Source organism: Lepisma saccharinum, unplaced genomic scaffold (assembly GCF_977018435.1).
Source record: "Lepisma saccharinum unplaced genomic scaffold, izLepSacc3.1 HAP1_SCAFFOLD_574, whole genome shotgun sequence".
Classification (NCBI taxonomy): Eukaryota; Metazoa; Arthropoda; class Insecta; order Zygentoma; family Lepismatidae; genus Lepisma; species Lepisma saccharinum.
The window spans coordinates 6,689-78,777 of NW_028143247.1; the positions used below are offsets into that span (position 1 = coordinate 6,689).

General features: G+C 41.0%; 2 protein-coding genes across 2 annotated transcripts; both read left to right on the top strand.

Annotated features, from left to right (window-relative positions):
• The first annotated feature begins 8,102 nt into the window (after positions 1-8,102).
• On the top strand, positions 8,103-27,630 carry LOC145983034 (uncharacterized). Its single transcript, XM_083116316.1, has 2 exons — positions 8,103-11,399; positions 26,737-27,630. Exons 1-2 carry the CDS (start codon positions 8,103-8,105, stop codon positions 27,628-27,630), a joined length of 4,191 nt encoding a protein of 1,396 aa, XP_082972442.1.
• A 4,613-nt stretch (positions 27,631-32,243) lies between these two features.
• On the top strand, positions 32,244-33,527 carry LOC145983035 (uncharacterized protein F54H12.2-like). The gene has a single exon (XM_083116317.1). It carries the CDS (start codon positions 32,244-32,246, stop codon positions 33,525-33,527), a length of 1,284 nt encoding a protein of 427 aa, XP_082972443.1.
• The last annotated feature ends 38,562 nt before the right edge of the window (positions 33,528-72,089 follow it).

The window sequence follows — 72,089 nt, forward strand, 5'->3', positions numbered from 1 at the left end:
ATTATACACACACACGCACACACATACTGCGTTGCCATCCACCCATCTCTCTCTCTTTTACAGCAGTGCCGGCTCTCCTTGCCCAGTGTGTGCAGGTTGGCAAAAATTGCTTTATGCGCTGTAAGGCAAGCCTCAAGCAAAGTTGCCAGCTCCTTGCTTTAGGTTAGGTTAGACCAAAAAAAATCTTGGTGATTTTTTTTCGAGTGAGGAGTTGGCAACACTAATCTCCACTTGAGGGCGGTCAACCGGGTTGATTGCACAAGCAAAATTGCCACCTCCTTGCTTTAGGTTAGGTTAGAGCAAAAAAAATCTTGGTGATTTTTTTTCGAGTGAGGAGTTGGCAACGCTGATTTTTACTTGAGGGCGGTCAACCGGGTTGATTGCACAAGCAAAGTTGCCAGCTCCTTGCTTTAGGTTAGGTTAGAGCAAAAAAGGCTGTGGGTAAGCTGTCGGTTGTTTAACTCTTCCCTTTCTCTTTTTTTTTCTTGTAAAAGGCTATGGCAAAAGTACCAGTGGGTTGGCAACCTTGCTTTATGCACTGTAAGGCAAGCCTCAAGCAAGGTTGCCAGCTCCTTGCTTTAGGTTAGGTTAGACCAAAAAAAAACCTTGGTGATTTTTTCGAGTGAGGAGTTGGCAACACTGCGAGAAAATACCTCAAGCAAGGTTGCCAGCTCCTTGCTTTAGGTTAGGTTAGACCCAAAAACAAAAACCTTGGTGATTTTTTCGAGTGAGGAGCTGGCAACACTGCGCGCGAAAAGTAGGTCAAAAGACGTCGCCAGAACGTTGGGTTCCACCTACTACGCCTTACAGAAAAATATCGTAAGGGGAGACAGCCTTATAGTAAAATGTCGTAAGGCAAAAAGTAGGTCAAAGGGCGTGTCCAGAACGGTTGTTTAACTCGTCCCTCTCTCTCACTCTCTCTCTCCTCTCTCTTTTTTGTAAAAGGTAAAAAAAATAGCTTAAAAAGTGATTCCAGAGCTTTTTCTGTCCTCTTTTCTCTCATTGTAGGTTAGTTTAGTGCGTAAAACGTCGTAAAAAAAAAGTAGGTCAAAGGACGTGTCCAGAACGTTGGGTTCCACCTACTACAAACCCTTTTTAGAATTTGAAACCCTGTCTCAAAAATTTTCTATTATGTGGAACTGTGACAGAATTTTTAATACTGGGTGTGTTTTTCAGGAAAATTCCCCCTCTACTTCTACAGTGAAATCCCGTTTCAATGATCGCACTACTAACAAGTTTTCTTCAAATGCATCAAGAAGAGGACCAGGACGACAACTAGGCAAGAAGACTGCTGTACCCAGTGAGAGATCCAGAGATGGAGACTGGAAGAATCCACCCACTCGGGAGACGTTTTCTGATGCGTCATTCCAAGATGAGAACTATTTTGCACATCAACTTGGTGAGTGTAAGAACCAATTTCGTGATGTCATTTGTGATAAGATTGGGGTTATAAAAGATTTTGTGTACCATATTCACATGAAAGATCAGCCCCTTATTTATTGAATGCAGAGAAGGAGAAAGAACTAGATGCTATAATATCGGACTTGTTAGTCCAAAATGTAATTGAACCTTCTAACAGCCCGTATGCTAGTCCTTGTTTCCTGGTTGACTTTCAAAACAACACCAAACGTTTTGTGGTAAATTTTTCCGAGGTTAAGCGTCATATTATGTTTGACGCTTATCCTCCACGTGTTTTGGAAGAAAGTTTGTCTAAAATAAGTCAGGGCACAGTTTATTTTTCTGTTCTTGATTTTAAACGTGCATTCAATCAAATCCCAATTAATGAAGAAAGTAAGAAAGTAACAGCCTTCGTCTCACAGTCGGGACAATGGCACTTCGTACATTACCTTTTGGTTTAAGCGTAGGTCCAAGTGCACTGGTGAGAGTTATGCAAATTATGTTTGGTTATCTTAAAGAAGAATTTTTATTTTGGTATTGTGATGATTTGATCATCTTTAGCCCAAATAAAACCAGTCATTTGAAACATCTCAAAATTGTACTAGAGATATTACGTAAATATGGTGTTACAATTTCACCTTCTAAAAGTCAATTCATGCAGGATGAAATATTTTTCCTAGGTTTTACAATTTCTCAGTTAAACTTGTAACTAGACCCCAAAAGAGTAGAAGTAGAATTTATACCTAATTTCCAACAAGTTGTAGCCCCTCTTAATGATTTAAAAAAAGGAATATGTAGTTTAAATGGGGATCTTTAGAACAAAACACTCTGGATCATATTAAACTTCTCTTTGAACAACATGTTGTACTTAACTTGCCTGATATGAATAAAGATTTCGTTGTCCAAACCGACGGTAGTTTTATAGGCTATGGAGCTATCCTGCTTCAAGAGGACGAATTTGGTAATTTACGTCCTGTATTTTTGTCACTCGAAACGGTTGAAAGATCGAGATAAAATTTGTACAATATATGATATTGAATTATGGAGCCTAATGTTAGCTTTGGATAAGTTTCATTATTATTTGAGAGCTAGGCCATTTAAAATTCAAGTAGATAGCATGAGTGTTGCTTGGATGATCAAGCGGGCAACAAAGTTCACTAAATATGCTCGTTATTTGGAAAAGATGTTATCATTTTGTTTTGAAATGGAACATATTCCTGCTAAAAATAACGTATGTTCTGATTTATTGTCCAGCATGTATGATAATAAGAATTTTGACACCGAGACGCATGATTTGGAAGAGCTCACAAACCTCTATTTAACAATGTGGTCTCATCCCTTGTATAGTAATATTTTGTCTGACGAACAATACAAAGACGAAATCTTGGAACCTATAATAGATAATATTCGACAAAATAAAGATGTAAAAGATTATAAAATGGTCAAGGATGTCTTTTTACAAAACAACAAAGGTATCGGGGATGCCTTATAGGATTTGTGTACCTAGTAACACTCATAAATCCTTGATTGAGTATTTTCACAACAATATTTATAGTGGAGCACATTGTGGTTGGTTTAAAACCTTGAAAAGAGTATAGAAACATTTTACTTGGGACAATATGAAGTCCATGGTTAAAGAGTTCTGTCTAACCTGCGACTTGTGTCAGAAAGCTAAAGAACGAAATGAGAATCCGGTTAACATTTTATGTTCATGTGTAATCACTATACCCAGCCAAAGATATCATGTAGATGTTGTGGGACCATTACCACGGTCTAAGAATTGTAAATATATTTTATTAATAGTTGATGCTGCAACCAAATTTGTTCATTTGGAAGGGTTAAGAGTTTTGAACTCCAGAGTAGGGATGGCCAAACGGATCTGGATCCGGATCCGAAAATTCCGGATCCGGGTCCAAAAGTTCCGGATCTGGATCCGTATCCGAAACTTCCGGATCCGAGAGTTTCGTATCTCAAACCCATTATAATATTACCACACCTTAAAAGGTATTATGATCTTCGATGACAAAGAAATTTTTCATTACTTAGTCCTACAACAATTTTTTTTCAAGTGTTGTTCCTAAAATACTTTGCTACGCATCGGCTAACACACTCGTGAACAAAAATAATCTTACTTGTTTAACATAAAATGTCAGAGGTGATTTTGTAAATGCCATTGAAACGAATATGTATTCATTCGAATGTATTGGAAATGGAAGCACACATAAATGTGAGACATTCCATTCCAGGATGAAACCTTTAACACATATAACAAGATATAAATGTTAAACAAAAATTATACAATTTTTCTAGTTACAGTTTTACAAATTAAAATAAAACATTATAATATATGCAGTGTTATATAATTACAAAGTGTAAGACTAACAAGGGAGGTTATCTAAGTGTCCCCCTCCGATTTCCATGAAACTCGGTAGGTGTATAGTGGGTCCCAATGGAAGAAATACCTGTTTTTTTGTTTCGGCTAAAAAACGGTTTTAGGGGGCAACCCCCCCTCAAATGTCAAGATGAGGACAAATGTTCGTTGAGTAATCCACGTACCTGCAGACCGTAGTGAGGTGGTGAGGACCAATGACCCGTGTTCCCCAGATCCCGCACCACACCATGACTTTGGTATGTCCAACCATCTTGGATGGATCAGTCCAATGTGGGTTACTGTCTGACCAATAACGCAGGTTCTGCTTGTTAACCTCCCCGTTAACGTAAAAGTTAGCTTCGTCCGTAAAGAGCACATTCTGGGCGAACTGTGAGTTATCTGCAAGCTCTGCTGTTGCCCATTCCGCAAACTGAAGCCGCCGGTCAGGATCGTCTTCAGAAAGGTGGTGTAATAACTGCAGCTTGAATGGATGAAAATGATGTATCTTCAAGATCCGGCGTATGGAGCATCTGCCAACACCAGTCAAATGAGACATGCTACGCACACTCCTTGTGGGACTGAGGGCGAAGCTACCTAACACGGCGATGTTTGTCGCCTCATCTGTTGATGAACGTGGCCTCCCAGACCGTGGTGTATCTTTCACACTCCCTGTGGCAGTGAACCGGGACAGCAGTGATGCAACTGTGGCGTTGGAAATTAGATGTCGGTCTGGATGGCGAGCGGTGAAATCGGCTGCAATGGTGCGAGAACTTATTTCCCCTGATATTAGGATGATCTCAACCCGTTCAGCGTCGCTTAGTTTCATGTTGTCCTGTCAACCTGCAACGAAGAGAAAACCTTTGTAACTCCTACACGAATAAAGATACATCAAAATGGATAACACCGTTTAATTCCTGACAAAATTCTAGCCTAAAATTATGTGTCACACGACCCCCTTCCCATTTAAAAAAATGAAGTTGAATCCAAGATGGCGGACTTGAAGATGCCGGCCGTCAAGATCAACGTCATCATAAAGTTTTCCCCCACCCCCACCACGCATATCCAACACTCACTGACACCTATCCCCACAGTGACTTCTTTTATTTAGGTGTATTGCGACTTTTGACCCACCCTGTATAACTAGGAGCAAGATGGGTAAAATAATATCTGTCTTTCTTTCACCACCTTTCAGTTATGAGTACTAATTCATAATTTTCCCCATTAATATTATCTATAAATATATCCAATTTTGATTTTGTGTTTAATCCACTTAAATTTTGATAATAACTATTCAATTTTATATCATTTAAAAATATTACATTATCTTTTTGTTGAGTACGTTATTCAGATACATTGTTATCCCTGTTTACTACGTTATTAGCAATATTATCTATATTGCATTCAATTACATTATCATTTTTTTAACTTTCCGTAATAATAAAAATAATAATGTTTAATTTAAAATAATCAAATTAAATCAAATTAATACTAATTACAAACATAGATTAATAGTATGTTATTATTATACGATTAGGTAAATAACAATAGAGATGTAACAGCGGAATCGGAATAATTTACATAATAACAAGTTTCCTGGCAATGAAATCAATGTCAAATAGACGAAAAATTGAATATTTATGGAATAACAAAATTGATCTTACATGTAGTTGGAAAAAAGTAAGTTTCTGATTAATATTTTATGTATTTTATTTTGAGTAGTAGTGTACATAGTAGTTAAGGGGGGGCCATAGCACGATAACCAATCAGTATCGATTACCTTAATCGATTTCCAATAATCGATAAGTGATCAATACATTTTTTTGGGTGAAAATCGATTTTTTTTAAATTAGGTGTGGGTGGGGGTGTTTCCAAATAAGGAGTTGTATGTAAGGGTATGTGGGTGTTGTTAACCTAAGATAGTGATTGATTGATTGACAGGTGTCATATTTATTTATATTTTTTCCAAATAAGGAGGGTTTGTGGGTGTCCTAATAATATAGTGATTGATTGATGTAAATGATATGTTTGTAGATTGTTGTATTGTTAAACCTTATTGTAGTTGTTAATATTATTGATAATAATATAGATTGATTGATCGATTGTTTCTATAGGTGATTGGTGACGTCATCGATTGTACTGGGTGCATGCATGCTGTCTCTGGTTGTGTTGTCGTTGCTGCTCTGTGCTTGGTGTGTGCGTGTTTGTGGTTTATATAGTAGCGGTGTGTTTGTGGGGGGTGAATGCGTGCGCATGCTCTGTGGGGGAGTGCAGGTGGTGTCGGCAGCTGTGTGGATAGAATATTTTTAGCCTCTGCGTGGGAGCGTCGACATCTGTGAGTATTGAATTTTTTGCTCTGCGTGATATGTGGACGTGATGAAATTGATCTCTCTGTGGGGGGTTCGTTGACATCTGGCGGATGCTCGGTTGGAATGTGTCTCTGTGGGGGGGTAGCTTTGGCGGCATGTGACCAGTTCAAATATACCTCTATGTGGCGAGGGTTGGCATCTGTCCAAATATATCTCTGTGGGGGAGCGCAGCTGTGTTGTTTCCTGCGAGGTTCGAATGATTCTCTGTGGGAGAGTCCGGCAATGGTGTCTGGTAGTTTCAGTAACCGTTGCGATGTTGTCGGGTGAAGAAGCAGAATTGATAACGTCAGCGTTGAATGGTTGCGGTTGTTTTCCGGGGTATATCGATTTGTATTGTATGGCTGTGATATTGCAAGAGTACACACCAAGGAAGCCCGTGTTTTGTGCAGGTTGTTGGGAAATGCCGCCTAACCAGGAGGGTCATGTATGTTTGACGGAGCATTTTCGTTATTGTGATTCGGAGGAAAGTCGCGACGATAATTGTGAGAACTGTATACGAAGGAAGGTGAAAAACGCGTGCGACTATTTCCGCGATCCGTCGAACGCTGAGCATGTATTTGCATATTACGAGCCAAAGCATGTTGAGGTATGTGGAGGTTGCGACAAAACAGTAATGGAATTGTACGGTGGTCTTCAGAGAATGATCGAGGGCAGTGTTTTGATGGAGGATCTTGTACGTTGGTTGGAACGTAATGAGAAGCTCAACGGTCCGGAGTTGTTTTGGGCTTTACGGGGAGAGTAAGGTGAGGAGAAGCAGATGTGGAAAGCAGCTGCATATTGTGTTTTTTTTTGTTTGTTTTTTGGTATGTTTAAGTGGTTTGGTTTGGTTTTTTGATCATTTGTCGCGAGGGGATGAATGCGAGAAGTCGTGCGGAGTCGATGGGTAGAGGTTTTGACGGTCGAGTGGGTGTTTTCTGTCGTTTTCTTCGAGAGGGTGTTGTTCGTACGGACGAGACAGGTATATTGAATAGCGAGAGGTCGCGATTGGCTACATTTAAGAGGTGGGATGTTAGGTTTATGAATCCGAAATCTCTAGCAAAGACGGGTTTTTACTTTAATAGGTTACCGGACGTAGTAAAGTGTGTGTTTTGTGGTGTTGAGATAGGAAATTGGGAGTTTGGGGATAGTGCAGAGAAAGAGCACAGGCGTTGGAGTCCGTACTGTCCGTTCCTGAGGGGTATGTTTGTGGGGAATATTGAAGCGGAGTAGGCACGGGAAATGGAGTTTGACGATAACGTCTGTGTGATGTCGCCGTGTACGTGTTTACCCGATAGTTTGGATATGTACTGTGTTTTCCGCAGTATGACCAGTTATACTCCCGAGTACGCTGTGTTTTGTATTGGTTGTTTCGAGGGTTACCCAGACAGCGAGGCTCATCCGTGTGTTAGGGAGCATAATAGTGTCTGCGGCGGACGTGGTGTAGATGGTGACTGTAATGTTTGCGTGCGGAAAAAGATACGAAGGTGGGTTAGCTACGCCCGACAGCCGGAAAATATGTATCATATGTTTGCACACTTTACTCGCGACCACCGTAGATTAGTCGAGGGTTCCGGCGGAGACAACGACGACGACGGCGATACGACGGGAGTGGAGTTTATGTTTTACGAGACTTTGCTTCGATTGGTTGAGTTGCCATCGCTGATGAGGGAGCTGGTGACGTGCATCGCGCAGAACGAGTGGCTGCATGGACAAGGTAAGTGGAGCAGTTGATGTACAATGTTTGGCATCTGGCCATCTGCGAGGATCGAATTTTTTGCTCTGTTGTTGGCATCTGGCCAGCTGCGCGGATCCATTTTTATGCTCTGTGGGGGAGCGCAGGTGGCCGGATGCGCGGATCGAATTACTTTCTCTGCAGCTGTAGATGCGCATGCGCGCGGGATCCCTGGAGTTTGGGTAGGATATAAGTGACCGTCGATCGGTGTGAGCATCTTTTGCGGTAGGGAGGACCACAGGTCAACCAGTACACAATGGTGTTGTTGAAATCGGGTGAGATATACGTGAGCGCCTGCGATATTCTGTTGGACCAATATGAAAGGGGAGAAGGTGGAGGATCGGAGAGGAAGAGGATGATTCTACAGGAGATTATCCGAATGATGGGTCGTGGCGAACCATGCCGGCGTCTTGATTTGCTGGAACGTTTGATGTCCGAAGTGCGTAGTTTGGACGGAAACCAGGAGGGAGCGGGAACGTCGTCCAGTAGGAGGGATGACGACACCGGCGGCGACCGCGATTTTCTGGTAGAAGAGGACGACGACGAAGAAGAAGAAGAAAAAGAAGAAGAACGGGAAATTGCACCCCATACGAAGTATGTGGACATCAAAGAAATGGATGTTCGTCGAGTGAAAAAGTATAACGCTACGTGTACTACGACGACCTTTACCTTCAGGTCGCCGGACGAGAGCGGAGATGCCATGAGTTGGGTGCACGAGGGGTTGGACGCTGTGCTGAACCACATCGTGGATCGACACAAACCATCGGACAAAGTGGGCGTGGTGCTGGAGAACAAGTCTGACGAGTCGGTTCGACCGATTGGTTTGTCGATACGGAGAATCGATCAACTGGGTGCTGATATGTTATGGAATGTGGTCGCCAGGGTGTTGCAATCGAACGCCACGTTCTTGTCGACGTATATCCTACAGCTGCGTGTGTCCGTGATTGGCATGCCTGTCGGTTACGGACGTCGGAAACTGAACTCTCGCGAGCTTGTACCGCACGAGAGATACGCAAAAGTGAAGAGAAGTGTGGTGACTGTGAAGAGCGAGACCAGAGGTGAGAAGATATGTCTGGCCAAAGCCCTGGTGATCGGTCGGATGTATGCCGACAAAGAGTCAGATCCTGAGTATTTCCGGAAATGCAACAAACAATTTAAGATGGGGCGGAGAGTGTTGACGTCGTCGGCGATGGAGTTGTGTAGAAAGGCCGGGGTATCGCTGGAGTCGACGGGGGGAGGTCTCGCCGAATTGGCTGCGTTCCAGCGTTATTTCGGAAGTGAGTACAAAATCTTTGTGTTCAGCGACCTGGAGAAGCCGGATGTGTTGTTCGCCCAGGAGGTACCCCAGGCGAAAAAGTCGATATACCTGTTGCTGAATCAGAGAGACAACCACTATGACGTCATTGTGAATCCAGTGGCTGCGTTCTCGATTCCTTATTTCTGCGAACGATGTTACGCTTTTTCCCGAAACTTGCGGCACGTGTGCAAAAATATGTGTCATCTATGTCACACGTCGCCCGTGTGCGAGAAGGAAGATGTGGTGCATTGCGAACGATGCAACAGGATGTTCAACAGCGATGTGTGCTACAAGAACCACCTAAGCACTCGCTACGGCGGGGGGACTGTGTGCACGCAGATACGTAGCTGCACGGGATGTTACCAATTGTTGGACGCCACCCATCCGGAGAGTGCAAAGCATCGTTGCGGCTTCAGGTATTGCAAGACGTGCAAATCACAACGCGAGATGAACCATCTGTGCTACATGCAGAGGGACAGTGGAGGTGGTGAGGAGATCAGCTGCAAGAGATACCTGTTTATGTTTTATGATTTCGAAGCCACGCAGTGCACACCCTATGTCGGTCGACCTTCGACATATGTACACGAACCATGCTTGTGTGTGGTGCAGCAAGTGTGCAGTGTATGCATCGAGGACACAGATGTGATGAAAGATTGCTTACAGTGCGGTATTCGCCAGCACTGCTTCGAGGGAGAGGATCCTGTGCGACAGTTTATGGACTACGTCTTCGTGGAGCGACCCTACTTCAAGAGGATTGTGTTGGTGGCCCACAATTTCCGAGCCTACGACGGTATGTTTGTGTTGACCGATTTGCTGAAGAGGGATGTAGAAGCTCCCGAGGTGATCATGGACGGTACGAAAATCCTGTTTATGAGCGTGGGGAAGAAGTTGCGATTCCTGGATTCCTTGAACTACTTGCAGATGCCCCTGTCGAGTTTCTCAAAGACATTCGATTTGGAGGAGACAAAGGGATTCTATCCGCATCTGTTCAACACCAAAGGAAATCGCGACTACAAGGGTCCCTTCCCCAACGACCGGTTCTTCGATCCGGACCACATGTCGCCGCAACACCGCCAAAAATTCTACGAGTGGTACAACAGAGCATCGAAGGAGTGTGTGTTGTACGATAACGCCCACGAGTGTCGCAAGTATTGCATTCAGGACGTCACAGTACTTCGAAGAGGAGTGATCAAATTGCGTCGGTATTTCTTGGACATCGCCAATGTGGACATTCTACAGGACTGTTTCACCATAGCGTCGGCATGCTCCCTGGCGTACCGAAGACATTTCCTCTCGGACAACACCATAGGCGTGATTCCACGTGACGGCTACCGCAATGTGAGTAATCAGAGCAAGATCGCGCTGAAGTGGTTGCTGCATCTGGAGAAGTCGGAGAAAGTAGAGTTGAAATATGCCGGTAAAGAAAGGGAGCATGTGGCAGTGAATGGCATCGCTGTGGATGGGTACGACAAAACCACAAGGACCATCTACCAGTTCCACGGGTGCTATTTTCACGGATGTCCATCCTGCTATAAGGAGCGATCGAGACCCGTGTCGAAGAATATCCAATCCGATCCGGCGGATACGATGGGTGCTCGATACGAGCGAACGCAGAGGGTGACATCGAACTTTCGCCTATTGGGTTATACTGTGGTGGAAATGTGGGAGTGCACGTTCCGCGGGATACTGCGGGACCGACCCGACCTCAGCCGCGAACTGGAAGAACACCCGTTTTTTCGGAGTTCTCCGCTGGTGGCGAGGGATGCGTTGTATGGAGGTAGGGTGGAGGTGTTTAAAATGCGAGGAGTGGTTGGCGCCGGCGAGGAGGAGAAAATACGCTACTACGACATCACATCACTGTACCCGACCGTCAATAAGTTCGCCAAGGCACCCGTGGGACACCCAGAGGTTCTGTTCGGTGCATCAGCACCGACACCGAAGGAGGTATTGGAAATGGACGGCATAGCCAAACTCCGAGTGCTTCCGCCGCGAGACCTATACATTCCCGTGCTGCCTATGAAGACGGGAGGGAAACTGTTGTTTCCGTTGTGTTGGAATTGCGCAACGGGGCTCCGACAAGAAGGAGAGTGCGACCACACGGATGCGGAGAGAGCAATCACGGGAACGTGGGTGCTGGATGAAGTTCGCCTCGCCGTCGAGAAGGGCTACAAGATTCAGGATGTGTACGAAGTGTGGAGGTACCAGGTGAGCGTCTACGACCCGACGACAGGTGAGGGGGGTTTGTTCGCTCAGTACGTGAGTAGTATCGATCTGCGATAGTGGATGTTTGTGCCCTCGGGCGTTTAATATTCGCAATTAATTTGTATGTACTTATAACTAATTTGCACGGGTTTTAATTAATTTGCACGTATTTAGAATTCATTAGCATGTACTTAGAATACTTTACATTTATGTATTTGCATGTTTATAACTTTTTATGAATATATAATTATTTATTTTATGAAAAATATGTATATAGAAGGTAATTAGAGGTACTAAAGGCTATGCATATGTTTTTATATTCATTACTGCAAAGTATGTAATGTATCAATCGATAATAATTAATGTTTATAATATTGAAAATAAGTTTTGTATGGTTTATGAACCGCTATGAACGGTGGTAATGGCTGTAGGTACAGGTCCAATTACGATTGGGGACGGTCCTGGTACTCGAACCCACGATATGCATCGGTATTAATTAGTACTATGTAATAATTTCATCATGTTATGAAACACGATGGTTTCACACGCCAGACAGAATACTGTCTTAGAATCTCGACTCCGCTCTGATGCCAGACAGAGAGAATGAATTAATATTCCACGCAGGTAGAGAAGAAAGGAATTTTGGGGAAGAGCGGTCAAGGTCAAATGACGTCAGAACGTCAGAACAAAGAAGGAATCTGATTGACCAATCAGAGAACGCGTCGGTAGGTTTTCAGAACCGGTTTTTTTTTCCCAAGGTTAACCAGTACGCAAGAACAGGGGAAAGCTATGCAATAGTGTAGGGCAGGGGAGGGATTCAACCAGACAACAAAGAATGTCTGAGAATGCGCAGCAAGGGTCAAATTTTTTGAAACGGTGCGTCGCTTGCATGCTAGAACATGTTTCTGTCAAAGTATGCCAAGGTTACCGAGAACACTAGAACAAAGGATGATGGGAAGGAGTTCAAGGTGAACTAGAACGCAAGAACAAAGAAAGCGTCGGTTTTATTTCCACCAATCAGAAAACGCGTCGGTTTTATTTCAACCAATCAGAGAACGCGTCGGTTTTGTTTATGAAGTATAAAAAAACGCGTAAAAGCGAGAAAATGTTAGTTTGAGAAGAATTTCTGAACCATTGTGTCAGAAAAGATATCAACTTGTGATTATTGTCTGAGATTTGAAGACAAAGAACTCAAAAGAAGCTATAATTAAGGTAAGTGAATTGTTACATATATGTAGCGTGTTTTAAATAATGCGTAAACCAAATAATGAACCGAAGAAAACGTAAATGCAAACCAAAAAACAAATTTGTGTAATGTGAACAAGTACTACAACTATTTTTTCTATTTTTTACAGGTGATTCTATTTTCTGTGCACGTGTGACTGGAAGGTTCTGTTACTGAAAATGGCGTCTACAAGCTCCACAAACGAGGCTAACCACACTGGGGTGAGTACTTCGGATGAAATTATATGTAATTTTCATTCTGGAATGTATACTTCCCCACTAGAACTTGTTAACGCATACTATGATATGTGTGACAGAGTTGTGTTCCACGACGATATCCCTTCATGTGATCCGACTTTTTTCTGTGAGACAGTGCAAACAGCAATGTGTCAGTTAGGGGTGGGGTCAAATCAGTTTTCAATTGTGGATGAAAGAGAAATATATTTTAGACGATTTGGAATGCTAGGGCGGGAGGTATCCATTGAAATACCTAATCAGGTTGTGGGGGACCCTGAATATTTGGTTGGGTCTATGTTTCAATTTTTGATGAAAAAGATTTTCTTTGATGTGGCACCGGACAGTCAGGTTGGTTTGATTATTTTCGGCAATGAAACCAATAAGGATATTTATATCCCTTGGCGCCGCCTTTCGGCATTAAATCCTAAAATTATTCAACACTATGTGACCAAAGTGCTGAACAGCAATGAATCCTTTTTTGTAGATAACGCTTTGAAATGCATGGCGCATATTGTCGAACCCAAGCGCGGGAGAGGGAAGAACAAGTACCCTCTGTACAGAAAGTACGCCCCTTTACTATCAATAAACAACGCGAACCAGAGACAGCGGGCTATCACTGTTCTGACTAACGATGACAATTTATGTTTGCCGCGCGCTATTGTATTTGCCCAAGCCAAAATTGACAAGAATACTAAGAAAGTCGACTCGTTTCGAAAGTATGACAATAAATTGAAAGAAGCGGCTATGCGGTTATGCTATGAAGCAGGCGTTGATCCAACCAATGGATGCACAGTAGAGGACATTGTTAAATTTCAGAATCATTTGGGACCAGAGTACCAAATTGTAGTGTTTTCAATGAAAGAGGGAGAAAGGGAGTATGAAGTTATTCGATCCACTCCGTTCGCCCCTAAACAGATTAATTTACTGTATCACGATCAACATTTTGATATAGTCAACTCTGTCCCCAAACTTCTTGTGAAAAATTATTACTGCCCCAAATGCCAAGTCGGATTTAATAATAAATATCAACATACTGAATGCACTAGGTATTGTTCATTATGTGAATACACTCATGATGGTAATGAATCCAATAACACTATCCCCAGAAAATGCACTGCATGTAATAGGAAGTTTCTGTCCCCGGAATGTTATGAAAATCATTTGCGCACCGAAGGGCGAAAATCAAGTGTTTGCCAAACTATACACCAATGTAACGTTTGTTACAAAGTAGTGAACAAAAGAAATCGCAAAACACCACACAAATGCGATGAATTCTTTTGTAAAAGCTGTAATGCTTTTGTAGAACCAGCACACAAATGCTATATTCAGCCTGTTAAGCCTGAACCAAGTGCAAAGTTTCTTTACATTTTTTATGACTTTGAGTGTATGCTGGTAGAAAGAGAAAATGAGCAGAAACACGAAGTTAATCTCGCTGTTGCTAAGCAAGCCTGTCATGTCTGTAAAGACACTGATGTAGATTTCTGCGAGATGTGTGGTCCCCGTGTCCATATTTTCCCCAATATTCAAGAATTTATGCAATATATTCAAACTCCAAGGGAAGGGTTTGATAAAATTGTGTGTATTGCACATAATGCAGGGCGATACGATTCACATTTTGTTTTAAATTATTTGATTACTAAAGAGAATATTACCCCCTCCGTAATTATGCAGGGCAGAAAAATAATAGAGATGTCTATTACCAAGAAAGTAGTGTTCAGGGACTCGTTGAATTTCATGCTCATGAAATTGAAGGACTTGCCTGCAAGTCTGGGACTAGCGGAAGATTTGCAGAAAGGCGATTTTCCGTATTTGTTTTCAACCCCTGCAAATCAGAATTATGTAGGTCCATTCCCTGATATTCAATATTATGATATAGATTCCAAGTCCCCCAAAGAAAGAGAAGAGATGCTAAAATGGCATGAGGAAACGGTCCAAGCAGGGAAAATTTTTGATTTTCAAAAAGAGTTGCGCGAATACTGTATTAAAGATGTAGAAATTCTTGCTGCTGCATGTATTAAATTCTCTAATCTGATCGAAGATCTGACTGGAATACAGTGCTTTGTTCGCTGCGCGACTCTTGCGTCGTTAGCGTCTTTGATATTTAGAAGTAAATATCTTAAAGAAAACACGCTTATTAAAGTTCCGCCATTTGGATTTCGGGAACAAGACCAACAGTCTCTAATTGCATTAAAGTGGTTAAAGTGGGTAGAAAATACTGAAAAGATCACTCTAAGACACGCAGGGAATCTCGGGGAGGCTAAAATAGGACGTTATAAGTTGGACGGGCTCCATGAAGAAAGCAAAACTGTTTATAGTTTCCAAGGGTGCTACTACCATGCTTGCCCGATTTGTCTTCCTGAAAACAGGGATAAGCCTCTTAACGAGACTGGCGAGACCCTAGACCATAGGTACGAACGTACTGTTACCCGTAAAGAAATATTAGAGCAAATGGGGTACAAGGTTGTAGAAAAATGGGAATGTCAATTCAATGAAGAAATTAAAAAAGATCCAGAATTACGCAAATTTATTGCTGAGAATTGTTATTCCCTGAATAATCCACTTATCCCAAAAGAAGCTTTTAATGGGGGACGCACTGAACTTTTCAGGGCAGTTTATGAAAAACAAGATAATGAAAATACGAGCATGAAACTGCTAGATGTAGTTTCCCTTTACCCTGCAATGATGAAGCAAAGAAAAATGCCTACAGGGAAACCAGTGATTTACACGTCAGAGTTTCCTACCTTGGATAATGTGTTTGGGGTTGTAAAATGTGATATTCTCCCCCCTAAAGATTTATATTTACCAGTACTGGGCATGTCATGCAATAACAAATTAATGTTTGCTTTATGCAGAACTTGTGCACAAAGCGAGAATCAAGAACAATGTTCACACGCAGATAAAGAAAGATACTTACATGGCACCTGGGTATCGGAAGAACTGAAACTAGCTGTAAAAAAAGGGTACAAAATACTCAAAATATATGAAATTTGGGATTTTCCTTCGGCTCACCAGAATGATAATGTGTTCAAAGACTATGTAGACACATTTCTTAGACTGAAACAACAGTCTTCAGGATACCCTTCCGGCTGCAGTTCAGAAAATGACAAAGACAAGTATATTCAAGATTATTTCGATCGTGAGGGAATTCAACTTGTAAAAGATGAAATTGCACCTAACCCAGGGCTTCGTTTTATTTCCAAAATTCTGCTGAATTCAATTTTTGGTAAATTCGCCCAAAATCCTTTAAAAACTAAGTCTATTTTTGTAAATACAGAACATAAATTCCATGATATAGTGTTTAATCCACAGTATGAAATCAGTAATGTTGTCCCTATTTCCGAATCTTGTTTATTAGTGAATTATATTGATCTGGAAAGCAAAAATGAACCGTTAGTACTTTCAAATGTACTTGTCTCTGCGTTTATTACTGCTTATGGAAGAATGCACTTATATTCTTTTATGGACAAAGTCAAGGAAAGTATTCACTACGTGGATACGGACTCTGTGTTCTATGTAGAAAGAGAACATGAAAAACTTATTCCTACAGGCTCATTTCTTGGTGAAATGACGGATGAGATTAAAGACCCCTACCAAATTACATGCTTTTTGGGTGGTGGTCCCAAAAACTATGCATATAAGATGGTAAACAAACATGATCCTCAGGATGAGAAACATGTTATTAAAGTAAGGGGCATTACCATGAATTACAGAACTCGACTCCAGATTAATTTTGATTATTTTAAGCAACTGGTCAAAGGGGAAATTGAAAAGCGAGTTGTTGAGAACCCACGTAAAATTAAACGAAAAGCCAATTTTGAAATTGTTTCTGAATCTGAGCAGAAAACACACCAAGCAGTCCACACAAAACGAAGAAAAATTGAAAATTTTGAGACGGTTCCATATGGTATCTAAATAAAAAACGAGTGTTTTGTTTTATTTTTTATTGTTTTTTTACAGTCCTAAGACCCTTCTTAGTGCCTCAATTTGTGTATTTATCCAGGGGCACTCCCCCTCAATTCTTTGTCTTCCACAGACACTACATCTCCCCTCTCTTCTTCGCCTCTGACGCGACGAGGGAGGGGACACCGGGCGCAGGCGGTGAGCGGTCCGGAGGTGGAATATGAGGGACTTTTTTGCCCCTAAATCCCACTTCCCAGCAGATATCACATTCGCGTTTAATTTCATCCTGAAAAGAAAAGATAAAATTAATTTGTGGTATATATTTGGGCCATTGTGTGTCTGCGCTTCAAGCAGAGAACGTGTGTTGTTCAACATGGAACTGCGTTTTACACACCCGTTTGCAATGATGGTTTGTGGGCCCTCACAAAGTGGAAAAACCACTTTTGTGGATAAGCTTCTATTTTATAAACATAAAATGTTTACACAAGTTCCAAAAACAGTAATATGGGCGTATGGTGCGGTTCCTCCCAGATTAAAATTAAGCCAAAATACAAATATTCAGTTTATTGAAGGAATCCCTGATGTAGCAAATATGGATATTGAAACTCCTGGATTAATTGTCATTGATGATCTAATGAATGAAAGCAGCAAAGATTCCGCTGTCGCAGATATATTTACGAAATATTCTCATCACAAAAATATAAGTGTTATTTTTATAGTACAAAACTTATTTCACAAAGGTGCTAAAATGAGAGACATAAGCCTCAACTCACACTATCTTGTGATATTCAAAAATCCACGTGACAAACACCAAATATACCATTTAGCACGACAATTCAAACCTGACAATAGTAAAAGTGTTTTGGAAGCTTTTCAAGATGCAACTGAAACACCACACACTTATTTAATGTTTGATTTAACACAAAATACACCTGAAATTTTACGTATGAGGGCGCATAATTTCCCCGATGAACAAATGGCTATTTATGCCACTGGAAAGCATGTCAACAAACCATTTCTTGTGCGAACGTCAGAATGACATCACAACTAAAAGAACATGCTCCGGCACTTAAATTATTGTGTAAATTAAAACCTATTCAACGGAAACGCCTTTTGCAACGAGCAACACCAGGACTAGTTCGTGTACTAGGACAATGTGCAGCCAACACAGTACGCGGTAATATTCCGCTTTCAGGGGTACAAAAAACTAAGCTTCAAAAGTATAAGGCCAGTTTGCGTAAACTAGCGGCGAAGGGCACTTCGCTCAAAAATAAAAAGAAAATATTAATTCAAAAAGGCGCCGGCTTTTTACCATTTTTAATCGGTCCGATTATATCAGCGTTAGGTAGTGCATTGTTTTCACAATGAGCGTGAGAAAAATGATTCTTGTTCCCGAGGACTTTGCCACTAATATGCATGCCTCCGTTGAGAAAGCTCAGAGACACGAATCAAGATTAGATTCTAATATTCGTACAATATTAGCACGTGAAGATATAGGGGAAAGTGAAAAATGGAAACTTTACCAACAGGCACTTCGACTATTTGTTAATTTTACTAAGCCTATTCCCACACACCTACCATTGATCGAAGAAGAAGAAAATAAGCTGCCACAAATAAGTGAACCAGTGCAACAAGACGACCCCCCTCCTAGTGTTACTCTCAGGGAAGAAATTCTTGCTTCAGTACCGAAAACTGTTCAGAAGAAAACAGAACTTTTACTTAAAAGACTATTCTCTTCTCAATATATAAATTGGGACGCATATGGAACAGTGTACATAAATGGAAAAAGAATTCAGGGTTCAAATATCATAGATCTGATAAATGATTCTGTTCGCCCCCGTAAGAAAAGTAGAGATCCTGTCGGGAGAGATCAGTTCCAATCTATCCTTCATTCTCTAAACATACCCAAAGAATATATAGTTACACGCACGCCCCCAACCCCTTCAAGAAATAGGAAAGCTGAGTTTATATGGGAAGATATATAAAGTATGGATCTTAAAACATTGTATTATACACATGAACTACCGACTTCATTTTCCAATACTGAAAAATTATCCATACATTCTACGCAATCACGAAAGAATATTTCTGAGTGGCTATCAAAACAAGATGCATATACTTTACATGTTCCAGTTAGAAAAAAATTCCCACGTAAACGTTACGAAACCACTTTTCCCCTGGAACTTATGCAAATGGATTTGGCAGATATGCAGAATATCGCCAAGTACAATGACGGTATGCGCTATATACTTTGTGCAATTGACGTGTTTTCAAGGCAAGCGTTCTGTATACCAGTGAAAAGCAAAACGGGTGAAATTATGGCAAAAGCAATCACTAAAATTATAAACATGTTAGAATATCCTCCTGTTTACTCCCAGACAGATCAAGGAAAAGAGTTTTATAACACTCAAGTGAAAAAAGTGTTTGACAAGTACAATATTATTCATTATAGCGTTTATTCAGAACTAAAGGCAGCAGTAGTGGAACGATTTATTCGTACTTTAAAATCAAAATTGTATAAACACTTCTCAGCCAATAATACATATCGTTATGTAGATATTCTCTCCCTTGTAGTAAAATCATATAATCACTCGTATCACCGTTCTATAAAAATGGCTCCTGTTGAAGTGAGCGAAAATAATGCGCTGCAGGTCTGGTCTCAGTCTAGAAACAATACAAGTCAAAAAACCAATAATATCAAATTTAAATTTAATATCGGTAACTACGTAAGGATAAGTAAAGCCAAAATGAAATTCGAGAAAGGATATCTACCTAGTTGGAGAGAGGAAATTTTTATAATTAGTGATCGTATGAGTACTGATCCCCCTACATATCGTATAAAAGACTGGAGTAACAATCCTGTCAAAGGCATTTTCTATGAACCAGAATTACAAAAAATTACGCTTGATCCAGACAAGCCATTTACTATCGAGAAAATTCTAAAACGAAAGGGAGACTTTGTCCTAGTAAAATGGAAAAACTACCCCCTCGCATGTGCAAGTTACGTACATAAATCAGATATTACGCGTGTTTAGGTTAGTTGCCATTATGCCGCTGGACGAATTCTATGTTACATTACCTTCCAATGTAAACTTGAACTTGTTTCCTGATAATAAAATAGCACATTACCGTACTAAGCTGAGCGAACCAATAGAATTAAATGAACAATGGGTGGTGGCGGCCACAGAGCTTCATTTAACTTGGAGTTTTTATAATATTGTTTCCGATACAAATAGCATTTCATATCAATTTAAACCGAAAAAGAAGGACCAGATTTTTTATAGTGAAAGTATAGTTCCTAAAGGTTACTACTCCAATATTCAATTATTATTAAACAATATTCCCCCTTCAAAAAGAAAACTGCTTGCTCAACATGTCCGATTTGGCTATACTTTGTCCACGCATAGTATGTATACACAAACAACGCTAGAGGAAGATGAAATTATGAAATTGTATATATCTCCACAATTAGCTCCAGTGTTTGGTTTTTCGTTGGATACTCCCAAGTCAGAAATATCTATACATTCGGTTATTGGTCCAGGTACGGCAAGATCAAGTTCTATTTATCCTTGTAATTTAGATTATCATATCCCCCGTGAAATCAACATATGCACAGATATTGTCAAATATCAAGCAAATATAGGTCCCGTAATACGAACGGTTAGTGTGGTTGATTATGAATATGGAGCAATAAAAAGTTATATATTTGAGCCCAGGCAGTATCTAAAAGTAGAGAAGCGTTACTTTGAAACAATTGAAATTATATTAAAAACAGAGCATGGAACTTTGCTTCCATTTGAGTTTGGAGCGTCAAGCGTTACATTACATTTTAAAAAAGTGGAATAATGATTTCTGAAGGCAGTGATAATGATTACTATGTAACTTTGGTTTCAAATGCATCCAAAAATATTTTTCCGACTAATACACCTTCTCATTTTTTAACTAAACTTTCTAATGCTGTTAAGCTCGAGTCTGGAGGCTGGTTAGTGGGTCTGTCTGAAATTCATTTCACAAACAGTCTGTTTAATATTCAAAAAGGACAAAATGAAATTATGTGGACTTATTATAACCAAGACTCGGATCAGTCAAGTAAACAGAGCGGTAAAACAATCGTTCCCCCTGGATATTATTCAAGTGTGGAGTCTGTTTTACAAGTTTTAAATCAAGATCATATTGGAGAAGGGCTATTTCGATTCGGTTATAACCCGTCCAGCAATATTGTTGAGGGAAAATACAATGCACAATTATCTACACTGAACCTCTCTGATATTTTGGCTCTGCAGTTAGGATTCGAACCAAATAGAAATCTTGTTAAACAACAGCATAGTTCGAAACAGACCAACCTAAATATTGGTTATCCCCAGCAGGTTTTAGTATACACTAATGTACTCAGTTACCAGTTTGTAGGAGATACAAAGGCACCTCTTTTAAGAATGTTTACATTTTCTTCGGTTCCTTATGGCCGGTCACAATCTATAATATTTAACCCCGTTCATTATATGCCTGTATCGAAATATTTATTTGATACAATAGAAATAGTTTTAAGAGACAACACAGGTCGTAAACTCTCATTTGCCTTCGGAGATCTGAGTGTTAAACTACATTTCAAGCGACAATGAGATACGATAGACGTCAGTTATATCGAGATTATTATCTCAACCAGGCGGGAACAGGTTTACCTTATTTTTCCGGTCCTCCCTATCAAAAAGGCCACGGAGCCCTCGGTTCAATATTTAAAAGCTTGTTTCGTTTTGCGGCCCCTTTATTAAAACAGGGTGCTAAAGCAATTGGCCATCAAGCATTACAATCGGGAATGGAATTTGTTGGGGATGTTTTACAAAACAGGCCTCTCAAACAATCTTTCAGAGATCGTGTAAATCAGGCGGGAGAAGCTCTTCGTGAAAAAGGCGAGAGAAAAATTTCTCAGATTCTTTCAGGTAAAGGCAGACAAAAAAGAAAGGCTAAAACTATAAAATTCGAACCTCCATTTATTACCTGCCAGTCACGCAAAAAGAGGCGAAGGGTACACATAGATATATTCGCTAATTAACTACCATGTCGTTAGTAAACTGTAACTCATCGGAATGCACAAATACAGAATTGGATTTGTTTTCTCTGCCATTAACTCAAACTAGCATTGAAAATTCTTGTTTAGTGGAGTATCGTCCCATTTCATCTTTAACTAGTAAAAGTCCAGTCGAGTTTGCCATTACTGGAGACAGTGGAGAATACATTGATCCAGCACACATTTATCTGTACCTAAAATGTAAAATAACTAAACCAGATGGTACGGCCTTAGCTGCCGATAACCTGGTTGCCCCCGGAAACAATTTTCTACATACAGCATTCAGTCAGGTCGACGTTTCGTTAAATGACAAATTGATTTCGTCCTCTGCAGGGTGTTACGCTTACAGGGCATACATTGAAACATTACTCAACTATTATAATGAGGCTAAAAAATCTCATCTCACTGCTGCTCTCTGGTATCGCGATACGCCTGGGAAATTAGAAAATCTAACTGAAAATAAAGGAATTGAAAAACGAATGAGTCTTGCCGCGCAAAGTCGGTCATTCGACATGTATGGTCGACTGTATTCTGATTTTATGTGCCAACCTCGTCTTCTCTTGAACAATGTGTCCATGAGAATTAAATTACATAGAACAAACGATGCATTTTCATTGATGGCCGCCGAGAATTCTTCTTATCGTGTAGAAATACAGGACATTTCTCTTTATGTAAAAAGAGTTACTGTATCTCCAGATATAGGTCTTGCTCATGCAAATGCTCTTGAAACTACTACAGCTAAATACCCAATTACACGCGTGGAAGTAAAATCAATAACTATCCCTCAAAATATTACTTCTTATAATCTAGATAATATATTTTTAGGTACTGTTCCTAAACGTGTAATATTAGGTTTTGTTGAAAATTCAGCTTTCAATGGTCAAATACATAAAAACCCCTTTAATTTCCATCATTTCGGATTGAATAAAATTCAACTCCAAGTTGGAACTAGAACCATTCCAAACCAACCTCTCTGCCCCAGCTTCACAGACAAAAATATTATCCAAGCATATTACAATTTATTCTCTGGAACAGGAATACATTACCAGGATACAGGAAATAGTCTCTCCCGAGAAGATTTTGATAATGGATTTGCTTTGTATCCCTTTATTCTTTCACCCACAATGGAAATTGACTCTACTTGGGACATATTACGCGATGGGAGTGTAAGTGCTAAACTGTCATTCTCTGCGCCGTTGCCTACGGCGGTCACATGCATTATTTATGGAGAGTTCGATTCTCTGATCCAAATAGACAGACATAGAGGTGTTTTCCCAGATAATACAAAATAATAATCAGTTGAGTACCAGCCAGGAAGGAGTACGGATCACAATATGAGGGCTGTCGTTGATTTTCAAGGATTCCGAGACAATTCTGGCAATTTTATTCCTAAAGAACTAGCTATAGTCGATGCAGACTCAGATAGTATGCAATCATGGATATTTCTTCCACCTTACGAATGGGATACTTTAGATATTGGAGCAAAAAACGAAAATATGTGGCAAACACAAAACAAGCATTCTCTCGAATGGCCTATCGGTGAACTTTGCTATTCGAAATTGGTTTCCGTACTTTCCCAGTACACCGAAAACGCATCAGTTATTTATTCTTTTGGAGCTGATAAATGCAAGTTTCTGATTAAAGTACTTCACCGCACTGTGGTTAACCTCGAGGACCTAGGATGCCCTAAAGCGTCACTGTTAGCCTTCCCTGCACAAAATTGCTGTCGCAATTATCACAGATTAAGGACAATCAAATGTGCTCTTAGAGACGCACATTTATACGCATCTTATCTCCGTAGCTTCATGCTTCAACAACATATTATAGGAGAAGCCACAAGGACTGCACCTAAACAGAACACCTCAACATCAGACAGTGGATATTCTTCCTTAGCTTCGTTTTACAACGACGTTTCAAGTGTGTATTACTTATCCGAGCAAGGTTGCTCTTCCAAAAATAGTGCATTTTCGGATAGTGAACAATGAATAACATTGAAATTGAAAAAACTGTTCAATCAGACAAATGTCTGTCTTTTATTTTTCGAGGTGTTTTTGCTAATAACACATTGCCAAAAAATGTGCAATTGCCTGCTGCATTGATTATTAACACCGACAATGAATCTGGACCAGGGATACACTGGACAAGTTTGTTTATAAACAGTGATAAGGAGGCCATGTACTTTGATAGTTTTGGTCAGCCTCCTAGTGCAAATGTACTAAAATTTATAAAAAAGAACTGTATATCATGGTGCATCAGTGAAACGGTGGTTCAAAACCCATATTCATCAATGTGTGGAATTTATTGTATTATGTTTTTACATTATATGTGCCGTGAGTTACCTCTAACCTATTTTCTGTCGTTGTTTGGAACAAACTTAAAAAGAAATGACAGAATTGTATGGACAAAATTCTCAAGTGCCTTTAATTAATTTACAGTGTGCCTGCAGTGAATACTGCATCGAAGACCAGTGTCTTATTTTCTCTATTGCACAAGCAATAGTAGAAAATTATCCCAAGCCTACATGTTCTGAATGTGAACTTGGCGAACCAAAAGAAGAACTTCACAAATGTCTAAATCTTGAGTGCATAGAAAAAGAGAAAATGGAACAGTTGATCAAAACTTACAAGGGTGTTATTTGCTGCTACTTCCAGCAGGCTCATAAAAGAATATTTATACGTGACAGAAAGGCGTTCGATGCAAAAGTGGACAGTGTAGATATCGAACTAGTTATGAAACTGTATACTAAATTTCTGCATAGTACATTTTTCTATAATAATCATCATATTGCATATACATGCAATGATTTGTGGGCTCCAAACAAATCAAAAACAGAACAAAAAGGTGTAATGTATATAAATGAATTTATCACCTGTAATAATAATAAAGTGTACTTTTCTGGGGCGCCAGTACAGACATTACGCAGAAGAGAATTGTACGGTAATCCCGTACGTCACTGTGTGTTTAAATATAATGAAAAGCCAACAAAAAAGTTTCACTTTTGTGGGCAGGGATATATGTATGTACCAGAATGTATATGTGCGTTGGATTCGCACCGGTTTCACTCATATGATTTTTCTTTGGAGAACAAGTTCTGGGAAGCTATTTGTTCCACAAAGTAACAACTTAAAAGCATTGTACTTTGAGTAGTTATAATGTATAAATATAGCAGCGTAGTGTTAAAGCTGTTTACTATCTATGTACAATTTTGCTTGAGAAAATATAAAGCGTTGTGTGAACGCTATGTATTACAACATGTGTACAAAATGACTTATAAAAAACTGTAAAGCGTTGTGTTAACGCTATGTATTCTGTATATGTATAACCTGACTTATAAAAAACTGTAAAGCGTTGTGTAAACGCTATATATAAATAATTTGTAAAATTAATTTGACTCTGTATTTATTTTGTAGTAGATTAGTTTTAGAACAATAAACTTGTATGTAGTAGACTTGTGCGTTTTATTTCTTTTAAAAAATAAAAGGTTTATAGTTATATGTAGAGTAAAAAAAAAAGCTAATATTGTTGGTGCAAACGGTTCTAGGTTCGATCCTTGTTAGGGATCTTGCACAAATCTCAAATACATTAATGGCGAGTGTTACTATAATTCACTTTTATTCCGTCTCGCCACGCTAAACACTTTGCCGCTAAACAAAAAAAACACAACCGAGATAGAACTTGGACAAGTTAGTTTGTATTTACAATAAAACACTAGTCAAATTCCATTCTCGTATAACACTTGTACTTAGATAAAAAATGCAATACTTACAACATGGATCATCATGGTGAAGAAAAACTCAGAAAACAAACACACCAACAAACTCAATAGAAAAAAAGTAGAAATGTGCGGTCAAATTCGGATTCCCAAGTTTAAATACCCCAAAATTCGGGCCGCCCCTATTTTCCATACTGGAAACTAACATTCCCTTTAAATTCTCGCTGCCTCGTTAACTCTACGAGTCCAAATTTAAAACCCACAGCCTCTCTTTCCATTAGATAAATTCCTTACGTCCACCCGCCTTGAATTATATCACCTTCACCTCATGTCCTTTTAACTTAAAATCCTTTTTCGTCCAAATTCTCTTCCTGGTTTGGCGATTACTATTTTAAAGTCCGTATCGCCCCTCCACACCCACACAGAGAGGGAGTTTCCGCTTAGCGGGAGACTTTTAAAATTAGCATTTTACAATCTCTTGTATTTTTTCAAGGGACACAATCACCCCGTGATACATTTTCTTTTTCCACCTGAAATCGAAGCGGTTCGTTTCTCTAACCAATTTATTTTCTCCAAAATGACTTGTTGTATATTTCTCCCATCACAACAACAACCCGTCTCGTCAGCAAACCCTTTCGCCTTGACCTACATTAACAGAGGCTTCATTCTTGATACCTGCGCTGAATATTAATTCATTCTCTTTGTCTGGCATCAGAGCGGAGTCGAAATTCTGAGACAGTATTCTGTCTAGCGTGTTGCACCATCGTGTTTCATAACATGATGAAATTATTACATAGTGCTAATTAATAATATTACATATCGTGGGTTCGAGTACCGGGACCGTCTTCTTTCGTACCATTACCACCGTTCATAGCGGTTCATAAACCATAGAAAACTTATTTTCAATATTATAAACATTAATTATTATCGATTGATACATTACATACTTTGCAGTAATGAATATAAAACCATATGAATACCGTTTAGTACCTCTAATTACCTTCTATATACATATTTTTCATAAAATAAATAATTATATATTCATAAAAAGTTATAAACATGCAAATACATAAATGTAAAGTATTCTAAGTACATGCTAATGAATTCTAAATACGTGCAAATTAATTAAAACCCGTGCAAATTAGTTATAAGTACATACAAATTAATTGCGAATATTAAACGCCCGAGGGCACAAACATCCACTATCGCAGATCGATACTACTTACGTGAACACGTTTCTGCAAATCAAACAGGAGAGTAGTGGTTGGCCAGCGTGGTGCACGGACGATGAGAAGAAGGAGGAGTATATTGGTACCTACAAAGAGCACGAAGGGATCGACTTACGTAAGGAGCGTATCGACAAGAATCCAGGACTGCGTGCTGTTGCAAAGTTGTGCCTGAACTCGCTTTGGGGTAAATTTGCGCAGAACAGTAACAAACCACAGACGTCGATCATACGAGAGCCCAGGGATCTCTTTGAAAAGTTGACGGAACCCGGTGTCAACGTGAAGCAGGTGTTGTTTGTCAACGATGACACGGTGATTGTGAGTTGGGACTACCTGAATGAGTGTGCACCTCAAAACAGCAAAGTAAACGTCGTAATAGGTGCGTACACGACAACCTTCGCCAGGATCCGTCTGTACAAGCTGTTGGACGCTGTGGGGGAAGACATATTGTACTGCGACACGGACAGCGTGATATTTCGCGAGACCAGACGATCACGCGGGAAACTACGGTTGGGCGACCACCTGGGAGATTTGACGGATGAAATGTCGGAATTCGGCGATGGTGCCTACATTAGGGAGTTTGTGTCCGGCGGTCCGAAGAATTACGCTCTGAAGGTGTGGTCCCCAACAAAGGGAAAGGAGTTCCACGTGGTAAAAATGAAGAGTATCACGTTGGACCACGCCGCGAGTTCGAAATTGAACTTTGATGTGGTGAAAGATTTTGTGCTGCACATGAACCAGAAAAAGAAGATGGTCATCCAATACCCCAGACGGATTGCGAGAAAACGACGTTTCGAGGTAGTGACAGAACCTCAGGAAAAAACATATCAGGTGGTGAATACAAAACGACGGATAAGAGATTCCACGTTGGACACCCTACCATACGGCTACCGTAGCGTCCAGGAGGATGAGGAGGAATAGAAAAACGATGGAAATGCGGTGAAAGACACAGTCATTGCGATGGTTCTCCAATGGAAACAACCGTTCCGATGCATCGTGGCTGGTCCTAGTGGTTGCGGCAAGTCGACTTTTGTGTTGAACCTGTTGCGAAATAGAGGTGAACTTATCGATGGAGGAGGATTCAAGAGGATTGTGTGGTGCACGGGATCAAACTTCGCACCTCCCAAAGTGGAAGGGGTTGAACAACATAACGGTATGCCAAATTACGACGATTTGAGGTCCAACCCTCCATGTCTGGTGATCCTGGACGACCTTATGAACGACGCCTACAACGCGCACGAGGTGTCCGACCTGTTCACCAAAATGTCTCATCACGACCGAATCAGCGTCATTCTTTTGACTCAGAATTTATTTCCTAAAGGTTCCCAATCGCGAGATATCGCCCTAAACGCTAACTACATGGTGATCTTCAAGAACCCGAGGGACCATCTGCAGGTGTCGACGTTGGCGCGACAAATATACCCTTCACCCGACAACCATACAGTTATTGTTTCCTGGACTTCACGCAGGACACACCGGAGCCTCTACGTATACGTTCGGAGCTGTTTCCAGAAAGATACAGGTACTGTGCGGTTCACGTTCCCGATTCCGATCGATGCCTGTCGTACGACCGAGATGAGCAAATATATACGCTCCAATAAAGCGCTTTTACATACTCTCCGAACGTCGAACCCGCGGATTCGCAAGGCCATCCTCAAGGAGGCGGATCCGAAACTGGTGAACGCCCTGTCCGAGTGTTGCCTGAACGTGTTGAACAAGAACGTACCCGTTACGAAGGTGGTCAAGCGCAAGTTGAGACAATACAAAAACGTGTTGCGGAAGCTCGCCAGCAAGAAGGTGCCGCTGCGGCATCGAAAACGTCTTCTTGTGCAAAAAGGAGGGTTCCTTCCTGTGCTGTTGGGCAGCGTGATTAGCGGTCTGCTGGGAACACTCCTGAATCGGTAAGAGAGACATGGCGTCGTCGACACAGTACAGAAAACTGATCATGATGACCCCGGATCAGTTCGACAAGTTAAAAGGCAACGACCTGAATGCACAACTGTCGGATCTCGATCAGGAGATGCAAAAAATCCTTCGCTCTAAAATCATGGACGATCACCAAAAGTGGTCACTGTATCGACAGACCTTGGACAAGTATCTGCGCGTGATTCGGAGAGGGGAGGTACCGGTGAGCATACCTGTTGTGGTGGAAGGTGATGGGGGTGGAGACAGCGCGACGCCAGCAAAGGTGAAACGAGAAGAAGATAAAAAGATCGAGACGCCACCGAGACAGTTTCCATTCGCACAGACGGAACGGTGGTCGTGGCCGAAAGCGGGGGAGGAGTTTGAATCAACGGAAGAAGAAGAAGAGGAGGAGGAGAAACGGAGAGTTAAGAAGAAGAAAAGAGAAGAGAGAACACCTATCAAACTTCGACTACGAAGACGACCCGTAGGAACAAGGAGACCTTGGTCGAAACACGTAGCATGGGAGCCGCTGAGGATGTGAACAAGACGCTTCACGACGTCTACTACGCTCCCGAGAAGGGGGAGTCCTTCACGACGACGGAGAAACTCTGGGAGGCGACAGGGAGACGGATCCCGAAGAAGAAGGTGCGGGAGTGGCTCTAACAACAGGATACGTACACCGTGCACCGACCGAAACGCATCCATTACCCCAGAAGTAGGTACAACGTGACAAACATGGACGACCTATGGGAGGCGGATCTCAACGACATGCAAAACCTTCAAAGGTACAATCGTGGTTGGAGGTATCTGTTGACTGTGATCGATGTGTTTTCAAAACGCGCGTCCGCCGTGGCGTTGAAAAACAAAACAGGTCCGGAGGTGACACGAGGGTTCGCCGCCATACTGCGGAAGGAGGAGGGTCGTAAACCTTTGGTTCTACAGACGGATGCAGGTTCCGAATTTAAAAACACGCATTTCCAGAAACTGCTGAAAGAGAAAGGGATAGAACATCGGATACCCAGAAACACGGACATGAAAGCGAGCGTAGTGGAGCGATTTAACAGAACGTTAAAGACTCGAATGTGGAAGTACTTCACAGCTCGCGGTACATACAAGTACACCGACGTTCTTCCGAAACTCGTGGAAGGGTACAACCACTCGTACCACAGAAGTGTAGGCATGACGCCGGCGGATGTGAACGAAGGTAACATATACACGGTGTGGAAAAACCTGACGAAAGGAGGGAGAGGTATGCAGCAAGCTACAAAAACAAATACAAATCTCCGAGTGGGCGATATGGTTCGCGTGAGCAAGTTGAAACTCCCCTTCGAAAAGGGGTACGTACCGAATTGGTCGCGTGAACATTTCAAGGTTCACCGAACGATACAACATCACCCTGTACCGGTGTATCTGGTCGAGGACCTACAGGGAAACGTGTTGGAGGGTTCCTTTTACGCTGAGGAACTACAGAAGATCATTGTTCCCGAAGACAAAGAGTATCGTAACGAACGGATCCTTCAACGTCGCACTCGTAACGGGAAACGCGAATATATAGTCAAGTGGCTCGGCTACCCCATGTCATTTTCCTCCTGGGTAGGCGAAGAGGACATTCGGCGAACGAGGTAGAACAAGAACCATGGAGTCCGACGAATTTATGATGTTCCTACCGTCCAACAGTTCAATGGATTATTTTCCCGGAAACACTATCGCCCGGTACACGACCAAACTACCGGAACCCGTAGAGTTGGGTCCGGGGTGGGAAGTGGGTCTGTCCGAGGTTCTCTACCCATTGTATTTCGACAACGTAGTTCGTTTGGACGAGACTCTACTCTTGAAGTTCCCTGTCATGCAGTACGACCACGTGGCGGAGTTCACGATGATGATGTTCGATGCGCTGAAACACGAACCTCGCGAGAAGATGCGCTCCTACATCGACGATTTCATCAGCAACATAGAGGCAATCTTTGGGAAAGGTGTGCACAAAGACGAAGAGGAAGACGAAAGGAGAAGAAAAAAAGTGCGTGGAGAACGAGAAAAGAGAGATGACGTCGACCTCTACTATGGCATGACGTTACCGATTCCAGGAGAAACGCTGATACCCACCCCTGAGGAGGAGGAGGAAGACTCGAACGTAGGACGTGGATCTGTGTCACGAAAATTAGATGATAGTGGTGGTGGTGGTGGTGGTGAGGAGGAGAAGAAGACCACGGAAGATGACCCTAACGTGATACGCGTGCCTCCACCGGATCACAAGAAAAGGAAGATGAATGAAAGTGGCGACGGCGGCGGTGGCGGAGGTGGAAAGTCTTACAATTACCCGTACAACGTGAAGGTACTCTCCACAAGAAACACAATCAAGATCGGTCTTCACGATCAAATCCTGGAACTACCGCCGCAACTGTACACCTCCCCGACCGAACTGTTGGCCAACATTCACAATCTCCTCCCGGACAAGGGGGATGCGGAAGGTACAAAGAACGACATGATCAATACCGCGAGTGCCCTGAGATACAACCTCGACAAGGTGGATCAAGATGGTAGATCCGTCTTTCACGGTGTCCCACCCACGGTCACACCATTCAACAGCCAGCTGGTCTTTGTGTATTGCGACATTATCGAGCACCAAATCACCGGGGACGTCAGGTCCCGCCTGTTGCGAGTGATTTCCCAGGATTTTTCGATGTTGGGTAACCGCACCGTGGCACATCACAAGTTTGACAGAGTGTACTATCACCCGCTCGACAAATACACCTTCGAAACCATCGACATCGAGTTCCGGAACGATAAAAACGAACCCTTACCTTTTCACGCCAACAACATACCATCCCTAGTGGTGCTACACTTTCGACAAAGGCGGCAGCAGAGAGATCCTTAAAAGATCGAGACGTTAGTAGAGATGGACATTCGGAGAAAGTCCGTCACGATGACCAATTCGATCGTCGATTACTATACCTTCCAGGCTCAAACCGGTCGCGGTGTGGGTCCGTACTACCAGGGAAGAAGGTACCAACGTGGACACGGCATATTAGGTTCTTTTTTCCCCTGGTTGTTCCGCACGGTGAAACCGCTGGTGGTGTCTGGTGCTAAAGCGTTGGGTAAGGAAGCGTTGCGGACCGGAGCAAATATATTAGGAGATGTCGCCACGTCGCAAGGACCAGTCCGCGACATTGTACGGAAGCGTCTGCACGAGTCCAGGACAAATCTACAGAACAAGGCTGAGGCGAAAGTGAAGCAGATGACAGGTTCGGGCATCAAACGAAGGCGGTTGAACAGACCACGCAAACGAGCACGAAAGACGACGACGACGACGAGGTTGGTCGGACCAAGAAGAAGAAGAAGAAGAACAGCACGCAACCCAAAAATTAAGACGTCAACGACGAGGAAGCGAAGGACATCCACCGTAGTGCACCGTAGTGCACCGTCGTCGTCGTCGTCGCGGCCACAACCGAAGAACCTTCACGGACCTATTCTCCGCACCCTAGTATAGAGAGAGACTAGAACGTTATAAAGGCACTGAAACCAAGTCGAAGATTCCAGTCGAAGGGTTTGTGCTACCCGACGTGGATCTCGCGAGCGAGCGCAATGACCATGGAGGGAATGTTACCGGAGATGGATATATTCGAGGAACCATGTCTCCAGACGGCGATTACAGGAACTTCCAGGAAATATGTCACCCCATCTCGTCGATGGACAATGCGACCGTTTATCAGTTTCTCAGCAAGGGACCAAGCAATTCCTACAGATGGTTGCCAACAACACGTCTTGGTGTTACGTGTCGGATGACTAAACCGGATGGAACGTTGTTGACATACAACGCAGCCGAAACAAAGAAGTGGGGTGTGGTGAACAATGTGGAACACTCGCTCTTCAGTCAAATTAGCGTCTACCTGAACAACACGTTGGTGACAGGTTCTAGCACCAATTACCCCTATAAGTCGTATCTCACCAACGTGGTCAACTTTGGAAAGGATGCTCTGCACACTCACCTTACGTCGAGTGGTTTCTACCTGGACACAAATAACGAACCCAACACGACCACCAACGAAGGATTTAAGAAGCGTTGGGAATTGTTCCAAGGTGGGAGCGCCAACGATGCCGACACGAGCGAAATCCAGAATGAGGTGGAACTGATTTCGACACTCAACGTGGACTTTTTCAATCAGGAGCGGTACCTTCTGAATGACGTGGACATGAAGGTGGTGCTGACCAAGGCGAAGAATGAATTCTACATTTGGGGAGAAGGTGCGACCTCGCCGGTGACAATCCAGATCCTGAAAGCAGCTCTCTACGTGAACCACTTCACGATCAGCCCATCGTTCCTGGTGGCGCACAGCATGGCGTTACAGAAGAGCAACGCAAAATACTTCTTCAAGCGTTCGGAGCTGAAAACCTTCACTGTTCCTTCGGGCGGAAAGTCGCTGACATTGAACAACATCACCAACGGCACGATACCGACCTTCCTGCTCTTCACAATGGTGCCCAACAACGCGTTCGTGGGGACTCCCAACACGAACCCGTTCCACCTGACGCCGGAGTCCCTCAACTACTTTGCACTCTACGTCAGAGAACAGCTCGTTCAGACTGCACCGTTGGAAATGGATTTCGAGCGTGGAGCGATCACCCGAGGCTACGAGACACTCTTCACTGGGACGAACATCCATCACTCCGACAAAGGTCATATGATCACCAGGGAGATGTTTGCAAACGGTTACTTTATGCTGTGTTACCTACTGACACCGGATCTCGCCGACGACAACAGCTGTAGAAGTCTTCCGGAAAAGGGTGAACTCCGCATCGAGGCACGATTCAAGAACCCTCTCAGCAGGGCGATGACGTGTCTGATCTACCTGCTCTACGACGCATCGGTGGAAATTACAAAAGACAGACGTGTCATCTTTAACCACGACGGGTAGTCCACCAAAGATCGCTAAGAAGAAGAAGAAGAAGAATTATAAAACAGTGTTCACTGCCCACATGTGAACTATTTGGACGATGAACACGACCCAGATCCATGATGCCCTCGCTGGAAACCACGCAACCCGGGCTGCTTTCCAAGGGGTGTATCCGAGCGACATGTTGGCCGACGTCGTCGTCGTGAAGAAACCTGCAGTGTTCGTGGCCAACACCGACCCATACGGCAAAGAGGGTCAACATTGGGTCGCCATACACGTGGACGCCCAGGGTTACGGACGGTACTTTGATTCCTACGGGATCGAACCTATCCGACCCTCCTTTCGTCGCTTTTTGGACCGCAATTGCATCCGGTGGGGGAGCAACTCTTGACAACTGCAGGGCTTCCTCAGCACAGTGTGCGGACAGTACTGTTGCGTGTACCTGCATCATGCATGTCTGTCAACGTCGGAATATCCGTTTTACTCGCATTTCACCGATTGTTTCACGCAAAATGATCAAAAAGTAGTGCGCCTGATAAACCGCTATTTCCGATCACCCTGCAGAGCGTCGCCACTGCAGACACATTGCAACCAGATCTGCCGCCCACGGTACAACAGCCACAAACGCACCCCTCCTCCTTGTTGTTGCAGCAGCAGCAGCAGGAAATGACGTCGAACAGCGAGTTCCATAAGTACAGAGAGCGAGACGTGGATGTGGCAGAGAGTCGAGCGGAGGATGTCGGAGACGGACGTGCGAAGAAGAGGAAGAGGTTCAGCTATGATGGAGCAGACGGTTGCTGTAATAGAGAGCGGGAAAGCACCAGAAGAAAAAGACAACGATTTCCAAAGCACATCACGTTCCCACCCTCCTAGAATCGAGTACCTGCTCCGCGACGCATTGGTGGAAATTACAAAAGACAGACGTATCATCATGAACAACAATTGGTAACAAAAACAGATACTCTGTCTCACCCTCCCCCTCCTTGTTGTTTCAGTAGCAGCAGATGTCGTCGTCGTCGAGCAGTGAGTCTGGTGACGCCACCCCATCGATGACGTGGCGGCGGCGGCGCTGGCGGCGGGAGCGGCAGTCACATAAGTACAGAGAGCGAGACGTGGATGTGGCAGAGAGTTGAGAGGAGAGGGAGGATGTCGGAGACGGAAGTGCGAAGAAGAGGTTCAGCAATGCTGACAGCGGAGAGCGGCGACAGCCGGGGGAGAGCACCAGAAGAAGAAGAAGACAACGATTTCGCCTACATCCAAGGGACCAAAAAGAGCAGCAGAGTACGTTCCGACGGTGGAGACGGTCTGTTCCTGCTACCCAGCATCGAGTATCTCACTCCGTCGCAAACCAAATGCATCCTGATCGGTTATCGACGTGTTTTCGGTGGCGGCAGGGAAGCAGGATGCGTTCCTTGCGTGTTCCTTCGATCTCACCATCTGGACATCGCCGTCGAGTGGAACGTGTTCCGAAAATTCCTAGCGCTCGATCCCGCCCCTATGGCGCGATACTTCAAGTCGGGCGAGAGGTACAGCTTCGACCTGAAACCTGACATCGCCGGTGAAGAAGAAGGCGAGGTTGCAGGTCAGGAGAAGTGTATGGCCATCGGTACCATGACGTTGTTCTCCAAACACCATCTCATGCTGATCGTGGGCGATAGGAAGATCCACTGGAACGAAGCTGAATTCTACCGTTATCTGAGCATCAGACGACTTCTGTCGGCATACATGACCTTCTACGAGCATCTCCACGAACATGTCTCAGCTTGCGTGCAACGGCACGCCGAGGACGACAAGCTAACCAGGGTACTTCCCCTCCCCCTCCACGTCGCTCCATACTTCAACGTTTCCACAACGACCTTCTGCGCATCGTGCGTGCGCAGCTGCAGAAACCATAAATATAGTGAAATCTAGAAGTTCGTCGCCCAGTGTGTGACTGCAGCAGCATGGAGAAGGTCGTTTTCGCCGTTGACGAGAGCCTGGAAGTGTCCGTGGTGGACAAACAGGATGCCACTTCGGTCGTCTTCCGCAAGGATGAGTCCACGGTGATCCTCGACACGGACAAGTACATCGAGCTCGTGAAGACTCTGTCACCGATATTGCATCTTTTCCACGAACGTCATCTGGATTGTTCTCGTCGCAGAAGCGTCAAGTTCGTCATCACCTCCACGTTCCGAGTGGTCGTCAAAGACTGCATGAGTGACTTTGTGGTGATCCTCCAGGACGAGCACGGAAGCGTTGTGATGAGTGCCGCACAATGGGAAGAATTTCTGGAGCTGTATCATCCCATCATGAAGGCTTACTTCCGACGCTGGCATGCGCAGTGACAGAACCTACCAACACCTACTACTACTGACGACATGGACACCCCTTAACTACTTATGTCGATGGTGATGCAGAACAGGCCTTCTACCACTACTACTACTACTTGTGGCACCCCTTAACTACTTATGTCGATGGTGATGCAGAACGTGCCTACTACCACTACTACTACTAATACTGCTGCTGCTGCTAATGATGATGATGATTTCTTATTTTGTATGCTTTTGTGAGTTTCTAACCAAATAAAATGATTTGTTCACATATGTCCGTTGTGTTTCATTTCAACGCATCCCTTCCAGAAGCACGGAGAGAGCGAAAGCGAGGGAACCCCCTGCGCGCGCGGCGGCCAAAGGCCGTCCAATGGCGCCAAAGGCGCCATTGGACGCCACTTTGCGTGATTCTTTCTCTCTCTCTCCTAGCCGTAGCATAGTAGACTAGGAGGTCGACTGGAGAGAGAGAAATTGCGAGAGATATGGCTCAGACGCCTCTCTCTCTCTCTCTCTCTCTCTCTCTCTCTTTCCTACCAGGTGGGACTCTCTGCGCTAACCACTACAGATCCACGAGGTGGTCGACCCACCGGCTTGCTTTGCGAAAGAGCGAAGTGACTCGAAGAAGAGGGAAACACGACATCTGGCGGGCAGCAGCGTTGTCGCTCCCCCCACTCCTCCCGAGCGACAGCTGGCGTAGTCATCGACATCGGTGGAAGTTATTTCTCCCGCGCGGAGGGAAAAACTACATCTGGTGTTCTTTACCTAGGGCTGCAACACTGTCAGATTTTCGCAACACGTGCGAATTGTTTTTTGCTCACCCCACACGGTCCTGCTGCTAGTTGCCGATCTGGGGGACATGCCCTCCACGATAAATGAACCTCTTGCAGAGATCTTTAAATGCATAAAAGGACAGAATACGCTATTCTTTGCCTCATTTGTACTTTTAAAACGTGTGTGAAAAGTTTTAGTATTATCAAGATGCAGCATCAACATTCGCCCGATGTGGTTTCCCTCGTAAGTACCATTCCTCTCTCTTTTTCTCTCTATCTCTCTCATCCTTGGTTCGACACTCGTAGCATATATATACACTTGTGTTAGCGCCGACCCTTGTGGCGAAGTGGTTAGAGTCGGACGCCTCAGTACAAATACGTTAGTTTTGCCGACCCTTGTGGCGGAGTGGTTAGCACGCGTCAGCTGGGGGACGACTTGGAATCGAATCTTCTCCTTACACAAGCATAAGTTAGTTTTGCCGACCCCTGTGGCGAAGTGGTTAGCATACGCCAGAGGGGAAAACAACCTGGATTCGAATCTCAGTAAAAATAGACTCATTATAAGTTAGTTTTGCCGACCCTTGTGGCGTAGTGGTTAGCATACGCCAGAGGGGAAAACGAATCTTCTCCTTACACACGCATAAGTTAGTTTTGCCGACCCTCGTGGCGAAGTGGTTAGCATACGCCTGAGGGGAAAACGACACGGATTCGAATCTCAGTAAGGATAGACTCATTACGAATCTTCTCCTTAGACACGCATAAGTTAGTTTTTGCCGACCCTCGTGGCGAAGTGGTTAGCATACGCCACAGGGGAACGACCTGGATTCGAAGAAGACTCATTCCGAATCTTCTCCTTACACACACACACATAAGTTAGTTTTGCCGACCCTTGTGGCGAAGTGGTTAGCATACGCCGCAGGGGAACGACATAGATTCGAATCAGCATGGATAGACTCAGTGCGAGTTTTCTCACCAAACAAACAGTGTACATATACACAGATATTCAAACTCTAGTTTGAGGTAAACAAACAAACACGAACAGCGTTCAGGGAAAAATCTTTTCTTTATTTAGTTTTGCACACAGGTTCTACATTCTACTTCGCTTACTGTAGTAGGACCTTATGGGTTCACCACACACTTGCAAGAAAAAGAAAAGAAATAAAACAATTCTATTTGGGGTCCTGAATATATCCCCTCTCGATTTGCTACATTCTGTAATAGTGTAGTAGGACCTTATGGGTTCAGCAAACAAAAACAAAAAAAAACACTTCTATTTTGGGCAGGGCCACCAGTTCTGAATATCCTTAGAGAATAACTACATTCTGTATTTAGCGGTGAGAGACTTATCTGCTCCCGCGAAGTTCTGCTTCTTGAATAGTTTATACAAATCATACGCACTTCGCATTGTATAGTAGGACCTTATAGGTTCCTCGTTCACAACTCTTGCAAAAAACATTTCTATTTTGGGACACGACTTCTGTAGTAACTGCATAGTCTGGTACAGGGCCACAAGTCCTTGAATATCCTTCTCGATTGATTGGGCTTTTGTCTCCAATGCTAGGATCAGGTTCTCGATCCCTCCTTCTTTCCTTGTCAGAGCTTCCAAATAGTACGCAGACTCGTCAATCTCATTCTCACCGCACCTTTCTCCCATCACGTGGATTCTTTTGCATGGTAGACAGTAGTCCCCGGGAAACAAAACTGGTGGCGATGTCTGCAAAGAATACAATACACACTTGTAAATACAAAACATAATTACTACTTCGTTTTTTACTACATTTCCCTATATATTTTTTTTTACAGGTTGTCACCCGGGAAATTCTAGAAGTAGAGACAATAGAAGTAGGAGGGCGGGTCGTACAGAGAACCAGATGCGTTGTAGAAAGGGAGGGGAACGTCTATTACGTCCCACCCGATCACCCTTACGTTCGGGGTGACGTCAACCTATTCATGGGCTGCCGTTTAGAACCCCAACAACCCCAGCATAGACCTCCCACACCTCACCCGCATGCACCGACACCCCCTTCCCCCAACCCGTCCTACAACTACTCCCCTCCACCTCCTAGAAACAACCCCTCACCCCCGGACAGCTTGGCGGACGAGGAGGAGGCTGTATTTCAACCTGTTGACGGCTTCCTAGTCCCTGATTTTCATGATATAGAACGGTACTACCCCCAACAGTAGTAACCTCTACCCTTCTTCCTACCTTCTTCCTACCTTCTTCCCTATCCTTCATTTCCCCTTCTTTTCATCTACAAGCTTGCTTCTTCAAACATAACCTCCCCGTAAGTACTTTTTTTATTTATTTTATTTTTACTAACAACATACAAGTGTTATTATTTATTTGTACTCACCATCTTGTCTTACTCGTTGAACAATTCTGATGCTAGCAGTGGGGCGGAATCTCCTTCTACTTCCGCTATCACTTTCAAATCGTCCTTCCTTCGTCTTCTTCTTCGTCTACTGTAGCTCTCGCCGTCGTCGCTGCACTCGTTCTCGGCTCTGTCGCTGTCTCTGTCGACCTCGTCACGATCCTGTAGCCAGTTAGACAATGTTTCACTTAGTTGCACTTTCTTTCTTTGCGGTCTCTCTCCGGCACGTATCTGTCTTCGCACCCTCCAGAGACTGTACATTAATTCGTCCAGCGGTAAACCCTCCCCCGGATTCATTGCTATCGGCTTCACCAGATTACGGTTCGGATGTGTGGTATTCAATAGCAAATCCCCTAATGTGTGCTGCTCGGTATGGCGCCCGTGGAACAGACTAGCAAATCCCAACATTTTCGACATAACATAGGATGCTTCCAGATTTGCTGTTTCCGCAGCAGCGGTCAGCATATCCATCCTTGCCGTGTTTACTATGTACATATTTTGAAACGAACCATATCTAGCAACGCCGTGTCCCTCCATTTTACCCTGAAGAAACATTTCCAGAGTGGAAACGCGATTTCCGAACGGAACTGCAACACCATCTCTTTCCCCCATCGTTGGCAACTCTTTCTCCACAATATACTGGACATTACATTCATCCATACACCAAAGCTGGCGACCAAACTTTACATTTACTCTCTCCTCACAAAGACATTTTCCCTTCTCACCTATCGCGCTCGCTTCGTAGATATACAGAGGACCACACTCCTCCCCCTTCGTCTGCAAATCTCTGATCACAGACATATCCCTAGTCTGAAAACTTAAGTGAAAATATGACGGGTGATATTTGTGTAACACAAACGATTCACACATTTCATACCCACCGCCGCCACCTTTCTTTGACGAAACACTCACAGCTACCTTGCAACGAGCTGTTGGGGTGGTCCTACGAGGGACATACATCATATCCACATCACCTTCCCTACATTCTACACTCGTTAATAACTCCCCATCAATACTATCGGACTCCACATCTACACAGAAACGTATCCACGGGCGCGCACAATTCATCTCTCTTAGAAGAAAACAACAACGATGAAGCCGCAACAACCTACAACGAAAACAGAAAAACTCTGCGTTACACAACTTCCTTCTTGAATCTACATTCACGTCCGTCGTCAAAGGCAAAACAATCTGTACAATCACGAGTACTTTTATAACTAAACTCCCCGCAATAAACACAAAAAAAATCATCTGACAACCTCGTACGCAACCCACCAGGCATAAACAAAAACTTGCCTTCGCGACGGAGCACATACATTCTATACTCGCTACAGTTCACATTCACACAGTAGTAACGAGCATACCCGTAATCTGGGAAATCAACCACTTGAACGTCTTTACAGTATGGACAGTGAATTGAACGACTACTTTTTACAGTCCCCAGATACAACGACATCACAAACCACAAATATCTTTCGGTAATGCGTAAGACAGACAGTATACACACCTCAGACTCAGCAGCAGCAGCAGCAGCAGCAGCAGCAGAAAAAAACTTCTCCACTCTCAGAGACAGACACATCGAACTCGTCGATGTCAAACATATTTATACCAACAAGCCGTGGGAGACTCCTCCACACACAAACACCGCATTGGTCACAACCACAACACCTGCACTCCCCCACAGAGATATATATTTGATCCACACATCTGCGATCCCCCACAGAGCAAAAAATTCGATCTGGTCAGATGCCAACCCTCGCCACATAGAGGTATATTTGAACTGGTCACATGCCGCCAAAGCTACCCCCCACAGAGACACATTCCAACCGAGCATCCGCCAGATGTCAACGAACCCCCCACAGAGAGATCAATTTCATCACGTCCACATATCACGCAGAGCAAAAAATTCAATACTCACAGATGTCGACGCTCCCACGCAGAGGCTAAAAATATTCTATCCACACAGCTGCCGACACCACCTGCACTCCCCCACAGAGCATGCGCACGCATTCACCCCCCACAAACACACCGCTACTATATAAACCACAAACACGCACACACCAAGCACAGAGCAGCAACGACAACACAACCAGAGACAGCATGCATGCACCCAGTACAATCGATGACGTCACCAATCACCTATAGAAACAATCGATCAATCAATCTATATTATTATCAATAATATTAACAACTACAATAAGGTTTAACAATATAACAATCTACAAACATATCATTTACATCAATCAATCACTATATTATTAGGACACCCACAAACCCTCCTTATTTGGAAAAAATATAAATAAATATGACACCTGTCAATCAATCAATCACTATCTTAGGTTAACAACACCCACATACCCTTACATACAACTCCTTATTTGGAAACACCCCCACCCACACCTAATTTAAAAAAAATCGATTTTCACCCAAAAAAATGTATTGATCACTTATCGATTATTGGAAATCGATTAAGGTAATCGATACTGATTGGTTATCGTGCTATGGCCCCCCCTTAACTACTTACATAAACGTTCTTTGTAATGCCATTTAAAGCCGGATGATCCCAATATAATTCTTATCTTCCAATAAGTTCAGAGGATAATTATACAACAAAGCCTTAACGAATATATTTTTCATTACTCATTTTAGTACTTGATAAGTCTTGGGGGGTGGGGGTGGGGCCGGATGGACCCCCTAAATAAGACTTAGCTTCACGACGCTTTTATCATTTATTTCTAATGTGTGGGAGGGATAGAGTGGATTTCCAGTAACACATCATAAGACGATATCTGCCACGATTAGGGCCGTACTGGTTCAGTGACGGGTAACCGTGCAACTTGAAATGTGGCTCCCCTCCCAAACGCCGTATTAACTTATTTGCTTGAACATGTACAACAATACGAAAAATACCTCATTTCATATCTTTATTTCCGATTTTTAGATATATTGTTACAGGATAGTTAGTTTTCTTTTACTTGTTAAACACTAAAGTGGCCCCAAAACTTAGCAGGAAGAGAGACACAAGTGACATTTAAACTCACTCTCTTGTCGCGCAGGTGTATACAGTGCACGAGTTAAATTTCACCATTATTTCGGTGTATTTTGTGATGTTCATTTTTCTTTCCTATTGAAATTATGTGTACATTTCCGCCGAACCAATTGTACCTTCCTAGTGTGTTATGATTTTTGGATATTCAGTGCTCGAAGTTGAAATTCATAGCTGTGAGTTTGTTTGTTCCAGTTTCCGGATATGTGGGGGAATGCTTGTATGGATTAACATGGAGACAAGGTGATACATGAAGATCATGCTTGTGCAAATTATCCTTGCTAGGAGTATGCTTTATGGACATATGTTAACTGGGGAATAGCATCCCCCTGCCTCGCCCCTTCCCACGCACACTTCGAGCACTGTTTTATGAAAAAGTCTAAGAAATATATATTCGATGGTATATCGAAGATATGAGATCGTAAAAATTATGATTAATAATATCGAGGTCCACTAACACCGAAATTAAACACAGTGGCCGTGTTGGAGGCGATGTTTAACTCCTTCCGGTCGGCTTATCATTGAGTGACAAATATTCCAATTGTCTTTGCTATCTTTGATCAAACCGACACTCTAGAGGTCTAGCTCAGCCTCCACAACCAAAATGGTAAGTTTCCTTGAATATATTAGTCACTATTAGTGGGCGAATGTCAGCGACTTATCCCTTGAATCTTGAGCTGGCGCAAACAAGACGATGGGTTTTGAAGCCTCAACCATCGAAGGGTGCGAAGAAATTAAAAATCAAACAATTCTCCACAAAACAGTATTTTTTCAATATTTTTGTATACATATATGTAAACTAACTGTTTTTTTTATTATTAAGCAAAACATACGAAATATCATGCACTACATATTTGGCTACATGAAACATCCCTTCTTTCTCCAAGAAAGGAATTCTCATTGCACCACTGCGTTGAAGAATAGAAAATATTTCCAGTTTCGCGGAGAGATCGAGCCATCTTCATTTATTTTCCGTCGATAACAAAAAAATAGGGAGTATGGGTGGCATGGTTATGGGGGTAAAAGTTTAATTCTTGCACAACTCGGGGGGGGGGTAGTAGATAACTAATCTACGTCCGTTCATCTATGGCATCATCAATGGCATATATGTTATAGTATTCTCCAATTTTTTTCACTAAGGAGTCCCCAATATTTTGCTTGTGGGAGGGGCACAGCAAACTACGCTACGCCACTGATTCTACCCATATTATTCCTAAGGACACTCAGACAAATCTTCGTTAGGATATAGTGTATTCTTTGTTCAATAATGTCTAAAGTTGCAAGGAAAAATTTCTTGCACACTTTCATTGAATTGCCACATAAAGGAAGAATAAAATTGAAAGTGAAATTCCTTCTTCTGTTTTCATTTTCTGTACGTTTGCGGGATTTCACTTGCCTATTACTGTACGGATTATAAAATGTCATTAAGCTAAACGAACATACGTATTCTGCTTATAGGTGTGTTTCAGCTACATCGTAAACTTTTGCATTGTGGCTTCGAGCAGACAAGACTGAAGCCAGTTCTTGTAAGCATACGGAATTTAAGTGGGCAGGACAGATAATCGTGATTTAAAACAAACGTGCATTTGTTGCAGATGTAACGAACGCTACGAATACGATGTATCTTTACAAACTACAAACAAAATTGTCCGTAAACATGGCGGCTCTCCTCATCCTGACGTCACATGAAACCCACCTACACTAAGTGCTATATTGTCGGCACTCCAACAGGGTGTCATTGAAAGCCTTCTGTGACATGGTACCACATCACTGGAAAATGAGATACGAAAAACTATTTATATTATATTTATATACCCGAAGTCGGAGGATAATTACAAATGTTTCTAAAATTTTAGCACCAGGAATGCAATGTATCTTTACTCCCACTCCTGGAAAATGCTTGAGAAATTGGCATTACGAAATATAAAAGTTTAACTTTTATGAAATAAACATTATTGCGGATCGGTTAACCTAAAAACCATTACTATGTGATTGAAAAATAACCCATGCAATATCTTTTGTAATTAGTACATTTATGTCGTATTTAACCGATACCAATACCTGTACTATTACCGGTTTTCACTTATACCGAAGCTCGAAAATAGAATTTGAAAGTTTTTCAAAATACTGATTGATGTTAGAGTCGACGAGCGATATGAAAGCGGCTGACCTTGACAAGTCCGCGCAGAGAGAGAGGGAGATACATTTCCGCTGTTGCCACCTACTCACCGTTCGAGTTTCTCGCCATTCTTTCAAAATTAAAAAAACAATGGCTTACATTCGAACAATTGTAAATTGCCGCTGCACGGCTATTATTGCAACAATCGATACCAATCCTGCACGAGTATTACCAGAAAGATTTAGACAATCATATTGTGCTGTAAATTAAATGTGTAGAATCTTGAAAGTAAGTGAAAGAAATTAAATATTTTATTGACCATTATTATATAGAGAAAAAGTTCTCTTGCGAGCCGATTTTTATTAAATTAGATTTGAAATAACTTCCAGTGAGAAAGTTACAAAGAAAACTCCAAATTTTAAGTTCGTATAATATTTTCAGCGATATGTTATTTGGTTACTGAGAAAACGAGAGAAGAACTTGATTCATTCTTTCGCGGCGCGGCAAAGGCAACTTCGTTTGCCGCAGATATCATGCGCCAGTCTTGTGCCACTCGCAATAACAAAATAACTGTCTGGCATGCATAACATGAACTGAAAATAAAAAATAAAATGCCATTTACTTACATAACGCTCATTCCGTACTGCTGTCAACCTCGTCACTTGATTCAAGTTCTTCGGAATCCGTGTCTTGCAAATTTATAATGACCTTCTCGATGACATCATCTCTGACTATTTCACGCTGGAAGTCATCTTCTTGTATTTTTTCTGCGTGAGCCACACAATCTGCCCACTCGGAAACACCTATTCTGTCTATTGCTTCGTGAGTCAGTTTCTGTACGTCGGCAATTTTGAAAGTCTTGTTCTTGTCAGCTACGTACCCCTTCACCTGGGCCAAAATCATTTCAATCGGGTTGTACTGACAATGATAAGGTGGGAGACGAACAACTCTGTGACCATATTCTCTTGCTATTATATCGATTTCGTAACTTTTGTGAGTTGGTGTATGATGTTTCACCAACTGCAACAATTCTGCTCGGGTTTGCGTGCTTGTGTGGGGAATGTTCTTGTTACAGAGCTATGCCATAATATCCGCCTTCCTTGTGTTCGAACAAGGCGTTTTATCCACTTGCAAGGAATGTATGCTCGCGTTGTCCATTACAATCATAGAATTACAATCACGGATTCGGGAGCGAGAAACGGCAAGAACTGCTCGCGAAACCACTTTCGAAACACGGCAGACGTCATTTCTGAATGATAGTCAGTATTGTTTGTTTTGGAGCGGAAAACCAATTTACTTTGGGGCACAAAGCCTGTAGCAGCTGAACCAGCATGACATACTATAAGACGAGCACCTTTTCCTAATGGCACCTTTAACCCACCAGAACCATCACTCATTCTCCAGCAGCTCGTCTTCGTGTGATTCTGGTTGACCCAGGTTTCATCTAAATAGTATATATTTGCAGTACCAGCTTTCCTGATTTCGTGCATGGTTCTGAGAAAGATCACTCTCGCAGCTACAACATCACCCCTCTCCATTAAAAATTTCCTCCCGTCGTTGCCTTTCCTATATCTGAACCCCATGTTTTTCAAAATTTTTAACACTGACCACGTACTGCCTGCAAACCCGATAGCTTCCTTCAATTTAGCCCTAAGTTTCACTGCAGTAGGAAATCCGCCATTTGCTTGCATATCAAATATAATATTACGCAATACCCCTTTATCAAAATCATCCAAGTGCGTAACATTCTTTCGCCGATTACGACGTTTGCCAGGTGAGCGAAAAGAAACCGACCCTGTATCGCCGATCGACGACCTGGCTTCCTTCGCAATCGTCTGAACTGTACGCAGACCTATCCCACATGCAGCCGCTGTACGCTCCTCTCTCTCCTTTTCCTCTCTCTCTACGACATTTGGCAACACTGCTCCCTGACGAACACGAGGCACTGTCTGCACTGCGAGATTCACTTTGGAAGAACTGATACACTTTGTACACCATATCTCGCGCTTGTTTGTGTAGAATACGACGCTTAGGTGTTTCTGTAGCCATCTTGCACACGTATATTGACAAATTTTTGTGATCACACTGAAGAAACACGAACAGTCACAACGAAAACCAAACCGATTCTTGCCGCTCGTAAAACAAAAGAACGACATCGCGCGTTTTGCACGGCAGTCTCCACCACCTCCTTTTGCTACTGCGCATCGAGGCTTGTTCAAGGTCAGCCGCTTTCATATGGCTCGTCGACTCTAGAGTGTGAGTATTCCACTGCTATTAAAGGCGTTAACTTACCAGAGTTTTGCGATAAAATATTTTAAAAATTACTTAAATTACTTAAAATTAATAATAATAATAATCATTTCATTGGTGGGTAACATATATGATACAATGGGATTCAATGACTACAAATCAGTGTAGTACCTTGAATCTGACATTGATATTAGTAAATGTCTTTATTGAATCAAATATGATATTTTTACACTTAATTGTTGGACTCACACTCATATTTTCTAAAACATTTATAAATAAGGAACTGATATTATAATACCTAAATTTTACAATTTTGCTATATGCAGATTGTAGATTTTTACATCCATTGAAGAAAAAAAACAGCGATTGGGTTTCAAAATTAGGGGGCAAGGTGCCAAACTGGAGGCGGGGGGCAAAGACAGTTTACTCTTCCTTGTTGATAATGTTTAGTATTGTGCGGGATCTGAAGGGGCAACAAGTGGGGGGCAATTGCCCCCCTCACCTCCCTAATCGCCGCCACTGTAAAGAAAGATATCAATATTTGAATAATTATTACATATGCCTCAATTTTTGTAGGAAGTGCTAGTTTTACAATTAAGTTTCATAATGATTTTGTGTGAAAATCAAGAAAGCAAATAATTCTCAAAGTACTTATAGGGTATCTTGACATCATCCAAGGTAGCAGAAGAATCAAGAGTAGCACCCGCTCAATCATCGAGAATGGAGAATCTGAAAAGAAAATAATAATAATAATTTAATTTTTTGCTTAAGTATGATACTGTATTTAAAACAAGTTTTCACGTCACCTTTCTGCAACTTTTGTCTAATGACAACTATAATTATCGCCAGATAATAAGTCAATCATTCAATTTGATACTCCATTATACTTGCCAGATTCTTCCAAATAGCAAACACAACATTGAATGAAAATTCTTTATGCTATATTATTATTATATTTTATTCTTAATGTTATTGCTACTATTCACTATTTAACTAATTCAGTCTTGAAAGTAGCTCCATGTGAATCCCTTTTATGTATCATACTACCTGAAATGAAATGAAAAAGTAATTATACATAAACTAACTCTTCCTATATCTCCAACGTTGCTTAATATTTGCTGCTGGCATTCAAGTTTAGTCAAGCTCTGAAGCAGAATCAGAATCAGCATCTGATTGTTAGTAACAGCATAGATCTGACCATTTATCTGTGGTAAGAGCAGTAATACGTGCTTCTTCATCCTCGTGGTCGATTTCTAAGTCAGAATCATCTGGATTGATGTAATACATTGTTGTCCAGCATATCACGTATGGCATCTGCACTTACAAGTGTAAAACAAAAATAATAGCCGCCGTAATAATAATAATAATAATGACAATGATGATTGCAGGAGTGGTTTAGAGTTAGTAGCACCATAGTAAATATGAAACATACATAGTTTGTTACACACCTTATTTTAGTACCAGTAATTAACTGAATTGCTTCGAAAAGATGAAGGACTTATTGTGAAATGTATGATTGGGTGTTTTAAATACACTTTGGGTAAGGCTAATCGGGATTGGATCTACAGTTTATAGAGGGATCCAAACCACTATGTGTCTCCACCAGGTATCGAACACGGGACCACTTGATCACAAGGCAAAGACGCTACCAATACGCCATCAGGAAGGCCCATGGGAAATGTATGATTTGCGACCGAATGTATCATATCTGATACATAACAAACAAAAGAAAAACAATTATCACGAAACTATTTTTATTTTTGCAAAACTTTCTGTAACTGTTGTATAGAATCACCAAACTATTTTCTAACTACATTACATTTTCAAAATAAAATTATAATGTGGTATTAACCTGAAGTTATCTTGTTCATTGTAAAACACATACTGGTAACCAAGATTCAGCTCGCTATTGCCACATATTGCAGATGCCAGAGACATAAAAAGTTCTGATACACTTCTGCACGGAATTTTCACAATAAGATACAACCGGCACCTTTCAGTTCTGCATTAAAATAAGTGTGTAAAAAATTGCTGATCGTATCTATCATATATGATACAAGTGGTTTGAAGAGGATAGTGTAGTGGTTACATCATCGCCCTTGTAATCAAAAGGACCCAGGTTCAATACCTGGTGGAGGCAACAGTGCTTCGGATCCTGTAAGTCCGGTCTTGGTTATCTTATATGTGTATAAAATGGACTTGATTGATTGATTGATTTACTTCGGTTATGGCTTATCTCAAACACGAGGGCGATTGATGATATACCTGCGCTCAGACCAGGTTTCGGACCCACAAAACCTGGAGTCGTAGGGCGCTATGGTAACCATCCGCCAGGTATGCATTTAAGTCAACTTCAAAGAAATCTCTACTACGTAGATGTAGGCCATATTAATTTATAGCGTATTGTTTAACCATTGTTGAATAGAATAATGATTAGCAAAATGTGAATGACAGTTGCGCGGCATCTGATGGTCTTGTAAATTTACAAGAATTATTTTCGGCCGAAATCAAAGAAAGCAAAGTAAGTATTTGTGCATAGAGACAAGTAAAAAGTAGCTTATTCTAATTGCAAAATAAACAGTATATATTACCAGATTTGAAAATATTTTTACAGGTATTTTTCAATTGCTCCATACTGGAACAAGTTGACTGAGTTAGGTCAAATGAAACTACATCAGTGCTGTGAGGTATCAAGCTAAAATAAAATGTTAACGATATCTCTACACTTACGTAATTGACATCGTGTGTAATTGGGAAAAGTTCGGTCTTTCGTCCGACATCTTGAAACGCTTTGACTTATAATACTCGAATGCTTCAGCAGATCAAGTTTCCATCAAGGTTAATCTATTACAGGATGAGACATTAAGACTTTTTCCATTGACTAGTGCGAACCTGGCGGGGGACGAAAACGCACTCGAACAGAGAGAAAGTATGTATGAAATATTTATGTCGATACTTAAGCTTCATACTTGAAAATCGATTTGACTTCTCTCTTTACAATGCAATTAATAAAGAAAATAATACAATAATTAAAATGTTTTGCAAGGATGAAACGAAGAAAATGTGCTACAAAATTTACTAAGTTTCTATGATATTTGGTCATTTTCCGGTTTTCATAAAATTCAAGACAACAGACACTTTAATTCTTACTTTAAATATCTTACTTGGTTCGTTATTGTAATAGATTTTCTAGATTTAAATGGAAGTTTAATGATTACAATCCACTTGATATGAAATGAGATTAACAATAAGCGGACTGGAATATGCTTTGCTTGAACTTAGAAGAATTATTGTACTGTGGATTTATAAGATAAATTCATCGTACCAAAAATAGAGTAGGAAAACATAGCAACATGTCAAACTGTTAGAATTTTTAACCATACACGTGTTTTGTAATTTGTTGCGCCCTAAGTTTGTTCACCTTGCTCATTGGCTTCTAATCATGGGGCATTAAATATCATTCTATATTCCAAAATGTTCTTAATATGTCTGAGTTTTCCTTAAACAAAACAAAATGAAATAACAATTCGATATGTAGGTTCGTGTGTAAGCTAGCCAAGGCCTACCTACCGACTTCTGGTGTCATCATCCATCCAGAGTGACGTGTGGTCAGCATGACAAACCCCGGTCGTTGTTGTAGGTTTCCATGAACAGGTTACGCTACTCATTCGTAGCTCCAAATATCCTCCCGATGATACTTAGTCACACTGGCCAAAATTTCATGAGAAAACTTGTTACGCTTTTCCAAACGCTCGTACCGTAACCCGAGCCCAAAGCCTGACGCCTAAGACCGCACAGCTACGGTGCGAGACTAAATTTCATTCTACATCCATTAACATACACAAGAACATGTAAAGGTTTGTGATTTTACATAGAGCAATCAAATTCCATCTGTCTGCTTTGAGACGTCTCTTAGGATGGTACGTAATAAGTAAATGGGCAAAGTAGTGAAATCTTACACGATACTCAATCAACGACGCATGTAAATGTTTTGTAATGAGATGTGTACGTAATGCACGAATATCCAATTCCTAGTCTCTTCCCTATTATGCTTGGCATAAAGTACAGACATATTACGCAGCACATTACGTAATCAAGAAATCAATCTGAAACATGCCAGGGATAACATAAGATGACTCGCACAAGCTTTCAAATTCTCTGCAATGAACCTAAATGTGGTCTAGAAAAAATAATAAAGGTGCATTAGATCGAAACGCACTTCTAATAAAACTCAGTGTGTTACCACAAGTTAGTAACTAACTTTCAGATTAGCGAAATGAGTCACATTCTCCCATGAAAGTCTACTAAAATCTTTACGACAGCTTTTACAAAAGCTTTAAGTTCTTGAATATTCACAACGTAACACAGTATACAAAATATAATACAAATATAATTTATGGTACAAATCACTTGAAGTCTTCGGTTTCAGCGAGGGCAGATCGCACGCCTCTGGGGTCATACATATTCCGAAGGTGGTCGCCTTTCCATAGCGATACACTATGGCATTCTCCGTGGATCTCAATGCGACGACTCTACAAGCAGTGATGCGTGGGTGGTGCCAGGTTCACTTCTCTGCGTTTTACCTGCTGCAAATTGTCACGTTTCAAACTCATCCATGTGGAAGAGAATCCACTTGTATTTATGTACATTATTAACAAACAAATTGCTGATATTCTCTATTAATTAAACACAAGAAACAAAATAATAAAAGCTAAGCAGGAGAAATAGGATTAGGATCGTCGATCTCATTTTAAAATTGTCTGTTTTACAGGAGACAAAGAATGGCTCAGAGTACCAAAATAAAGATATGCCAATGCACTAGACACAAAGGTTCAGCTTTTCGCCTCGCTTCTCCAGGACTCCAGACGCTCCAGGAAATTTGTTACTCGAAGGTATGCAAAATGATCGTGAAATCTTGCAGGAAGAGGCTGAATGAAATTTTCAATGTTGATGAAAACAAGAGAGCTATAAGGCAATTCTTCTCTCAGCTTCCAGTCACCGTACGAGAACAAATTTTGGAAAAACTCTCCATGGAATATGAACATGGATGTTACCCATTTCATTTGTACCTGGATGAGGTGCTTTTCTCGATGGGGATGAGAAAATTAAAATTCAGTGTAGGGTGTGATTGTCGGCAAAATCATGTTGATACTTTCTTTAATTTGGCGTCGGTGGAGGGAAAAGAACTGCGCACATTGAAATTTGATTGCATGTCCTACGACCCCATCCAATTTCATGTCACACGAAGAATTTACGAGCTATTGAAGAAAACCTTGGCATCTGCTGAGCATCTAGTGGATCTGAAGTTAAAATATATATATAATGACGACATCATGAAGATGATTGGCGAGAGCTGCACACGCCTTCAGAAGCTGAAGTTATCCCCTGCGAGAATTACTGGTAAAGGTATCCATTATTTAACCCAGAATTTTGTCCGACATCCAGCAGAAACTGAAGACGGGGACAGGGTTTGGGAAAGCACTCTGTGGGGATTTCCAGGAATATTCCCCCCGCTGGAGGAGCTGTTGCCAGAAGGGGAGCCTGTGAAGTTCTACGAGAGGAAGAAGAGTACACTGTGCTCCACGCTCAAATTTGTCAACATTGATTATTTTGTTGGACCCGACATTGGACCAGTTCTTGCCTTGATAGAACTCGTCCCTGGCTTAGAATCAATGGGGTCATGGATGACTGGCTCCTTTTTGAGTAAGCTTTGGAAGAAGTGGTTCAAGATTAAGGAAAAGACTGATGATTTTGTACATCTATCGTTGAACCTCACTTTTATTGAAGTTGGAGAAATGGAAGAGCATCTGTTTGACATGATAATTACGATATGTCCAAAGCTGCGACACGTACGCTACAGATTCTTTAAGCCTGACACACCTTCAACATTTTTACTGAGTTCATTCAATCAGATCATACACCTTGAAACTCTAAACATTAGCCACAGTACTTCGATTCTCCAAACTGAGAGTTTTAGTGATTTATCAGAAGAAATAAGACAGAGACTAACAACTGTAAGTGTAGACAATCCACGTGCTGAAAAAAATTTCGATATTTCTGATATACATAGAAGTACAGAGCTTCAACGCCTCACTCTAAAGTCTCCCTATTTTTCGTGGAGAGGGGTTAATCTGATGCCACCGCATGACACAATGCAGAAACTAAGTTTCGTCGAGCTTGGTGGGAAAGTACCAGGCAAGGGTATCCTATCAATTTTGGAATGTGCCCCGAATTTGGAATATTTGACTGTGTGTGATATCATCGAAAGAAGCGAGGACTTCCTGTACCGAATACTTGGGATGAGAAGGATGCCGAAGTTGGAAACATTCGAAGTACTTGAAGGGTTTCTACTCGACACAGAAGATGAACTACGATCTTTCGTCACTCATTTCCAGAGAATACAACACTTTGGAAAAGTACGCTTTCTATCTAATTAATGGCTCTGGATCTTCAGATACAAGTAAATATTTCCTACATATTGGCTTTCCTTGAATGATAAATCACAATTCTCGAAATTTAAATCAAGTTTCCTATGAAGCACATTTTAGTTTTGTAACTGTGTACACAAATAATTCCAAAGAACTATTTCAAACCTGTAACAGTTGCTCTGTTTTAACTGTGTTATATATAAATTTGTATTCTATTGGAAAATAAAGCAGTTATACTGAAATAAAATTTCGCATGAGAAGAGTAATTGCCAGATTACTGACTGATAAATACATGCACTTGTTGTGTGCAAGCTAATTATTCATCGTTAATCACAACGATTTGATGAACTGGTGGATTGGATAATGAGACAAACTCAATGATTCATCCACGCTTTCATCAGAGTTTGAACCTAGAATCTTCAGTTAGTTCCGCAACATCACACGCTGACGGAAAGCCGTCAGTCATGTTGGGTGTGAAGATTTTTCTTCTGTCGTCGTCATTCATCATGTGGGATGAATGTGTGTGTCTGTGTATATATATATATATATATATATATATATATATATATATATATATATATATTGAAGAGTGATGCATAGCCGAATCTGTAAAAGTGAAGAGTGATGCAGAACCGAATCTGTAAAAGTTATACTTTTTCATCTCTCCACTTCTAACCAGCGATCCCACCAATCATTGACAATGCCACATTCCACAGAGAATAGCTGCATTGATTTAAGCTGCATACCGCTGTGTATGTAATACCAGCCTCGTTTCTTCAGGGGATTGTCCGTGGAGGATAGAGGCTGTGGCCTCTCGTTGAGAGATAAGAACAAGGGCTATTAAAAGGAGTACAAAACATCCTGCAAGGTAAAACTCACTCTCAGTTGGTATTAAGAAATCGTCAAATACAGTGAAAGTTTGAGGCGCGGATAACTTAAGGAGCGAGACGCCTCAGTAAGTTACACCTATTTGCATAATTTGCTAAATCCCTTGTGACTCTAAGATCCCCTAGTTAGAAGTCGAGTCACACTTCAATATATATATATATATACACACACACCCCACACACACACACAATGGCGTAGCAAGAGGTGCTGAAGTTGTAACTCTAGAACATTTGTTGCTTCCGATCTATAGTCGGGTCACCAATTGATACGATAAGAGTTGCAGCGAGGAGTAGCTCAGCTTCTAAGTTTTATTTCGGGAGTGCTTATCTACAATCAACGGAGACGATCTTCACACCTAGTTCTATAGGTATAGGTATCTAGTATTATCATGGCCCCGTCAGACCAGTAAATCGAAGTGCAATAACGAATGTTAAATTATAACACCATTAAGCCTTGTTTCCATGATTATGAAAAACTAAATATGCTGACCAAGGCAATAATTTATTTTATTAAAAACATAAACTAAACGTAACGTTTCAACCTTCTAGCAAGGTCTTCTTCTAGAAGGTTGAAACGTTACGTTTAGTTTATGTTTCTAATAAAATAAATTACTGCCTTGGTCAGCATATTTAGTTTTTCGAATGTTAAAATGTTTTCCTCATTGTGCTAGTGCTCTTTGTTCCTATAAGGTACCTCTCGCACCAGGCTCTCACATAGCCTGAGATCTGATCTCCAATAGTTCTCCATATTGTATTATGTATTATTTAGTGTTCTTTTTAATTAGTAATTTGCTTGTTTTTCCTCTCGTCTTTGTTTTTTAATATTTTGGTTTAGATTTTTCATGAATGGATTGACCACCAATCAGACCTGAATTTTCCTGTTACACGGGCTGAATTTAATCTTAGAAATGATATTTACAATTTAATTAATGTTTGTTTCCCTTTCCATTTTGTACATTCGGTGCAATGTGATAACTATAGTCTGTTGAGTGGGATCCATGATTATTACCGTGCAAAATGTCCCTCACCATGTTCATGCACTTTATTTGACCCAATAAGACCTTCAAGATTTAAAAGAAAACTCGAAACAAGCTGTTGAAGACTTCTGCACCAGCATACATAAAAATCCATCACTTAGAAACACATAGGATGTAAGATAAAAATTAATGAAAATAGTCATGGACAATTTGCCGAGCAATAGTAGTGAATCCCACTGTACATTTTCCTTATGAACACATGCAGTGTGTACCCCACTTACATCACTGAAACGTTTGCGATAGAATCACGAAAAAAATTGTATGGACGTTTATTAAGATTTTTTTGAATATAGTATCAACTGGAAAATATCAAGTGAAATATATAGATTTCTGAAAACGTTGTATGTAGAGACTAGTTGTAAAGTAAAACAGCGAATTCTTTGTATTTTTTATGTTCGAGGTAATCATATCTATCTATCCGGGCTAAATATAATATATATATATATTCGGAACAATTTGAATATTTTAGTTTTAATGTTGCAAATAATTCCTTAAATATGAATACATTTTCTTTGAACATTCGATTGTAATTTCTTTAAAAATAAAATACTCTATAATAATCATTTCATCAAACATTAAGGGCATCTAACCTACGTCATAAGAAAATTCTCCAAACCCAAACCCGTCCAAAATGAATAATGTTTAACTCAATACCCAATTTCCCTTTTTCGTCAAGTTAGTGATGCACCTTTATTTTAAAAACTTGCGAAATTAGTTTATAATTCTAAATAACAAATCAAATAGAAATTTTCCAGATAGGTTCTACCATGCCGCAATGTTATTGCACAATAAGATTTTGTTGTTCATCGTAAATTTTGAACTAGCCACATGATATATATATATATATATATACAGGGTGTCGCAAAACTCTTTCAACAACGCTTGGGTGCTGGTAGATATCATAAAAACAAGTAACTTTTCCCTATAATGTTTACCTCGAAAGCGCTTAGTTTCTGCGCTATAAGCGCTTAAAATCTATCCTGTACGTATGCAACCCAACACAGCAAACGCTTGCTCTGACATAACTACCAGCGGCGCGTGGCAGGGTTGCCACTAGCGTTCCTCGTTAAAGAAAGACGACTTCAAAACAACAACTTGGGAGTCTTGCCTGAGCAAGATCCAAAACATTAATGATACTTGCGATGTTGTAAGAAACATTGATAGTATTTATTGTATAAACTGATCAAGACGGGGAATTTGTACCCCCTCTTTTAAGTGGGAATTGACAGGCAGTAATTTTTCTACGGGGATATTTTACCCCCTGCTTAATTGACGGGAACTGAAAAGGGCAGTCATTTTTCTGTGTAGAAAATTGACTGTACAGTCATTTTTCTACGGAGTCCAAATTCCCCGTCACGAAAACGGGGAATTTGGACTGCGTAGAAAATTGACTGTACAGTCACTTTTCTACGGAGTCCAAATTGCCCGTTACACCGGAATGGGCCTGCGTGTAGCCTGCGGCGATTGGGCCAGGTAAGTGTGGAGAGAGCTCTGTCTTCTTCATCTTCCCTCTTCTCGGCCAGGCGGGCCAGCGAGTTAAACTTATCCTCTCGCTTTTCTTCGAACTACATCCTTGTGTCTCCAGAGATCACCGTCACTAAATAGAGTCACAGTTCAACATATATATATATATATATATATATATATATATATATATATATACACACACACAGGGTGTCGCAAAACTCTTTCAACAACGCTTGGGTGGCAGAGTTGCCACTAGCGTTCCTCGTTAAAGAAAGACGACTTCAAAACAACAACTTGGGAGTCTTGCCTGAGCAAGATCCAAAACATTAATGATACCTGCGATGTTGTAAGAAGCATTGACAGTATTTATAAACTGATCAAGACAAATAATGGGCAGACTGAAATTCAAGATTACTCATTCTAAAATATCTCCATAACTAATTGATTGATTGATTTGGTTTATTTTAATTCGCTTTTCTGCCAATTTGGCTAATCGCGAAGATGAGGATGATATGATGAAATAACAAATGACACCAATGTCTAGGCCAGGATTTAAACCCTAGACACCTGGCACCGTAGCGAGCTGTGCTAACCACATCACCACGGAGTGTTTCGTGTATCATGCAATATTAACAATTGCAAGGGACGCATGAGATAGGGGAAATCCACGAACGAACAAATGTAAACAAGTGTGTTTGCTGCCTCCTTTCGAACACGCAGACTGTAATGTTATTACAATTTATTTGAAAATTATTCCTATCTGTGCTAGCGTTATTGCTAATCGTGTTCGTCTCATAAGGAAATCATTGCAAGGCTCTTTTAATTTAATGATTGATTGATTTGCTTTATTTTACTTTGCTTTTTGTGCCACTTTTGGCTAATTTGCGAAGATGGGGATGAGTGATGAAATTGATGAATGGACACTCACAAACATCCATGCCTTCGCGACCAATCCAACGCCCTGGAAAGATTTCAGAAAGGTACACCGTCGTGCTGGAACCACATTATCTGTCTAATGTTTAACGGGACTTCCTCAAGCAGCTCAGGCAAGGTGTGGTGAAGAAACACACGATATTACCTCACCATTTACACGATCAGGCAGCAAATAGGGACCAACTAAATGGCTGACAATGATACCTGCCCACGCATTTACACTGTAATGCTGTTGATGCCCATGTGCGAATGTTGCGTAAGGATTTCTTCTTTCCTACATATGCTATTGTGCGTGTTAAATATGCCTTCCCGCGTGAAGATTGCCTCGTCAGTGAAGAGGATTCTTGAAGCAAAGTCGGGCAATAGTGCACATTGATCTAAAAACGAAGTAACAAATCGAACTCGATTACCAAAATCTTGTGGACACATTGCATGCTCCCTCTGATAGTGATACGGATGAAGTCCTTCGTCATGAACAACTGTACACAATAACCTATGATCCACTACAAACTCGTGACCAACAGCTATTGTACTGGTCGCAGAGTTATCGCCAAATCCTCGTAATTTACACTCTTTTCATGTCTGGGAATTAGTTTTCTCATTTTGTGTCTTTGCTTCGCATTCTTATCATCGAACGTGAAAAAATATAATCAAAAGGAAACCATTGAGTACACCTCATAAATTGTACATATTTATCATTCATTGTGGCAACTTGATATCAACATTGAAATGTAAGAGTAACATTTTCGGAAAGCGCCAAAATGTCAACTTTTAGTTCACCCTGGAAACAACGTTTTGTAGCAAACAAGCGAGATTCTGACGTCTAGATGAATTTCCGGGATAATTCTTGTGAATTTCTGTTCTTCTCATTGTACGTAATTTTGCTGCACTTTCAGGCAAATAGTAAATACGAGGACGAAAGATCCAGTGATACCTTTGTCCAGGTAGGAACTCGTGTCCGGAACATGCGGTAGAAAGATCATGTGTTGATTATTAAACGTACTCAGTCGCCGAAGTGGCTCAAGAATATTCATCTGCCGGAGATTTTTGTTTCTCTTCTGTATAGAGGTTTGCCTGCTTTTTATAACAAACTCGATTCGGCATAGAGCTAGTTCACAATTTTCTAATAAATAAATTGCAATAATATTACAGTCTGCGTGTTCGAAACGAGGCAGCAAACACATCATGTTTACATTTGTTCGTTCGTGGATTTCCCCTATCTCATGTGTCCCTTGCAATTGTTGATATTGCATGATACACGAAACACTCCGTGGTGATGTGGTTAGCACAGCTCGCTACGGTACCAGGTGTCTAGGGTTTAAATCCTGGCCTAGACATTGGTGTCATTTGTTATTTAATCATATCATCCTCTTCTTCGCGATTAGCCAAATTGGCAGAAAAGCGAATTAAAATAAACCAAATCAATCAATCAATCAATTATGGAGATATTTTAGAATGAGTAATCTTGAATTTCAGTCTGCCCATTATCTTCTTCAGTCTGCCCGTCATCACTGTAGAGGGGTGAGGGGCGGGGTTATGTGGTCCTTGTAGTAGGAGGGTGTCCTTGGTGGCGGCTTCCGTTGTATTCGATAGTGCGTGGGGAGGGGGGGGGCGGAAAGGTTGGCTGTCTTGAAGAATTCTCATTCCTTCAGTCTCAGTGGTCCCTCACGGGTTCTTCAGGTGGAGTTCCTCTGGTAGTCATCTTCTGGAGTTGGCGGCAGGGCCGTGCAGAGAGAGAGAGAGATAGAAAGAGAGAATGGCGAACGAATTTAGAGAAGGTGGTGTGAGTTGATAAAACTGATTAAAAAGGGACCTCCGGTTGCGGGGAATACTTTTGCTGTAGGTTGTACTAGACATTTCCTTCTAGTATTTTGAGTTTATTGTTGGTTTTTGAGGATGCATTGTAGTGTATGCGTGCAGGGGTTTACGCTCCCCTGACTCGCCCTAAGCTAAATTGATATCTAACTTGTGATTTCTTTTCTTGAGAGAAGGGGTGGGGGGGAGAGAAAACAAATGTGAAGGGTTTGTGGGGAGCATAAAGCGTATTACTTATGATGGGACTTAGTGGGCAAGAGTGATCATGTTTTATTAAGTGACTACTTTTATTTTCCTTTATTTATTTATTCTATTATTTATTATTATTATAATTATTATTATTATTATTATTATTATTATTATTATTATTATTATTATTACTGCGCGCACTGCATGTACTTTCCAATGTGAAGCAAAAAGAAAATATATTTTCTGAGCGAGCAATTCGGACCTTCTTGTGTTCACGTGTTTGTTTCATTTCTTTATTTCTTCTGCCAAAACTGTGTCATGACCAGTGTTCTTTGGCAGTTGCAGCATTATAGCTGATTTAGTGCAGGATGATTATTCATTTACAATATTATTTTTCATCCTCCCTGCCAAAACTGTATCTTCAGTTATTCTAGGCAGTTGCAGATTCGGCTGATTGTGGCGAGGCACGTGACCTTTATTGTCGCACATAAGGCCTCATCTATCCACACATGCAATTCTGAATGCATGTATTCTATGGCGCCAGTTTTTCAGCTTCAAGCTAAGTTTCCATTCAAGGAAACAATCCTCAGCGTTTTTTACTTATTATTTGTCACGTGCTTTCATGGTCAAGCTTTGCTCAGAATTGATTACATTTTTTTTCGCTCATATATCGGTTGTAGTAGCTACTGGACATTTGGCAACGTGGTTTCGTAACTTTTTTTCTCATGGATCAAAGTCCGCACGTGGAATATTCTTCCAGTTAAAAGTGTCGGGTTTCCGAGTGTGTTTTTATGATCATTTAAAGTAGATGAGATTACGCATTAGTTTATGATTGGGGGTTTATTATGATATTAACAATTATTATTGTTATTCTTGTTAATTGTTATGACCTATTATTATTTATTATTCTTCATTCGCACGGGTTATTTATAGTTTTCTTTTATAAATTATTGTTTCTTATTTTTTTGGTTTGCATTGCTTGTACGATTAGTGTAAGTGGGACTGGGAGTAAACGAGAAAAAATGTACAGTCGAGTTCGTAAAGATTTCAAGTGGTCGCGTTATTTTTACATGTTTTGGCGTAGGAGTAACGCCTTGGGTACTTTCGGAAGGTGTTCCCTTGAGTGCAGAAAACAAGAAATGCTCTAAAATTGGCATCTCGACGATGCTATCTACGTTTGTCACCTGATTTGTTATTGTCAAGAACAAGGAGGGAGTGGATAGTATGCCACTCGCACATGATAAGTAAGAATTTAGGGATTGTTAGTAATGCTTGTGATTAACGTTAGGGTCATTGTTAATTAATAAAAGAGAAAGTTTTAAAAAAAATAGTAACATGTACGGTCGTGCTCAAAAGCTACAATCCTGCCATGCACTGAAGTAAATTTTGCTGGGTTGGAGCCAAGGAGGGGTTAAAATTTTGGTAACCTTTAGTGTCGTGTACAAAATTACATTGAGCCGAGCGTTTCCACCATCATGCGTTTGTTGAGGGACTAAAAGGTAGCATAAAGTGCTTGAATCGTCAACAGGGGTGCGGTGGGAGGGTCTAAAATCTCGGGTTAAAAAAAAATTAGTGGCGGTTGCTCGCACCTACACCTACGCCATGAAGTAGAAGTGACGGGGATCGCTGGAGACACAAGGATGTAGCTCGAAGATAAGCGAGAGGATAAGTTTAACTCGCTGGCCTGCCTGACCGAGAAGAGGGAAGATGAAGAAGACAGAGCTCTCTCCACACTTGCCTGGCCCAATCGCCGCTGGCTACACGCAGGCTCATGCCGGTGTCGCCGTCTCGTCTCGCCCCCGGCGTCCTCCGTGATTTAACTCGCTCGCGGCGCTTACCGCGCTCATCCCGACGGTTTCTGTGATCTACGATAACTGTTTATTTTCATCCCAAAGGCGACGTTTCATTCCCTGTCATAATGTGTTGACCGAGCAGGTTTTCATTCTCTACCACCGGGTTGATTACGTCTATCAGGCGACCGAACCCAGTAGCGACGGAGGAATGTTAGTGCTAGGCCAGCTGTATGCTAGGTATTGGTTGCACGATTGGGTCAGTGTACTGTGTGAAGAGGCGATGTTCTAACGTTTGCTCAGTTTTCCTCATCAATATATATATATAAATATATATATATATATATATATATATATATATATATATATATATATATATATATATATATATATCTTGTCCCTTCAAACTATCATTATATTCATATTTCACTCCAAAAATATAGCTTTTTCTTATATCTTATGTTAGTGATAAGTCACTAAAATGTATTTTGCTAATTATGTTAGTAGTTTTTTTCCATTCATTTCATCTTCCACAACGAGATGTGTTCAGACCCACATACTGAACTAGGTGTGTGTGTGTGTGTGTTGGGGCGGAGGGTGAGATTTCTACAATTGATTTCTTGATAGATTTGATGTTTTAAGTCCACTTTATGCACAGTAAGGCTAACCGGGACTGGACCTAAAGTTTAAAGTGGGATCCGAACCACTATGTGCGTCCACCGGGTATCGAACCAGGGACCCCTTGATTACATGGCAACGACTATACTATTGCGCCATCGGAGAGGACCAAGAGGTTTTTACAACCGTCAAACCAGAAACACTCCTACTTCACTGCAAACAATTATATTTTCAGTGTTTTCCCTTTATAATATTTCCTAGACTGTGTATATTCGGCATTTTTTAAACTTACTGAACAATTCTTAGAGAATTGACGGTACACTTTGATAATTAAAATACTTGAAATATAATATGATGGGGTGAATTTGGTCTAGGTTGACAAGTTGCCCATATCGAGACAACAAGAAATGTAAATTTCGAGCTACCGAGCGCAAGTTATTGACACCTAAAGGCTCTATCTGTTTTTGCATCAAGTAGTATCACTAAATGCGTTTCAATATGACGAATGATCAATTTTCTTTGTTGCACGTGATCAAACTTTCGTAAATGTAGAGCTGACATTATATTTTCTTTACAGCTGTATACTTTGCATGTACATCAATCAATGTGTTCCAATATGGAAGAACTGAAATGTAACGGCAAAGATATTTTCACATATTCTACGGGTAGCTACAAAGTGGGCGTACCCCTGGGTTTTCGTCGGAAAGTATGTTTAATTGTCGTTGATTTACAATCGTTCGACTATGATGAAACACATGAAACTTGATTTAAAGTGCAAGCAGTACCGTCCTTGTCACGTTAATGAACTCTCGGATGCTGATAGGATGTGCCGCCGGAATATTTCCGCAAATCATCGTGATGGTCTCCATACCGATGTCCTACAAGGTACGTGATCACATCTCTATAACAACAACAACCACTGTAGTATCGGAAACAAAAAGGGGTACGCCCACTTTGTGACCTCCCTGTAGAATAGGTGTTGCATATTTTGCATAAAGAAAAATATACTCCCATTGCCTGATAATATGCGATCCAATAACCTATTACTTACAACATTCATTGTACCCTGAGGGGTATAAGGGGTGACCTTTTGATTGATTTTTTGGTTTGGTTTATTTCACATCGCTTTTCTGCCACTTTCGGCTACTCGTAACGATGAGGAAGAGTGAGGTGTATATGATGCCCGTTCCGGGAATCGAACCCGTGACGTTATAGCGCACCCTGCTAACCACTATGTCACTGAGGCTGGTTGGCGAGCTTTTCATAAGGAACCCAATAGTCAACTTAACTTTCACGTAGTACACCCTAGTAACTGCAATGGGCGTCAACTAGGCTCTGGGGTCTGGAAATACGGCCAAATCATCTATAAGGCTATGTTTGTCCTGTGTTTTGTCCTTATATGTACTGAGGGCCCCTACACAGACACAGATTTTAACATAAGTAAGAAGATATTCCTCAGAGAGACGTGCTGATATTTAGCAATGGTAAGTGACTGGTCTCCGTACAATTTTGTGGGTGCAAATATCTTAAATGCTGGCACACCCAAAGATTTTAATTCAATCAATCAATCTTTGTCTTCTGGTGTGAAGGAGGATTAAATGAGTACATACTGATTTAATTCGACAGATTAATCTACCATACTGTCTGAAAAATTTCAGACGTTCACTATCCACTTATTTCGTTTTCTTAGATTTCTGATGAAAATAAATTCTTATACATTCATGTATCCAATACCAGTTGCTACGCAACACTAATCAAAATTCTGTTAAACATTCTTTCATTCAACAATAACTAAACAATACGCTCTATGTTAATAACGGCCATAGGATTGTAGTAGAATTTGATTTCATGTCCACTTTATACACTGATTGGTTAATTGAGACTGGACCTACAGCTTATAATTGGATCTGAAACACCGTGTGCCTCCACCTAATAACGATCAAATCTTGCTTAAGCTAATCGGGTATCACTACATAACTATATAACCTAACGAATTAATTTCTCCGTAGTAAGCAATGGCAATTAGACTGGAGTATAGGCCCGATAGATTAACGAAGAATTTCAAGTTCGAAGAGGCAATCCCACGGATGTAAACCACAAAAATATGAACTTTGGAACTACAGATCGGATTTGAATGAAATTTTAGACAGCTCTTTATCACATCATAATAGTCGAGATTCACAAAGCCCAACTTCGTAGGAGGCGAATCAAGCGAGAAATCAAAGGATAAAGAATATGTGTGATTGACAATGGATACGGGACTCCCTATTGCGCTCTGGAAGGAGAGCGTGCGAAACACAATGAGTTCGGCGAGAGGATAGCCTTTCAGAGGTGTCAAGGAGAAGAGGTCAAGGAACTCAAACAGAAAAGGCGATCGTCTAGGATAACGACCATTTTGAATACAAAATAAATAGGGAATTTGAGCAGTAAGAAGACAGAGTTTATCTCTCACGACCATACGCTACTCATCTACGGTCAAAAGGACCAGTACCTTCCGCGTATACCGATCCGTGTTGTTTATTGTTTTCACCCGGGAGTGTATCAAGTCGCAATTGCTTAGAGAAGAGAAAGGGGGCCGTGGGGGTCGTTCCCCCTATACCTATCCAGACGATGCTTACATCTTGGAGTGTGAAGCCGTAACAACAAGAAGCCGCCCTTATTCATCACGCCGCCAGCAACCCAAAATCAGCCAGGATGGATAAGTCAGCTAGATCCGTAAGGTAAGACACAGGATGTGTCGAGTGGTCAAGTGTGATGTGATTAAAATGAATAATTTGTTAATTGACAGTGCTTATTACGACAATTATTATCTTACTTGTGATGAGATTATTATCTTACTCAGAGCACAATTTCAGTAAAATCAAATTTTATAAAATAACTTTCAGATTTGTTCGACACTATCAATCGTCAATGTAATCAGAGTAATTGTGATAAATTTTGAATTATAAGAATATAATGTAATGCTATTATAAGTAAGGTGCATTTATGGTTACATAGAAGAGTAGTGTCAAATTTCGACCGTACATAAACTCCAACCGGATTACATGATACGTACATATAAATGAAAAGCGTATGCATTAAATACAACAACTCAAAGCACGAAGAAAAGGTTGAATTCTTTATTGTGTTTGAAATGCCGAAGCATAAGTGAGAGTGTGAATGAATGAATGCAAGGGGCATTGATGTAATTGTTTTTATGCATCAATTATATAATATTAATTAACGTAATCCTGTTGTTTGTGTAATTTACAGCGGTAGTCAGTAGTCTACCTTATATATATATATATATATATATCTTGGGCTCCGATCGCCAGGCACTTACCCTGGCGAAGAGGTGAATAATAATAATTGCCTGTGTTATCAATGTAAAAGTACCCCTGGAGCGTGACAGTCAGTTACAACCTGGTATTTAACCTGCGTCCCCTTAATTTCCAGACGGCAGCAATACCACTTCGCTATTATGGAAGCGTTAATGGTCATATGTGGCTATGGACTGGTACTTCTGTCTAAATTTCCTACTTTTTCAATGAAGTTATACTTAGTGTGTGTTTTTTCTGTGAAAAATAATTAATGATCGAAGAAGTGTGCCTATTACGTCTAGCGTCGCAATTCTTACCTATTGTCTATTCACTGCAAGAATGAAGTTAATGTAAACAACAACAGGTGACTTCTGAGAATTAATTTCCTTCCTATGAGTTAGTTCTGGTGCATTTGGTCATGAATTAATCGGTCTTACCTGTACAAGTCATAATACAAAGTCTCACAACTTCAATGCAGTAACTAGCTTGAGTGGTATCCTTTGCACAAGCAATGTATTCCGACGCACAAGTTCCCTGCACAGTCTCCATTTGAACAACCAGTAGAATTCCTGAGAATTCCTGCATGTGTTTGCATGGGCTGCCTTCTTACAACAGAGAAAATAGACAGTGGGCTCCATAATTGGTACATTCTGTAGTGCCTTTGGTAAATTTTTAGGTCATATTTAATTTCTAGTACTCCAAAAATATCAGGTACTCCCTGTATAAGGTGTCACGCATATATTGTGAGGTCCCGTTATTGACAAATTCTGATGATCATTTGATGAACAGACGTTTCTCCACTAGAACAATGGAAGACATAGAGATCTGAGAACAGGCAGACGAATCCTAGACCGTGACCAGCAAATCTACTTGTAATAGAAAGTTTCATAAAGTAACGAATTGGGTGCAGCGGGCGTAGAAAATATGTCACCTTATTTATTTACTTATTTATTTATTTCTTCTTTTGGATGGCGAAGTTAACGCACAAACCTTTTCTTAAACAAATAAAATTTAAGAAAAAGGATAACACGAAATAGGAAAAAAACAAAAGAAAAAACACAAGAAAGAAAAAATCACAAAAATACACCTGTACGAAACGTATAAAAGACATGCACATACAGCATGAACACTCGCATAACAAAAATACTTAAAATATAGAAAAGTCAGACGGTGTTTGTCCTACAAATTTACATCAAGATAGGTTTCATTTTATTGTCTTTCCTTGTTTTCAATACAGGTAAGCTGCCTTCAGAAGATCATTTCTTAATTTTGATTTGAAATTGCCGAGAGAGAGGAAGAGTTTCTTGTGTCTTTAACGAGGTCGTTCCACGCCCTGGTGGCAGCGACCGTGAAGGAATTTCCGTAAAACGCTGTCTTCCATTGTTCCATTCGTGATACCAGGCTGATACCAGATTTACTGTGATTATTAGTAAAGTTGCAAACAATTGTTGTCATTGCTCTTTCAGCTCATTGTTTCGGCCATGTAGTTGCTTCAACAAACACGTAGAATATGTTACTGATGTAACGAGCTGAGTTGACAGTCTCATGGAAGAACACGGGGATGATGCGGCATGACGACACGGTACACGAGACACCCAGTTTCTGGGAGTTCAGTGGAACCTCCAAGAACACGTGTGGATTGTCACCTGACCAGTGTCGTGTGTTCTGGGAGTTTATGTAGCCTGACAGATGGAACCATGCTTCATCGGAAATGAACAAGTAACCATCCTTCAGCACCTCCGGAACAATTTTGGACAGGAACCACTCACAAGACTGCACGCGAGTTGCCTTGTTCACATCCCGCACCTCTAATGCATCACGGTAACTTTGAATGCGTGCAAGTTCAAGTCCTGTTTCAGGACCCGCATAGCGGTTGACTGGGACACCTGCAACTGTTGTGCCAAACGCCGAGATGATTTTCGTGGACTGCGTATCATTAGCTGAACTGCGTCGCACATCTTTGCCTCAGTGCGGACAGTCTTTGGACGCACTTTTGCAATCAGGTTTTGCATTACTGATTTGGTTGGGGTCTTCGCTGGAACTCCATTCACCGCGAACTCCGTCGTAAACAAATCTGCACACTGTTTCCAAGAACCGAGGCGTGCATACGCTGCCTGCCTCAAGGTCACTTCAGGACACTTTCTTTTTAACCCCCCTTTATGTCATGTTGTCGAAACTGCTTGGCACCGATATCCTGGAATGTTCTCTACCCTGCTCTTCTATTCGGTGTACCAAGGTTGCCTACATGCAAGGAGCACATTTTCCACGGGGCCTCTTTTAACAGACTCACCCAGTATGTATCTTTCAATGGTGATCATTGACATACTTGTAAATCTTGCCAATAGTATAATCATCTTAGTTATTTGAACTTAACAATAAATTTAGGCTAAAATGAGGTAATTTTGTGGGATAGATTATTCGGTAATAATTTTTCTAACACATGCCACAGCATAACTTGTGCATTAGATGAGACGGCTCTCGGTGCTCATCATGATGATGCATTCTTCAAGACTCCAAGCCACCTCATCTAATGCACAGGTTATGCAGTGGCCTGTACCACAGCAGATACACATACATACATGCATGTACACACACCCAGTGCAAATTAGCATGTCTGTGCATAAAGTAGACTTTACAACAATTCAGTTGGAGTTAGGTGATGGTTCTTTAAACACAGCAATGTATATATTTATCAAGCAGTAACATGACAAGTATTATTTCACCACAAGTTCTATTTCATGAGAACACTATGTACATTTCTAATAGATTACAATTTTGTATACAATATGGAGTTAAAAAAGATGAATTGTTTCTGGTTTAAAATAGTTCTTTTCAGGACATATGAACACATTGTCAAAACAAAAATGTACTTGGTAGAGAACTTTAACCAAATTTGGAGAATTGTGAGTTACAATTCCAGCAAGACCAATGTGTAGGGAAAATGTACTTCCCTCTACTTTTCGTGGAGTGGTACTTCCGAGGGTAACGTGCCACCACTTGATACAATGGAAGACTTAATGTCTGTCGAACTACGTGAAAAAGTTACAGGGAAAGCCATCATTTCAATTATGGAATGCGCCCGAATTTGGAATATTTGACTGTCTATGATATCGTTGAAAGAAGACAGGATTTGTTGTACCGAATACTTGTAATGAGAAAGATGCCGAAATTACAAATGTTCGAAGTTCGTGAAGGGTTTCTGCCAAACACAGAAGATGAACTACGATCCTTCGCCACTCACTTTGAGAAAGTACAGCATGTTGTCAAAATACAATTTCTATCAAAATAATGGTTGTGAAGTTAAGAAATTTAGACTGAGGCGACGAATCTCTGAACATGTATGTACATCAGAAGGATCGAAAGGTTTTTCAGCCTGTGGATTGCAAATGCTTAGAGTCTTTAGTATTTTCCTTATATCTTCTGACCAATCACCAACATTCTCAGTATGAAGAACATAAGTCTTGTGGCAAATGTGTACAGACTCAAGGAGCATAAAATCATTGAATAAACTCAGTGAAAATGTTGAAGGGGTGTTTCGTTTAAAGTAACTGTAGCGAACGTGTCGCAGCTTGGAACATATCGTAGCTAATCATGTCAAATATTTGCACTTCCATGTCTCCACCGTCAATTGATGCGAGAATCAGGAATGGAGATACAAAATAGTCATTCTTTGCCTTTAGTTTATACCACTTCTTCCAAAGTTCAGTGAAGAAAGAACCAATCCTACATATTTTAATTGATTCTAAGCCTGCGATGAGTTCTATCAAGGCAATTGCTGGTTGAATTTAGGACACACCATAATAATCAATGTTGATATATTTTAAAACCTAACACAGTGCACTGTACTTCTTCTCGTAGACCTTCACAGGTTCCCCTTCAGGCAACAGCTCCTCCAGTGGAGTGAAAATTACAGGAAGTCCCCACTGATTACTTTCCCAAACCCTCTTTTCTTCTTCAGTTTCCTTCGGATGTCAGGAAAAAATACTGTGTTAAGTAATGAATACCTTTAGCATTTATCCTCATATGAGATAACTTAAGTTTCTGAAGGCGTGTGCAGTTCTTGCCAATGATCTTCATGATGTCGTCATTACAAATGTGTGTTAACTTCAGATCTACTAGATGTTCAGCAGAAGCTAAGGTTTTCTTCAACTGCTCGTAGATTCTCGGTGTGACATGAAATTGTATGGTGTCGTAGGAGATGTAATCAAATGTCAGTATGCGCAATCCTTTTCCTTACACCGACGACAATTTAAAGAAAGAATCAACATGATTTTGCCGACAATAACACCTTACGAGGAATTTTAATTTCCTCATCCCCGTCGAGAACAGTATCTCGTTCAGGTACAATCGGAAAGGGTACCTACCCGGTAAAAATTCCTTCGAGAGATTTTTCAAAATTTGTTCTCGTACTGTGACTGGAAGCTGAGAGAGGAATTCCGTAACAGCTCTCTTGTTTTCGTCAAATTTGAAGATTTCATTCAGTCTCTTCCTGCAAGAGTTTGTGGTCATTTTGCTTATCTTTGAGTAACAAATTTTCTGAAGCATCTGAAGTCTTGGAAAGATGATGTGAAGAGCCGAACCTCTATGATGCGGACACTTCGTTACTTTGGTATTCTGATCCATTCTTCGCTTCCTGTGAAACAGATGGTTCTACAATGAGATTTATTGATCGAGAAAATGTAATCTGATGTTTCGTCCATAATGTTATTCTCCTATTATTTATGTTCCGATCTCATGGGGGAGTTGATAGCACAGCTTGTTACGACGTCAGGAGACCCCGATTCGAATTCAAGGTCAAGTTAGGATGCAGCTTTCGCTTTACCCATGCATTTGATCTTGTCATCTGCTTCCCAGGAGGCAGAGGGTTTATTCGCGTTCTCTGAAAGAACTAGATGGAAAGTCTTGTGCTGGACTTTCAATCCGTCACAAGGAATGTTGAATTAATCTTTGAAAAGGATTACAAGTTGTTGCTCTTTCACACGCTTCTAGACACTCAAAAACAATTGTTACGGTGAGAAAAAACTTTCACCCGATATTTATCAATACCGATACCATTGATATCGGCCGACACAGTGCCATTGGTGTAGGCTCAACCTTTGTACTTACACATAAATTTGACAATGAGCTGGAGTTTTAATTCAAGCTGACTAAACGAATCAACATGTTGATGCTAACTGAGAAGGACTAATCAGAACCAGGCATTTGTGTTAATATATACACAGAATAATAGTGATTCTTCGTTTTAATAATACCCATATTTATTGAAAAACCTTCCCTCTTAAAATATAATTAAAAACTTTGTAATAATCATTTGATGAAACGTTAAAATCATCATGGTGTCTAATCATACGAGAATTGTCAAAGCTCAAGCCTGCCACATATCTATTAATGCTTGACTCACTGGCCAATTAGCTACTTTCGTCAGATTGATGATACACCTTTATTTTAGAAACCTTCTGAAGTTAGATCATATTTTGAAATAACAAATAAACTAGAAACTTTTAAAGTATTTCAAAACTTGAAATAAGTTGAAGAATGTATATACTTTATAGAGTATATGTAGTACGATTCGTTGATATATGGTGAATGTTTTACTCAGTGTAAAATTGATTCTACCATACAGAAATTATATTATTGTACAAATAATTATAATTTTATTGATCGAAATTTTCTAAGTACCCAAATGGAGATAATTTAAAACATCAATTTGTAATACTGTTGACATTTCGCTCCAAAATATATATATTAGTGATATGTCATTATAATATTAATTGCTAGTTTTGTGGAATTTTTTTATGGGAAATCTAAATTTTCTTCAGTGAGGTGTGTGTAGCCACATATAATGAACCATATATATATATATATATATATATATATTGAGTGAGTGTGTGTTTATGTTGAGGATGAAACTTCTACAAACCTACAAATCAAAAACATTTGGCCAATATTGCGACTACATTTATAGTCATAAGATTAGAACCATCGACTTGAATTCAACGTAGAGACTTGATCTGTAAGTGAATTCCAGAGGGGGTCACTCCGCAACTTGCACGTTATTGGCTAGAGCTTGTGACGTCACCAAGCGGACACGAGCGGAATAAAGCTATGCGGAGAATGTAGCAAATGGCCCATGAAAAGCTGCGTTTTCATTCATCTTTTGATATTATACACCAAAGCTGTTAATTTAATTTGACAACAAGAGATGAAATATGCGATAGAAGAATACATTTATTCCGAAACAATGTATAGTTTCTTTTTCAGACATTATTTGCGTGATATCTTGTCCCTGTAGGCTGTAGTTTACTGCTAGCATTTCTTTCCAGCTAACCTATTGCGTTTATTTTAAATGTCTAATTCTAAGGAAAGTTCCTGTCCGGGCATATTCTCATATGACTTTTTACATAATGTCCTGGATTTTCCCTTTAATATTTTTACGTTAATTTTCAGATTCTCCAGTTAATCGCCACGATGAGGATAAATTTGTTTTTGTTATTTAGCGTCTTCTTTCATTTTTGACTAATCGCGACGAACAGGATGAGTGGTGATAGTTTAAATTGATGAAGGGACAATCGCAGCAGGCACGTATCCAAGGGGGCTTAGGGGGCTCGAGCCCACCGTCGAAAGTTTTCGGTTTACACTAGATAAAATGAGGTTTTTTGTTTCTTGTGGTGTGAAATAAAATAATTTGACGATAATTTAAGGAGATAAATAATTATGGAGTCAAGCACATATCCAAGGTGGGAATCAGGGGGCTCCAGCACCCCCTTCAGGAATTTTTCAGTTTACGCTACATACAATTGGGTTCATAGCTTCTTGAATAATGTGATGATAATTCGAGAGCAATAATTATCGAGACAAGACACAGAATGTTCTATAACCCTGTTATTATTAATAACGCGTATCCAAGGTGGAGATCAGGTGGCTCGAGCCCCACAGGATATTTTTCAGATTACACTACATAAAATTAGGTTTAGGTTTTTGGCTTCTTGAATAATGTGACGATAATAAGGAGATAAATAATTATCGATGCAAGACGGAGAATGTTCTATAACCCTGTTATTGTTAATAGCGCGTATCCAAGGTTGAATCAGGGCGCTGGAGCCCCCCTTAAAGTTTTTCAGTTTACACTAGATAAAATTAGGTTTTTGTTTTCTTGAATAATGTGCCGATAATATAAGGAGATAAATACTTACCAAGGTAACACGGAATATGTTCTATAACCCTGTTGTTGATAATATTGCATTAAAACTTTTC

Coding starts and splice junctions, on each gene's coding strand:
- LOC145983035 (XM_083116317.1), top strand. CDS start 32,244: ATGTCTCCAGACGGCGATTACAGGAACTTCCAGGAAATATGTCACCCC.
- LOC145983034 (XM_083116316.1), top strand. CDS start 8,103: ATGGTGTTGTTGAAATCGGGTGAGATATACGTGAGCGCCTGCGATATT. Junction 11,400..26,736: donor GGGGTTTGTTCGCTCAGTAC/GTGAGTAGTATC, acceptor CAAATCAAACAG/GAGAGTAGTGGTTGGCCAGC.